We start from the raw sequence: 51078 nt of genomic DNA, 5'->3' as shown, positions 1-51078 counted from the left end.
AAATGCTTTCTTCAAATTAATGCGCGATTCTCTTTTAAACTTAAATATTTCACCGATATCCCAAATGAATGATATTTCAAACATTTTAAGTGTTAATTTTCAGCTAAATATTGTCGAACTGGTAAATCGAGACGCCGAACTATTGATTGCGCTTGACCGCTTAGTAATTTCAAAGATAAATAATAGCCAATACATTTTAATTGGAGTTACCTCTCTTTGGGTGGTGTTGGATTTTAACTATGCCCCATGAATGGTATAATGAAAATCATTTTATCAAGAAGCGTCACAATCAACATGCCTTTTTTTCAAGTTGAAGTTCTCAAGAACGTAAACAAATGCAATAATCTTATTTTCACGATATTTGTGTACATCTTTGTTTTGTTTTGCTGCAGGTTGCAAGGGAGATATGGGTTCAACACCACAACATTCTCAAACCTTAGTCCATGTCATGACCGGCACTCTAGTACATTGCTTAAAAAACAAACATCGGGAACCTATCTTGCAGATTGCATGCCAAGCGACTTCCGAGTTTCAGCACCTTCGGTGCTTTGATCATTTTTTAGATAGAATAACCCTGACACTATATATACGGTCCAAGGCCCGTAACTTCGGTAAAAATCAGCAAAGCAGAACAAAAAAGTAAACTTGATCTGCAACTAGTTATGGCAGACTCGCATACCAAAAATCTGTTCAATATTTGAAAACCAATGATGGATTGACGGATAGACGAACGGACAGATCAAAAAAATTATACCCTCCGCAACTTCAATGCATGGGATATAATAAGACAAGAAATAATATCATTCTGACATACTAGTTAGTCAAGAGATAGACAATGTACACCTTGACATACAGAAATCATTGCCCATAACAAATTATTCATTTTTTCTGTATCTGAGGTATAAGGTCCTTAATTCATTAAGGGTTCGCTACGTAAACCCCAAGGTCAAACCCAGTACTTTTGTGGTAAGGAACCTTGTGATTAAATTGTACTGTCAATGATATGCATCTTTTTTTTTTACTTAATTGTCTGTACACTAAGTGCCTTGGGACAACAATGACAGCCCCATATTGCTATATGACCACAAATTATGAAATGCTCCACAGAGTGCAGCTTGATATGACCACAGTGGTTGAACCCTAAATTGTTGCGGCAAGTATGGACATACCATTCAAACTTGATACAGCTTTGAATTTTGAATACTATTAAATATTTGACATTGGGTAAATATTTGACCAGAAACAAAGTGGTCACTTTTTGGCCTCTTATTCCTAAATGGTTTCAGTCAAAATCTCAAATCAATCCCAACCTTTTTTTGGCTATGGCACATTCTTAGTTGGTGCAAATCATAACCCAAAATATTAATTCAGTCTTTCTGCTATGGCACCTTGTAGTAAAATTAATAATAAAAAAATAAATGCTTGTTTTGACCCCTTTAGACCCTTAATTTGTAGGGGCCATAAACCCCAAAATCAATACCAACCTTCCTTTTTGTGGTTTAGAACATTGTAATAAAATTTATAATGACCAACCAACATATAATAATCAAGTTATCACATAAAAACCAAGTGTTTACAGACAACAAGAAAGACGACAACAAGAAAGACGACAACAGCACCATACCATTATATGACCACTAATTTTTGCTGTCATATAAAATCTATCCAATCAGCACTAAAACTGACTATTTTGTTATTCAAGTAATTTCCAAGCTAGATGATGTTCGATAGACAAAAATTCATGGCATAAATTGGCTTTGACTTCCTGATAGGGGGATAGTACTAACAACTAAAATGATGAGATACATCATGAACAAACATATATTTGAACATTCTTGATAACAGCAAGAAAATAAATCAACAAAAACAACATATTGTACATTAAATGCAGAACTGTTAACAATTTAAAATAGCACTTATATCACCATAAAACAAATCATAGCCACATATTGTTTGAGATTTTAAAATAAAGAACATATATAGACAAAATTTGGGACTTTTTCCTTATTGGTATGTACTGGTAATGCTTATATTTTGACCATAATGCAAATGCAGATAAATTATTCATAAAAAGGAAACTTTGGCAATTTAATCTTGCAAAAGGACAATTTTTTTTTAATTGAAACTTAATGTATATTCCTCTATCCAACACACTGTTTATAATAACAAACAAGAGTTCAAGCAGATATCAATGTTTGGACACAGGATGAAATTTGCCTATATCAAAGTAGCCATGTTTTACCCTCATTCCTAAACAGTTCAATTCTTAATTCAAGCCTTCGTTTTGTGGAATGGAACTGCAAATTTTTGTGGTTGCATAAAAAACCAAAGTAGCAAACTTAGTTAAGTGACTATTTTTTATGAAGTGGATAGTATTAGTTGTAAATAACTAACCTTATATAACATTAACCATACAGTATTTTCCTGATATAGCGCTAGAATATAGGACAAGATATCATAACATTTTGATATACTGGTTAAGTAGGAGATAGAATCATCATCATCATAGATAATTATTCATTTTTATTCATAAGTAAGTAAAAGATCCTTCTGAGGAAATCAGTTACTGCATTACATGAATAAATCCATTTTACTTATTTGAAAATCAGATCTATAACATGGGATGAAAGCTGAAACAAAATTTTTCATGGAATTAATTCAGCCCACTGTTGGAATAGTATGTGGTAACAGCCTTATCAAATTTCATACTGGGCACTGCTTTGTTAATTCTGATCTTTGATCTTGGTTTTTTTTTACAAACTCTGTAAATGTATCTGGTGTAATACTACATAAGAAAGCAGGAACAAAATTACTAAAATGACAGTACACACCTACTAGTGTTACCACTAACATTTAAAACATTTATTATCAAGCTACAGGTACTCACAACCATATACGACTGAAATGCTTCATAGCTTGGAACTACAAATCATTCCATCTGCAAGTAGGTTTATATCCCTGATTATATACTTAATTCCATAGTAAAAATAATACTATAAAAATCCCACATCACTTATATATCCCAAGTAAACAGATGGCTAACATTATGCAGATTCTTATTACTTAGGGCCTAGCATTTCTGTAGGTTGTACCCATTGGTTAAACTGTTCTGAGGTAAGTAGGGATAGTTTCAGAGCAGCTTCTTTGAGTGTTGAACCATCTTTGTGTGCTAGTTTGGCTATCCTACAGGCATTGTCATATCCTATATGAGGGTTCAGTGCAGTGACTAACATCAGTGATTCATTCAACAACTGGTCAATTCTAGCCCTGTTTGGTTGTATCCCAAGTACACAATTTTTAGCAAAGGAAACACAAGCATCTCCTAACAACCTGACTGACTGTAAAACATTCCGAACTATCATAGGTTTGTAGCAGTTCAGTTCAAAATGTCCACCAAATCCACCTATCGTAATAGCTGTGTTGTTCCCCATCACTTGTGCTGCTACCATAGTAACAGCTTCACACTGTGTTGGATTTACTTTACCTAAAATTTATACTCTTATGTATCATTTACAAGATTCAATTTCAAAGACAAAATGATTCAATATAAAAATAAACAATTCACTATAGGCATTAATAAAAGAACCTTTACAAAATGAAATTCAAAATTATGGATTTAATTTCAGAATTTTTTTGTCACAGTATTCCAATATATATCAAAATATCTATTGTATTTAGGACAAGTACACTTCTGAAGAATACATCGTATAGCCCATATTTGAAAAAAACAAGAAATTATGCAATTAACAGAAGTCTGGTTTCAAGGGAAGATATCCCATGTTTTCTATTCTTATGTCAATTTTGTTGAAATAAAATTATTAAATAACCTAATTAATTACTTGTATTTTTTTTTTATAAAATCAATCAAAATTAAGTTTTAGAAAAAAAAATTGCAAGATGGGGTCCAAAATTAAAGGTTTAAATAAAAGGCAAAATTCCAGATATATTTTTAAAAGTACCTGACTTACTCAAGGCTTTAAATTAAAATCCAATTAAATTAGTTTATACATGAAAATAATTAAAAAGTGTGTGTTCTACGGTCCCTTTTAGCTTCGAATTCCCTAAATCATAGGAAATACCATTATTCAAAAACAGAAGGCCTGCTTGATTTCGCTAATAAAAAAAATGAATGTGTTTTGCTAGAAGAATCTTCAAAAGGTGTGAAAATCTACTCACTGACTGGTAATAAATAATTAGATAAAGTTTATATTAAAGACATGATGCCTCAGTCAGGTCGACAAGTGGCACAATGCAATAAAAAAATTGAAAAAGGAATGAAGACAATAAAAAAATGGAAAAAGGAATGAAGACATGGCTAAAAAAACTGGTATAGGAAAATCTGGATTACATAGATTTGGAAAAGAAAAGCTGAAATATTAGATACATAGAAAATAATGTAGAAAGAAAACAAAAGCATGATAAAACAGATAATGATGAAATGTAAAGATTAGTGTTAGAATTACATGAATTCATATTTAGTCAACTTTTCATTTTGGACTCGAAAATTTTAGCATTTTACTGAACCTCTTTTGAAAGATCACCTTTCTTGAGAGATGACTGCTAAAGTGGTTGCATTGTATGCATAATGATACTTAAATTGTTATTTTAACATACATATATGATTTTTTGGGTCTTTTTTTCCACAAATAATTCTTTACAGGAAAAATCATACCATTCCCCTCCATGGTATTTAATTGGTAGCAAAGGATAACAATGAAAATGCCATTTCATTATAAATTGTAAGACTGCAAATTAATTGAAATATGTATAAATGCATGAATGTTTACAAGAATTGTCTGGCCCATTCCTCTTTTTCAGTAAAATGTGTACCTGGCATAATACTACTTCCTGGTTCATTCTCTGGTATGGATACTTCTCCTATTCCACATCGAGGGCCTGATGACAGCAGCCTGATATCACTGGCTATCTTCATCAGACTAACAGCCACTACATTCAATGCACCATGGACTTCTACCAGGGCATCGTGTGCTGCTAAGGATTCAAATTTGTTAATCGCAGAAGTGAACGGAATCTCTAAAAAAAAAACAAATTCAGCTATTATTAAACACTTTATGGCAACAAATCGAGATAACTACTGAGGTTGTTTTGGAACTCGTAACATCAATGCTCGACAGATCTCTTATTTTGGAAGTTGATCCTGCTTTCTGACAGGTTAAGAGAAGGAATGCACTCCCTTAAATGGAAAGAAATTACTAAATTTTACAGTGACAACATAGCAGAAATTAGTAAAATTCACATTAGTCAATATTAAGTAAAATCAGAATCCAAATCACAAAGTCCAGAATATTGCTATCAAGTCTTACACAATTGTACCTTGACATAAAAGTGTAGTCTTGAAAATTTATCCACTGTATTCCATTATGCACATTTTAAAGTTATATATGAAAACTGTTGATATCAACAAAAAATACTATTTTAATCTAAGATGAGACATAAAATAACTACATTAGCTCACTTCCTCCTATAATTCTTAGTAAAAAAAACTGGTCAGGCAAAAAAAAAAAAAAAATCTCCCAAAAAGAAAAGGGCCTTCTGCCATGTCCCAAGGCTTAATGTGTAAAAAATTCAAAAAAGATCAGATAGATTAACAAAATTATCATAGATTTTATTTCTTTATTTTATCTTTGTACTTGGATTTCTGGATTTCTAGCAAAATTATCCTTTTTTCAGCAAAAAAAGTAGTCATTCTAAATCTCTTTCTTAGAAAAGCTGAAAAGCGAGTGAATCACACTCTTTGAGCATTAAAAAGGTTAACAGGTATGGGTGATACCACTACATAACCACATTTTTTGTGATCACATTTAAAAAAAACAAACACTTTCTTTGACATACTTGTAAATTCTGCCACTTTTCTAGCAATCTTTTCATCAAAACCTAGCCTAGTGTTGAGACCTGTACCAACTGCTGTTCCTCCTGAAATATTGAGTCAATGTACAGTTGAAATGTTTGTAGAGTACAACTTACCTGTTTCTATCGCTGTGTTCACATTTCTCCAACATTTAATTATTAGACTAAATCAACATCAATTACGATTAGGGATTATGGGGTCCTCAAAAGGGTTTACCTGTATATTACCTTTTCCACTAAAATATTTTGGATGATATTTTTAAATGATTTAATTGACTTGAGACACAATAATATAACAATAATGTAATATTTTTTCATTTATTTTTTTTTCTGTTTTTGCAAAAAAAGTAGTATATTAAAGCAATAAATACTTCAAAAATATATATCTATTTTTTTAAGGCAATTATTTGAATTAATGTTTAAAATAGAATAATTTAAAATTTGTTTAGGCAATACAATTTTATTAAAATTATTTACAATAGTCATCTATATATACCTCATTTTTATTAATTACAAGTAATTAATCCATTTGTTTCAATTTTCATGATTCATGGACTTTTTAGCTTGTGTCATTATATTTTTTAAAAATTATTTATCTAATTGGGGTAATTTTCAAGAATGTAGACAATTGTAGCTAAAAAGTCAGCTTGCATTGTTCATAGCTCAGATGAAAGATTTCAGATCTCATTAATGCCTTGTAAGGTAATGTGTTATAAAAGTGAAAGTGATGGCAAATGCAATGCTTGCAGTAAACTTTGTACCAAATAAGTTTGTAAGACTTGAGTTTAATGGCTATCAGTACATGGTTGAGACAACTCCACACACAAGGGACTTTCCCAATGTGTCACTCACGAGCTGTTTCTCCCATTATACTCAGTGTAATTGGCTGCAAACACAGAAACTTGGACTTGCAACAGCCTACAAAGAGAACGATGACCTACGACTTTTGGTGAGATGAGCAGCCATACTTCCACTTATCCCAACAGACATGGTAGGGGGTGTTTGGTTCATCACATTAGAAGACACAGAAGACATCGACACAACAGCTTTCCCTGACTATATAACCAAATACTGGATAGAGAGACAAGACAGGAACCAATGGAAACATTTCTCAACCGAAGGACCACGCACAAACAACCACTTAGAAGGATAGCATAGCAAGCTGAAGAAACTCATTAGACACGCAAATCCAAACAAATTGATAGAACTGCTCCAAAAGACACAAGCAAACACAGAGGCCAACCAGATACAGGTAGCAGCAGGCACAACAACAAGACCAGGGCAGAAGAAATACTGAAACATCGACAACAGACTTGCAATCCTTAAAGACAGATTCCTCAACCAAAAGATGACAAGTCAAGATTATGCAGACCAGGCATCCTTTTGTATACATATGGAACTTCGGTAGTGATAAATTGTTTGAAATGACTTTGTGCTATGCTTACAATGTATTCTGAACATGCTTCATGTTTTTTTACTTTTGCTTGTTTTTTTTATCATATGTTACATGTGTATGCAATAAATGCAATACATTTGTAACAAAATAATTACAATATATACTTGTCTTCTTTCAATATAAACAAATAGAAAGTAAGAAACAAAACAAGAAATAAGAGCATTACTGCATAACAACAAACAAACAAAAAATCAAGAAAGTATTTTACTTAGTTAAAACAAGAGGCTCCCAGGAGCCTAAATCGCTCACCTTGTTAAAGTTTGTCTTTCGGGGGCAATAAATTTAACAAGGAGTTGTCCAATAATTTTGACTCAAGAAGACTTTGGACTTAGGATCACTTCAACAATTGAAAGTCTCTTTCGATCTATTTTTGTTTTCAAGATATTGGCTGAAAACTGTAAAAATAACAACATTTTTCATCTTTCAATGGCATCAACTCTTACAAGGAGTTATCTGACAACTTTGATTCCTTAAGACATTTGAAGGCCTTATAATAAGGATCTTTTCAGCAACTGAAAGAGTTTGGCTAAACCTAACAGTTTTGGAGATATATGCATAAACTGTCCGACCAGTTTGTTCTATTTTCAGCAAGCATGTTTTTCCAGCAACTGAAATAATTTTGCTAAACTTAACAGTTTTGGAGATATATGTGAAAAACTACTGTCTGACCCTTACGTTCTATTTTTAGTAACGGTGGTCATGTTTTTCTATGGATCAAAAATCCATACATCAGTTATATGTAGGATACCTTAAGGTTAATGCATACCAAGTTTGGTTCAAATTGATCAAGTAGTGTCAGAGGACAAGATTTTTGAAAGAAATAACATTAAAAAAGCAAAAAAATGTCGAAAAGGGAAATAACTCAAACATGGCTTAACAGATTAAAATGAAAATTTGACCACAGATAGATTTCATCATGCTGAACACTTTTACTGGACCAGAATTTGGTTAAATCTAATGGTTTTGGAAATATATGTGAAAAATACTGTCTTACCCCATGTTCTATTTTTAGTAATGGCGGCCATGTTTTTTAACAGATCAAAAATCCCCACAGCAGTTCTATCCAGAATACCCTAAGGAACATTCATACCAAGTTTGGTTCTGATTGGTCAAGTAGTGTCAGAGGAGAAGAGCTTTAAACAAGAGGCTCCCATCAGCCTGAATCCCTCACCTGATTGAATTTTGCCTTTCAAAGGCAATAAATTTAACAAGAAGTTATCCAACAATTTTGACTCACGAAGTCTCTGGTTCAACTTAAGGATCATTTTAACAACTGAAAGTTTCTTTCAATTTTTCATAGTTTTCAAGACATTGACTGAAAAATGTAAAAAAAAGTCATTTTTCTACTCTTTCAAGGGCAATAACTCTTACAAGGAGTCATCTGACAACTTTTATCCCTGAAGACTTTTGTAGTCCTAATAATAATAAGGATCATTTCAGCTATTAAAAGAATTTGGCTTAACCTAACAGTTTTTGAGATATATACGAAAAACTACTGTCTGACCCCTATATAATTTATATCATACCTATTTCATTACTGTGTGATTGTAAGTCTGTGCTGTGTGACTATTTGAGTACTTTTAACATCCCAAGCAGTGACGTTAGGTATTTCATGGATGATGTCAAGTTATGAGTCACTTTTACTGAGAAAAATCTTGTTTGCTATGTTGTTTTTTAAAATACCTTGCACAATGCACCTCTTAAAATAGAGCCAGATTACCAATATCACTATATTGATTTTATGGGAAAATGGAAATAATGACCAGGAAAGGCAATTTTCCTCAAATTATGCCATACTTTAGCTTATGGTCTCACTAACCACTTCAAACATTTCCATTACTTTACATATTAAAAAAGTAATTTTCAAAGTTTCACTGTGAATTCCCTGGACAAATGACATCTTAAAGTTGCATACCGTTGCGAAACTTGGAAAATAAGGCCTCCAAAATCACTATGCTAATAGTACAATGATTGTAGAAATTCTTCACAAAATTTACTTGAATAAATAATACTGAAAATCCACATGTTTACCTCTTCTGCTAACTGACAGCATGGAGGCAAATTACTTACACATGTAAACAATATTCATACACTTTTGTAGTTAATTACATATATGATTTTAAAGTACACATTCTCAGCTTTATTTTGACAACTTTTAATCATAAAACACACAAATAATGCACTTACAATGCATATGTCTAGGTTCAGTGTGTTTTTGGTAATACATAGGGGGGTGGCCATTTGACCCAAAAGTGGTTAGTGAGACCCAAGGAACATTCATACCAAGTTTGGTTCCAATTAGTCAAGTAGTGTCAGAGAAAAAGATTTTTGAAAGAAATAACATTAAAAATAGCAAAAATCATTGAAAAAGGGCAATAACTCCAACATGGCTTAAAAGATTAAAATCAAAATTCTTAATTGTTTAAGAACATCACTGGATAAAATTCTCCATTGCCATTCAATTTTATACTTATGAAACAACATCTCCTCAAGTTGAGGAATTAAATTCTTATAAAATATATTATGTAAATCTGTATACAGATCTAAGTCACATCTCTGAATTTTTCCATAGTTCTAAAACACCAATTTTCCTTATTACTGTTAGAATTTCTATGGCACCATATGAAAAGTTTATGATTAATTCTATCCACGGGCATAACATTAACTCTAGCCCAGTGTCTAAAAACACAGCTCCATTGTTTAACACTCAGAAGTCTCCATCCCATATCCTCATTAATGGCATCATTAGGAGCATATTTACCTATACTATTAAAATATCTAAAAGCTCTGTGCTGGACAGCATTTATACATATAAAATCTCCGGTGCCCCAGATCGCTGCACCATAGCTAAGTATTGAACAGACTAAGCTATCATAAAGTTTTGTAAAAGATTTATACTGAAAACCTCCGTGTGTTTTACTCTTTACAATTAATAAATAAGAGCTCTACTGGCTGACGTTGCAACAGCTTTTGCCATTTCATTATAATCAAGGTGTTCAGTCAATAATAAAGCAAGATAAGTATAGCCATCAACAACACATATCTGTTTGTCACCATATGAAAAAATTCTACTTGTTCTATTCATAGAAGGAGTTCTAAAATGTACAATTTCAGTCTTATCTAAGTTAACATAAAGTTGCTTTTTATTACAGCATGTATTAAGCACATCTGATAATAATTGAAGATCGTTTTCAGACTCAGCAATGAGTACTATATCGTCTGGATATAAAAGAATGTCAATACCTATATCTAATGCCCTTACATCAGTAACAAAGACTATTAATATAAATGTTAAACAGTACAGGAGATAACACACAACCCTGTTTTAAACCTGAATTGACAGTAAACCATACGGTCATATTACCAGTCAGTTTAACTGCACATTCAACATGAGAATATATAAATATATATTTTTAACAGTATTAAAAAAATATGTACTAATACCCAGTTGTTTTAAATCACTGAATAATAAATTTCTATTCACTGTATCATACGTCTCTTTAAAATCAACAAACACAGTAAATGTAGACAATTTTCTCAGTTTTCTGGTTTCAATAAGAGAGGTAATTGTACTGAAATGATCAATTGTACTTCTACTACTACGGAAACCATTTTGTTCATCATGTAAAATATTTCTTGATTCTAACCAAGGTACAAGTCTGTTTTTCAGAATACTGCAATATAATTTATATGAACAAGGTACTAGAATAATTCCTCTGTATGACTGAGGATCTCTCGTGTCGGATGTTGAACATTTTAGTATAGGTGTTATAATTCCTTTACTCCACATAGTGGGAGTTTTACAATATTTAAAACATACATTAAACAACCTTTGTAATACACCAACAAAAACATTTTTTATACAATTTTACAGGTATCATATCAATCCCTGGTGCTTTACCATTATTAGCTTTTGTTGACACTTTTAATACCTCATCAAAACTTATCTCAGAGTCTAAATATACATCAGAGATTGTCTAATACATGGTTATCAGAAAATTTATTTGCATCATGACAATTTAAAAGTGTTTCAAATAAATGTTTCCATTTCTCTAAAACAGTTTCACTATCAGTACAAATAGAACCATCACCTAATGTTACTTCCACTGGAATGTACTTCTGTTGATCATTACCAATGCAGACTTTACCAATTTTTCGCCAGAATTTAGGACAATCTGAATTTTGTACATTTAAAAGTTCTTCCTGACTACAATACCAGTGTTGTCTTTTAGCAGTTTGACAGTTTTTATCTAATGTTTTTCGTTTTTGCACAAAAATAAGTCATAATTGTTTTTGGTCTTTGTTATTACATTTATTCCAGCTCGGTTCTGCTATGCACACTTCGTTCCCAAGTTCCGTGAGCCTGTCAGTCCACCACGGTTTTTTTATCCAGTGTTAGAAACTGAATTTTTTGTTAACAAAGACCCATCATAAATTTACATAAGATAGCACTGTACATTTTAAAGCAACTTGAGCCAATTTCATCATAGACCTGCTTGATTTTACATAGACTCGGTCTGTAGGTCTACTTTCTTTCTCTGTTTATCCTCCTAAGCTTGTTGCTCCTGCTGTCCACAAAGTTTACTTAGCGCTTTAGTTTAGAGTTCAATTCATCATGTATTATCGTTATAAGATCATCATATTTATTATCCAGTTTTAATTGACTTACTTTAGACTGTTCTAAGTGACAAATGAGTTCTTTTAACTTTGTGACAACCTCAGCATCCCTCATCCAGTCATTCGGTATATTTCAAGTGTCAAATTTAAAGTCCGTACTAACCAGTACTTTCTTGTTGCACATATCAGAATGGTGTTTAGAGACGTTCACGTCAAATGTCCAACATAAAAGAGAGTGGTCTGGGACATGCCTAGGATCAAACTCACTGACATTATATATACTCTCAATCACCTGTTGAGCTCGAACAACTTTATTGTCAAAACGTTTTAATTGTTCATATGGTACAATGCAGTAGTCAGCAACAGACCTCCCTCTTGTTGATATATATACATAAAATCGTTATGTAAAGAACTTCTACCATTCAGAATACAACAGTTAATATTACTCAAAATTTGATAAATATTTCACCATAGCTGTTACGGGTAAAGTCAACCACATTACGATCAGTTAACCTGTCAATTCCTACAATATAATCTTCTGTATCAGCTACTTGGCTATTTAGATTACCACACAAGTAAAACAGACAACAATTTGGAATTGTGTAGATGTTTGATGAAAGCGAGTAAAAAAAGTCATGGATATTTACTGAATGAGTTGAATTTTCAGGCAGTAGGTAAACAACGCATAAGTAAAAACATACATCTCATTCTGGTTGACTTACATCGGCAAATCATATCCAAATAACACCATCAATCGAATCTTCTATCTTTGTAACATTATAATCCAATAAAACATCATTTCGAATTAAAACACCAACACCTCCCAATCCTATTCTAGCTGGCACATGTATTTGTTTACGGTTATTCCTGAAGAATGTTAAAACTTTTGACATCCATTCCAGCTTGACCAATCAGATGAACTTCCACCAGCCCTCATGTTTGTGATAACAATAGGTAATACATGACTGTAATAAAAGGTTTTTGTCACTATTTACATTTTTGTTCAATCCGCTGAGGTTCCAAAACCCACAAATTAACTAGCGCTGGCCACGTTGATTGTTGAAACCACCCCTACGCCTTTCTTTGTAGTTTCCAAAACCCCGTCCACCATTCATGTATTGCTGTTTATCATGAGGTGTATCATAGCGGTCACTTCATTGCTCGCTGATCCGCGGCAACTACTTGCTATTGGTATTCATATTACTAACATGGTTCTTAACACCTGATCAGAATTAATAATGAATTTGTTGTTTTTGCCAAGGGCTTTAACAAGGCACGATTGTTACTATTCTTTGTTGTAGAGGTAGATCATTTGCAATAAACACATTAGAATATTTATTTGAGCTTTTTAACATTCGTTTCTCACTGAGCACTTTTTTCTTCTGATCGAAGGTTTTAAATGCCACAATTACTATACCTGGTTTACTATCAGATTTATTCGACTCTCTAACAACTCTATTTCAACATTTCAAAGTTTAAGGCCATCTGTGAACAGACCGCTACCTTTGATCATAGTATATCATTATTATTTTGTTCTCAGTTATCATATAGTAAATTTCTCACAATCACATTTAACTTGTGTTGTTGAACTTTCTGTACAGAATCTGATGATTTAGATTGACCTATTGAAGCCACTTCGGCATATGATTTTTCAACAGACACAACTTTTTGTTTCAACTCATTTACTTCAGTGTTTATTTCATCTTTTAATTTGCACACTTCATTTTGAACCCTGTCATGCATTACTGTATTAAATTTTACTGAAAGCCATTTTTCTACATTTCCCTCAATTTCTGACATTCGTTTTTCTAATCTGTTAGCAACACTTTTGAAATTTTCATTCAGTTTACTAATCAGGCTCAATATTGAATTATACAGAGTGTTTTCTGGTGAGGGGGTTTATGTTTCAGAGGGGGGTTCCTTGCCTTTCATCTTTTTACATTCGACATTTTCATTTTGATCGTGTCCTATTTCTGAATGCGATCACTTACTTTTTGATATTGGTGCCATTGGCAATGTTTTGTGTAGTTCAGCTACCGTAGTAAGGGTTTAAATGTATTCACACAGCATGTTTCTTCAATGTTTACTATTGGACTAGGTGCCATTACTTTTTTAACATAATCCATAGCTCTGTCTTGACTGAGAGGATTTTCATTTAAACTGTCTATTATGTTAAAACTGTACTTGTTTAAGATCATGCTTTGGTTCGATATACACAAAATAAAGTTCTTTAAAATGTTCAAAGTATAATTTAGTATCAATAATATTCACTTTTTAAGGATGAATATAAACACAACCTTCTCCACTTATCATGTGACATGAATTTTTAGGTATTTTATTTTACTACATTCTAAATGACCCATAATAATCAAACTGGAGGGTTCAGAGAAGTATTTTGTTAAAAAATGATGGTTAAATACAGATGCCATGTGTTGGCTCTTATGATTAAGATGAACTAATTTGACAAAATATACCAACCTGCAGCCAGCTCATATAATCTAGGTAAAGATTGTGTAACTCGTTGTATTCCATACTCCATTTGTTGAACATATGCACTAAACTCCTGACCTAAGGTAAGAGGTGTAGCATCCTACAATAGCAGCAATGAAATTTCTAAAATAAGATTACACTACAATTGTTGCAATAGGTATACAACACTTGTACATGAAGTTTATATATGGCAGCACCCAAAATTCTTTACAATGTATGCCCTATTTATATTACGTCACACACAAAAGGTGTAGTGCATATATCTTCAATAGACTGGCCACCCCATAAAACCATACATCAGCCGGTTTTTCACATTTTAAGTTACATAATTCAAGTAAACACAACCTCTCCATTCCGGCCGACTGGTTATTGTTCACCTGTAATAAATGTATCAACAAAACTGTAAATAATTACGTAATTAATAATTCATTCCCTGACTGATTTCCACTTCATCAGTGGACAGATGATAATTGAAGGAGACAGTTGTTTAAACAACAAATTTAATCCAGACATTACATTTTGTCACTGATTGGGTGTTAATTGGTGTGCACATGCATCAAGCAATCAGGGCCATTTAATTATACGATCTTTAAACTGTCAATTAATGTGATCTGTACCAAAGCCAAAACAATAAATGAGTGAAATTATTAAACTTTGTTGATAGGTAGTTTACTAAAACAATATAAATGATTAATTACCATCAATAGCCCTTTGATCTTTTGTTTGTTGGGGTTTTGTACACATTCATTCAAATCCGTGAACATTATTTTGTCGGCAGTACCATTTGTAAAATAAAATCAGTAACAAATAATGCAAGCTTTGAAATGTAATAAAAGGCCAACAAAACCTTTTATTGCTCTTTCAGTTTTGAAAAAAATCTATACATTGGAGCCGAAACTTTGTGACAAAATTATCTCTATCATTCCATTAAGTGAAAAATGGCAAATTCCCACAAACCAGGAGTTTGATACCAGAAAACTTCCGAAATTACTTACAAGATATGCCCTGCCATGCAGGTCCGGGTGTTAAAACAATAGGCTTGCAGCAGTGCTAAGCTTGTTGTAAAAGGTGACTAAACAGTGCTCAAAAACCTAGGCAGGGGCTAGGCACTCTATCCACAGAGCAACTGGGATGTGTGCCCCAGGTGGTGGAATGGAGTACCCCCAGCATGTTACATGCTAGGGTTGTCAGGCTATAATATGGAAAACCTGACCGCAAACCATAGTGGTGCACTGTGTTGGGAAAGATGTCACGTTCCTTGCACGTTAAAGAACCCTGCTGTGGTATTCGATAGGAGTAGGAACCTTTGCGCTCCGCCACAGGAGGCTAAATTGCCTGACCTTACCCTTCCCTCCCTTTTTATAGTAGCAATCCAAATAATTGGTCAACCCTATTATCCATGTGTCCCATCTCTTTTTTTCATTTCATCATCATTTCATGTTCATCTTATCATCCATTTCATGATCATCGTCTGAATATAGCTGAAATATTGCTGCTTGGACGTTAAACCCCAACAAACAAACAAACAATACAAGATAAGCCCCATCTATATATATAAAGCAATGCTTTATACCAACCGTCTATCTCTTCAATTTCACATGATTAAAATGGGATGACACAATGATCTGGGATTTTTTAAACAAACAAGTCCTACATCACCAATGCTCATAACACGAGTGAATCCAGAAGGGACCGTCCCCCCCCATTTATGCTAGAAAATTTTGGTTGTTTGAAATGGGCCCCCTCTTTAGCCAGTCAGAGGGCCTCCTCTTTTGAATTTCTGGATTTGCGACTGAATAACCTTTAATCTCTTGAACTATAATATCTAAGAAGTAAACTTAAGTTTTGTTCCTGTCAGGTATAATTGTTACTCACTCTAATTTGTCTGCTATTTTGATGGCTTGTTTAATAAACAGTTTGAATATTTGAAAACCCTATCATTAAACAAAGTTTTATTTTAGGCAATTACAGATAATATTTAGTACGTCATAATCATATTATTGTGCAAGCCATAAATATTAACAATAATCTGTATAATTTTAATGAAAATTTAAATGAAAAATATTCATTTCCTTTTTTTTTAACTAATTATACTCGAGTATAATCACGATTAATAGTAAGGGAATTTGATATTCCCGTGCCTATGGGCGCCACCATGATTGGTTCAGCTGTGACGTCACAAAGTTGGTTTGTTAAGTGCAAAAAGATATGTAATTGATTAATATATCCAAAGAAAGTGCAAACTTGTCACTTTTCCTCCTATAATTTCAACCCAAAATATACACATGTAAGCAAATGTCAGAAAACATTGACGAACAACGGGATTTACAGCTAGAAGACTAGTATATATGAGGAAAATCTAATGGCTACTTCTGAGGAGTGTTTGTGTTACCAGTCAAAAATGTTTTTGAATATTTCTCATAAATCATTTGTGCAAACATAAGCTTGACAAGACAGCATGTATAGGTGATTAGAAAAAACTGGATAGTAGAAATATTCATAGAATACTCTTTGTTAATATGTTAATATTTTATATGCAGTACTTTATCAGTACTGAACCAAATTAGTGACGTCATAAGCTAATCAGAAGCTATCGGTAAAAATCAACAAAGTCTGCTTATGATCAACACCATCGATTCCTTAAGATAGAAGATTTCTGCAAGATGGTTATTCACATATATTTCAAAGATTTCAATTTTTTTATAGCCTTGTGCATTTTACAAGAGTGCATATTGCACTAAAGGTTACTTATTATTGTTTACCAGGGTATTATTTTTCATAAGAGCCTAACTTAATGCAAAGGTAGTCTTTCACTTTAAATAATGTTTCCAAGCTTGAAGGATGAAAATTCAAATGAAATGAAATTAAAACAGAAATCAACAACAAACTTGAACTCTGTAAGTCTTAAAATTTCAATATCTACAAATCTTAACAGCTTGGTTACCTTTAGAAAACATACAAAACTGTATACTAAAAACAATTCTTTGGAAAGTCAGGTATAATTAAGTCTAACTCAGACTGGAAATGAAATATATTTGAAAATCACTGAACACCAAACACATTTAAATGGTCCCATTAGAGTTACCAGTTTGACTATACTGACAACTTTACTTAATTTTGCACTTGATTTTGTCTTCTGTTATTATTCTGTGGAAATAATCATTTTTGTGGTGACTAGTTTGTGTTCTGTAAAACACAAACATTCATGCATATTGATTTTGTTTTGATTAGGTTATATGTGATTCTTCTAGTAATCAGTTCGTATGAACAATGAATAATGCTTTCCATACATACAACAATAAAATTCACTTTAAACTGATTTGAAATGTTTAAGGACTGAATTTGATACAAATCAAATACACCTTTCTGATGTAACCAAATTAACCAAGCACAATGTACTTTACCTGACAGTGTGTTCTTCCTATCTTTACTATATCTTTAAACTCTTCCACTTTAGAATTTAAGCTTGACCTCAGAAGCTGTATCCCTGGTAACAGTTTACCATGTATTTCTAAACTTACAGCTATATGCATTGCTGTTGGAAAAGTGTCATTTGAACTCTGAAACATTACACAATGATACTTTATATTCAAAACTGATATTGAAAAGTATAATATAAAAGCATTGGTAGTAACTTACACAGATGTGTATATGTAATATACATGAAATTAGTATTACTCCAGTAAATTGTCATGATCAGGCTTGGCAAGTCACTGGCTGACTAATAATTTAAGAAGGTACACCAGACTTCCACCACCTAGTTAGGATTATACAACAAAGGATAAATCAACTTAAGCACCAATGATTTTTATACTGAGGTGGGTTGGGAGGGGGGGTGGGGGCTGGGCCTTTATTCAAAATTTGAGAAAAAAATTTTTATACTTAGCAATGGTCAGGAAAATATTTCCCAAAATACTTAACGATGTAGATTTTCAAATAAATTTGTCAACTCCAACTGCTGCAAACAAAAAATAATTTTGCACATAAAATCCCAGCACCCCCTCCTTAGAGAAATAAAAAGGTTTGTGACTTAAAACACATGGTGATTAAAAAAGAAATCAACAAGATATCACTATTACTGATCAATGATATAAACATACAAACTCATATCAACTGACACAGCATTTTACTAATTTGTTGTTGGGATCACTTCATCAACATGACACCTGCGAGATTAAGTAAGCATGCCCCTACTCTCTAACAAAATAAATACTATTGAAGAGTTCATTTTTTTTTATACTTTGCAAAAAACTTTTTTTTTTTCGGATTCTCATGTGCTCATACATTGTATTGCCGCAAACTTTGTCTTTGAATATGTGGAAATACTTCTAATTTACTGAGTTTCTATACTTAATTTTTGCTTCTTTACTTTCAGAAATCATATTATAAATGATAAAGTACCTTTTAGCTATTTTTGGAATGTTAATTAGAATGTACCATTTGAACATTTTGTGTACAACTCACTGTTTTACTGTGTTAAGTCTGTGAATCGATACACATATTTTTTTAGTAAAGTGTGATGGAATATTTCTTTTTGAATCAGTGATTGGGATTAGAGGGGGCCATATGCTTTTTATCACATTCCTGCTGAAAATGTCCCATTAAAATCAGAATTTTTTACAAAGAACTTTAACAAATGGCCCTTTGAAATTCTGAAGATCATTAAAAATGACCCATTCTCAAAATTTTAATCCCATTCACTGTTGAATTGTTTATTTTTGCAGTTTTGGTTCATTGATAGGACTTTTTGGGGGAAATATGGAAGGTACACGGTGCTTTTTATCTTATATTTTCAGTTAATCATATTATTCCAATTCCATGTTTAAGATATAATTCAAACTATAAATTTGATGTTTGCCATGTCATCATGTCACTGAGATCATTCTATTTGTTTTTTTTTCCTCCGAACAATAAAATAAACCATGATATACTTAGGCCTAAATATTTCCAATATACTTCCTAGACAACTATAAACAAGAGGTAGACAAGGGACATAACTTATGTTACATATTAAATGTTAAGTGGTTAAGATTTTCAGTTCCGGAGAGATTTTACAAAAATAATTGCTTCAGACAGGCTGAGGTAAAACAGTATACTGCCCTCTGCATCACTTGTACTTAGTTTATGTTAACCCAAACTTCATTGTTTCAAAAGCTACACACACAACTGCTGATAAAGAGGTCATTATTATGATAAATTGACTGCTCACGGGACAGTGATATACCTAATTTTTTTAAACATTTTTACAATTTTTAAGTGCCTCAACTAACTTGATCCAAAATTATTGTTCATGATTTCTAAATGCCACTTTGATAGGAAACCATAGAAAATAACACAATTACCATTGAAAATTGGCTTTTTTTCCTAATTTAAGACTTACATAAAAACAAAATTGGCAAATGGTAAAAGTTTAATACCATACTTAAAAAATTTAATCATCCATTAAACAGTGCATATTGAATTTTTGTCATTTTCTTCACTCATTTTTTTCATAAAATAGGGGACCAAATATGGCCCTTACTGTACCATGTCCTTTCCAAGTAAGTTTGTCTTACTATGATATCTGGTAACTTAATTATATTGTATAATTTAAAGTCTCAAAGGCAGTATAACACACAAAGGAATACTAGATATCAACACAGTTTATAACTGCTTTGTACCTTACACCAGATTATCAGGGCAAACAACCTTTTATCTGTTGATAAACAGTAAATTGATCATTTAAACAAATTAAAAAAAAAACAAAAAGATTTGCATGTAAATGGAAGAATTATGCAAAAAGCAACTAATACAAAGATAGAAAAGCATCTTTGATAGGGTATGTAGTGTTTGAAATGACTTCATTATCGCTATTTTGTTTAAAGTCCTTTTGATCTTGCTATACAATAATTTTCAATCTCATGCCAGTCAAGTGAGAATGAAAATTATTGCTAATTTCTATGTCCTTGCATGACATACAATCAACAGCGTAGGAATATTTGATGACCCAAATAACCGTCTGTTTGTTTGCTGCGTATGAAATAATGGCCAATTTATGGCAATATTTTCTAGTCTACAATGGAAAGTGATTAAATACAGTACCTTACCCGATTAGAATGAATAAATTCCAAAATTATTCCACAAATTTTAAATGTGACCGTCATAGTTAACCGATTTTTTTTTCAAAAAATGTGCATCACAGCTGCACAACAAACGTGATGTCACGTAGCACATCGCTCAAAAATTGTTGCCATAAAAAAATATTGCAGTGCTTATAAAATTTACATACTTAGGTCAAGAAAATGGAAAATAAAAGGAAACTAATACCTTGCAATTCAGCAAAACAGCGATAAACAGATTAAATATTTTTTCAACTCGAGGGAGTTTCTCATGCTCATCTCGTCTCACAGCAAAGCCAAGCGACGAGATCAGCAAGAGAAACTCTCTCTCTATGAAAAAATATGAAATAATCTAATAATATCACAACACTTTTCAGCTAGTAAATTAAAAAAACCTGCCAAAAATCAGAGATCAAATCTGGGGAGATCTCCTACACACAGGCTTCAAAGATAAACCTGTATGACTACGCAACTACTACATTAAAATTTACTTTAAATGTCCAATAGTTGAATATTCAAAATTATACACAGAGAGGAAGTAGTAGAAAATAGTATTTGAATTTGATCCTTTTATTATTTTCTTAAAATATCCTTTGATTCCTACATTTAACTATAAGAAACCATAAAGTAAAATCCTACAAAGACTAGCCCTTGGTGCAAACATTTCAAAGTTAGGACCTCTTGCAGGTCCAGGTGTTAAAAAAATAGGCCCACAGCAGTGCTAAACTTGTCGTAAAAGGCAGCCAAATAGTGCTCAAAGCTCTGATCAGGAGCTAAGGTGATCTGCCCACAGAACTGGGTTGTGTGCCCCATTTATGAGTTGCAATTACGCAACTTTTAATTTCCAGTTGGGCAAAATAAGAATAAATTCGACATTGTTGATGCATACACATACAATGTTATGCTATGCATACTGTGTGTATGTGATACCAAAGTGATAGCAAAAGATTTTTTAAAAAGTTCAGACTTGTTATGCATTATATTGATCAATACAATTTTGTAGTTTAACATTGCTCCCAAATTTTGGGTTAGCATATATTTCAACACACCTGACTCATATTAACATGGTCATTTGGGTGAACTGGTGTCTTTGATCCCATCTGTCCTCCAGCTATTTCTATAGCTCTATTGCTGATCACTTCATTAACATTCATATTAGTCTGAGTACCAGAACCTGTCTGCCATACTACCAATGGAAAGTGGTCATCTAGTTTTCCCTCAATCACCTAGAACGTAGTAAAATGGTGTAAAAACATGGTGTCTCAAATAATCAAATGCATATAAAATTAAATCCATTTATCTAATGGATGACAAGTCCAGCATATTTTTTACTATAGTTGTTTTACAAATGTGTAAGACTGATTGACGAGGTCATATAGATACATTAAGATGGAATCCAACTCTGTGGGCCCCACTGTGGTAAACATCCCTTAAATCATTACTGCAGACACAATACAGTTATGCAAAAATATTTTGACCTGGAGGTCAAAGTTCAAGGTCAAAGGTTATCAACCATGGTACATGACACATTGCCTTGAGCTAATCTACCCTCATGCCAAATATAAAAAAAAAACAAAAAAAGTGCAGCCCAAGCATGAACCTGCCATACAAAAACCATGAATTTGACCTAGTGATCGAAGTCCAAGTCAAACAACACCAACCATGGTACTTGAGCTGATCTACCATCATGCCAGATATCAAATGCTTACACCAAAGGACAAAAAAGTTACAGCCTAGTCATTAATCTGCCATGCATTAATTAATGTCATTAATTTGACCTTGATATCAAAGGTCATCAACCATGGTACATGTATGTGGCACATTGTTTTGAGCTGATCTACCCTCATGCTAAATATCAAAAGCCAACAAAAGAAAACGAAGTTAAAGCCTGGACAGAATTTGTTAGACAGAAGGACAGACAGATTGATTACTATTTGGTGTACGCCAGACAGTGTCTTTGTTCAAAGTTGACATCTGATGTGGTACCTATTAATAATTTCAGTAGGCACATCATTTTATATGTTGGATTAAAAAAATATGTCTCTTATAGATAAATATAGAATAGCACTGATTAGAAGCATAATGCTTTTATCTAAGTTTCTGTTACTCAAAAATGTGAAGTTGCCTATTATAAAAGTATCAAGCCAGTTAACACAATCAGTCAAACACGTAAGCATTACAATCATGTAAAACCTTGTATCATTATATTTGCCTACTTCATCAGCTGCCTGTATGATGAGTCTTGCTACATCAGAATCCAAACCAAATTCCTGGTTAACTTCTGCTGCACATCTTTTTAATATAGCAAGAGCTCTAATGACTGGAATCTACAAAAAACATTTATTCATTGCATCAAGTAGTACTTTTTCAACAAAGTCTATCACTAATTTAAAATGTGTCTGTACATCAAGTAGTTCAAAAATGTTTCTCCCTTACCAATTTTCTTTCAAGAACATCTAATAGTACTTTTTCATACTTTCAGAATGCAAACCATTTTAGCAACTTTTTCAAAGGGACATAACCCACTGACACATGACAACGAAGAATAGTAATGAGTAAACACTTTTTTAAAAATAAAACTAAATGGTTCGAAATAAGTTATTTGAAAGTATCCAATTACTTACTACTGCAGAAATAAATCAAATATTGGAATTTAAAGTCTACTGATGTCCACTGCTCCAATTGGAAAATAAATCAGTCAATTGGGTAGAAGAGTTACTGCCCTGTTTGTCTTTCATGGGCAATAAATTTAACAAGGAGTTGTCCAACAATTTTGACTCGAGAAGACTTTGGTAGGACTATCAAAGGATCATTTCAATGATAGAAAGTGTCTTTCTTCTATAGGTTTAAAGACATTGGCTTAAAACTGTAAAAAAAAAAAACCTGTCATTTTTCATCTTTCAAGGGCAATAACTCTTACAGGAGTCACCTGACAACTTTGATCCCTGACGACTTTTGAAGGCCTTATAAACAGTGTCATTTCAGCTATAGAAATAATATTGCTAAACCTAACGGTTTTGGAGATACGTGTGAAAAACTACTGTCTGACCCCTACGTTCTATTTTTAGTAACAGCGGCCATGTTTTTCGCAAATCAAAAATCCCCAGATCAGTTCTATGCAGGATAGCCCAAGGAACATTCAAACCAAGTTTAATTCAAATTGGTTGATTAGTTTCAGAGTAGAAGAGTTTTGAAAAATTGTTAATGACGACGACGGATGCCAAGTGATGGCAATAGCTCACATGGTCTTCGGCCGGATGAGCTAAAAATCATGTCAATATCTGCAAGTGTTTAGAAAAAAAGTCTGGAAAACTGTTATTTCTGTGAATTTTTTCTAAGTTCAAGGCCTGTAATTTTGGTAAAAATCATCAGAGCAGAATGAAACCTAAACTTGACCTGTAACTTATCATGGTGAACTTATATACCAAAAATCATGTCAATATCTGCAAGCATTTAAAAAAAAGTCTGGAAAACTGAAGATGGACTGACGGACAGGTCAAAAACATTATAACTTTTGCAATTTTGTTGCGTGGGTTATCATAAAGACAAAACAATATCATAACATAAATATTGTACAATAGTTATCTTGATTGTGTGATTTTTGTGAATATGTTAATGTTCTATGAAATTATAAATATATAATTTAATTTCAAGAGTAACATGCTTCCTGATTGGATGAAAAATTTTGTCCATCATCTCATAGATCAAATTTTGTAATGTGACATGATCAACCTTTTTTAATGATTTACTCCTTGAATTTTGATACTAAAATTAAATCATAAGAAATGACTGTTATATGCAAAAAAAAGAACAAAAAATAAAAAATTCTGAATTAATAACAAGACAGACCAATCGATGTCTAGACCTGTATTGCACAGCTGCTGTGATTTATAGTTGCTGAGGAAAATGTGATGAAAAAATGTTAAGGAAGGATATACAAAACTATGGAATTTAACAATTAGAAAATTAAAATTTCCTGATAATATATTTTTTTGCATTTTTTAAATATATGTCAAAAACAGATAAATAGTGCAAACAACATGATAAATATTCATATAAATATACTCATACATACAGTTAAATACAGACTGTATGGAAAAGTACACAATATTTTAATCAGTCAGTAATTAATAACTGAATTATTAATATTAAATACACAAGTATCTACACCCCAGACATACTCAATTTGTTGCCATTGGTTTTGTAAAAAAAATCACTGTGCTTAGGGGAAATATATATTAATGACAATTTCTCAAATTTAATGTTATATTTCAACTATTCCAAGAATTAATGGAAAAATGGTTTTGTCCCACAACATCTACATATGTGTAAATAAAATATTTAGCAATCACTGAAACATATTTCACTTCTAAACTGATGTCTTTATCTATAATGCACAAAATAACATCTTTTGCTGATATTTTAGATTAATTTCATAACCACATAACATAACAATGTACATACTGGAAAAAAGCACTAATGCAATCCAGATATTCCTGCTGTATATAGTTATAAAAAATGGAAGAGAACTTCCTTTCATTACATAGCTCTACATTTGTAAAATGAGAATATGCAGATATTTAATAACAATGTTTCTTTTAACTCTGTCTGGTTTCCTTTCCCAAAGAAACTTAAATTAAATTAGGTGTTCTGAATCTCTTAGAACATTAAAAGGGGGGTTGGGCAAGACAGTATTAAAATGTTTGTACTAGGATAGGGAGAGATAATGTACAGTTTTTATAACAGCCTTTTTCTCAATTCAGTGCAAGCTCCCTTGGAGTCCAACTTTCTAAGACATCTTTTACCTTCTTCAGCTTATCAGTATAATTACAAACCATTTAAATCAAAATATATCCCTATCATTTTAAATTTCCCTGATGTATTCCATGAAAGTGTCTTCTCAGGAAGTAATTTTTTGTTACTTCCTTTCTTGAGCCAATCTTTATTGTATCAGTTTTGTCTAAATTAACCAGTTTTACTTCAGTTTCTTCCTTTCTACTGCATTTTTAAAAACTTATCCAATAAACCAATGAATAAAATCAAAGAAAGACTGATGTCTTCAAATTTGCTAATTAATAGTCAAATATTCTATGCCACTGATTTCGACTTGCTTTCAACATCCATACAAATTCAATACTCTACTAAACTTGACTCCCTATCAATCAGTGATTTAATCATTTTCACAATAAAACCTGGCAAAAATATATGTATGGGCATGGTTCAGAATTAAAAAAGTCCTACTCTCATACAAGTAAAACCCACACAGAGAACACATGTGTACAGTATTTATTAATTAGAGGTAAATTTTGATCTTATATGAAGCTAGAAATGATGGTTCTATGGCATCTATCTGCAACATAAGGTGTAGTAGTAATAAATAATTATGCAAATCATATACGAATGTACAGTACCAAAATTACAAGTGCAAGAAGTTGCTAACATTATTAGCGACTAAAAAAAACTCTGGTCTTACCGGCATTCTTTCAGTAGGACCACCTATGTCAAAGTTTAACACAGAACGAGCAGTGTTAGCACCGTAGTATTTGCTGGAGGGAACCTCTATACCACCAAAACTATCTGTTTCTGTTCGATATGCCTGAAATTATATTCATATCATTCAAGGAATCTGCAGAATAGAAATATTAAAAGAGAAGTGTTCCTAAAAAAATATAAATTTCAACTTTACAAAAGACTATCTTATACATTTGTACAGATATTATTCCACTGAGTTCAACATCATCTAACTACCAGTATTGTCTTTTTACATGTACAAAAATGATAGTTACTACATATGTACTGCATACTGGTGTACACAGAAATGACCACTGGTACTAATTTTTCCCCTCTATTATTTTTTTCAACAAAACTTAGTTTACTCACAAAATACTACAAAACACAATATTTCATTTTTAAACACACACAGAGCTAAAAACAATAAATTGGAACAGTCGATTGTTGTCATTTTATGCTCCCTATATGGGCCCTTCCATTGGAATAAGTATCCTTCTGAAGGTACATGTACAGTACATGTAAATGAACATGCATACACTCAAGCAATTGGTTAGTCAAAAATAGATATGGTTGTCTATAACATTAGGAACTAATCTCTAAGTACTAATGCATATACATGTATGGTATTATAGTGAATATTAACCAAACAGTTTATATTTTAACTTATGGGGCATAGGTATTCAAGTAATTGCTACTGTATAAATTAAGAAATCATGAATGTTGAAAAAACAATAATCCATATTATTAAATGTACATGTATATAGTAATAAATTTTTGCTCATTCAATTCAATAGAAATTAAAGTGCAATGTGTTGATATTTTGCTTTGTTTCTCACTCTTTTTCATACATGTATATTCAAAGACAAAATATGATAATGAAGATGCTCTGAATGTCAATTTTCATATTGTACACTTATTGACAAGTAAAGAAAATAAAATGGCTTAACAGGGCATTCCCTACCTTTTGAGCAGAGGAAAATTAGTCAAACACCTAGAATTATCTCTAGGTGTTTGACTTCTTGTGTATGACAAGGTTTTGAAAAGACAAATACTTTTACATACTACACCTGATGGCAAAAGAACAAACTGATGTCAATTAAATAGTTAACACAAGCAGTGTAGAAATTATAGATCAGCAGAAAAGGTAAATAACCGTAAACTGTAGAAATAGGGACTTCAAACATGTGTACAAGTGACTGATACCTTAACTTCGTCATGTTTGTCTGAGTAAGATAATTGCAGAGTATTACATTGCACTCCAATACTGCTGTAATATAATATCTGCTCTGGCAAATGTTCACCAGCATTCATGCAATAACCCCTTAACTGCCCTAGAGGTCATGTCATTCTTCCCATTAGGCCCCATGGAAAATATTCTACATTTGTTTTTTTTATGCATACATAGAAAGACTTATGTATATATGTAGTTCGACATTGCATGTAAACTGAAAAATAATTGGAGCAAAACTAGTGTTCTTAACCAGTCTATTAAACATGTACATGTACAAAAGTTATGTACAATAAAATTTTGAAAAGACAAATACTTTCACATACATAAACAACTTGTTGCAAGGAATAACCATTTTGAAGATGTAATTGTTGATTAAGAAGGTTTTGTTCATCAGCTCCATTCATAAGGGGGTGATCTTGCCCAGTTGTACTTGTATTATCAGAAATATTTTGTTGACTTTGAGAAGTTTCTAAATTTGAACATTGCTTTTTTATTATGTTAGCAAAACTTGGAAAGGATGGTAATTTCTCTGCACCATTGGTTCCTGAATAGCATGATCCTATTTTGTGTCTCTTCCTAAAGCTTTCAAGCCATCCATTTGATGCCTTGAATTCAGTTTTTCCTAGTTGTTGAGCAACTTCTCTTGCTTTTCTCTGAAGCATTGAACCAGTCACATTGACATCAAGTTCCTTCATTTTCAAGTAATATTGTAAAGTCAAAATATTTATTTCTTCATTTTCTGTCCTTATAAATCTTCTTTTTCTATTTGAAGGAGTTGAATATTCAAATGTTTCCAAAATTTCATCTTTCCTCTTCATGATATTATGCACTTGACTCTTGCATACATTGAATTCATCTGCTAATTGTCTCTGACTTTTGCCATTGCTTGTTTGAATCATGTCTACCTTCTGTTTCAGAGATAATTCTTTTCTCCTTTTATCAGATAAAGAGTTGCTGGGCACAAGAGAATCTAATGTCTGCTGAGAAGTATTATGTGGTGGATTGGCTAGTATTTGAAGGATGGATGAATTCAAACGTGTATCTTCTGTTGAACCTTTTAGGATTTGCTCTGTAGCTGGGGTTGTGAGTGAAATCTGGCCAGGGAGTTGGGCAGAGTTATAAGGTGGTGGTGATGAAGAATTTGACGATGATACGGTTGCTGATGCTACCGCCGCTGCCGCTGCACTGAGACTCCGCAAATAAATTTCATTTTGACGGTACAATTTTTCCATTAACCAATGTTCCATGTTAACATTATAAGGCATGAACTGCCCTTCAGGTTGAAAAGAAACAGCCCCTGAAGTTTCCGTCCCCTCATTTTCTTCTATTTCAGATTTTACCACTAGCTTCTGTTCATTTTCAGCATTGTCTGCCATTGTAAACATTTCATTATTTCCGGTTCCGACAACACCACACACCACGCGCTAATCGGTTCCTTATTTCTCTACGGAGCCTGTACAAATGTGCCTATCCAGAGACATTTAAATGATATTAATGTTTTTGCCCTATCTACACATGACTGAACTTATATAATTGTTATTTACTTCGTGTTATATTCGGAATAAATCTACCTTTCAATAGGGGTACACCCCGAAATGTGTAACCCGTACACGTATCAAATTCCCCGTACCCGAATCACTATCGCCGATTTTTCTATCATTGGTAAGAATTTTGTACTGAAACTTGGTCCTGAAGTTCTGAATGATCTTTCAAATCAATTGAAGTTAAAATTAGTTGAAAAAACGTGCAATATTTTCTAATTCAGTCGATTTTATGTTCTCAAAAGTCCCAAAATGTGGAACCGTATTTTTAATTGTCCAATGTGGTGGACGCATTTTTCAACAAACTGTTGGTATTCCAATAGGAATAAATTGTGCTCCTCTACTTGCTGACCTATTCCTTAACTCTTATTAGACTGACTTTATAGCTGATTTGATCCAAAAGAAAGAAAATCGTTTAGCTAGATCATTTAATGTCAGTTTCCGCTATTTAGATGACGTATTATCATTAAACAACCCTAGTTTCGGGGATTTGATACATCGCATCTACCCCAAAGAACTTGAGATAAAGGATACTACAGACACTGTGAAGTCAGCCTCAAATCTTGACCTACACTTAGAGATCGATGGTAAAGGAAAACTATTGATCAAACTTTACGACAAACGTGAAGACTTTTCATTCAGAATTGTCAACTTTCCTTTCATCTGTGGCAACATCCCTTCAGCACCTGCATATGGAGTTTTTATATCATAACTTATACATTATACCAGAGCTTGCCGTAACAACGCAGACTTTTTGTATCGCGCTAGACTTCTTACATATAGGCTTCTGGAACAGGGTTATGCTGCTATAAGATTGAAGTCATAACTACAAAAGTTTTATGGTCGTTATCATGAACTCGTGGATCGTTACAGTGAATCCATCCGCACCATAAAAACTGATTTGTTCAGCGTATCATATTTTCCTTTCCTCTTTTTTTTTGTCTTACCCGGATTACCCGAGATTTCATTCTTTTGATTTCCGCTAGAATCTTGGTTCCCTTGATTACTCTTCCATATGCATGGTGAGGGTTTTACCCTTTATAATTTATGAATTGTAAACAAGAAATTTCCTTGTTAAAAAAACAAACGACGTTGTCTGTCATATCAAAACACTATAACTTACTGAACTATACACTTGGAGAATAATTTAATTGTAAACAAAATAATAATGTTCTGTAAGTGCTGTAATAGTCTGTATTCGTAACTGTTGTATTTTCATGTGCCCCAGTGGTCCACTGATTTTGGGTCCTACTAATATACGCCCGGAGCTGGAACTTGCAACCGGAGAAAGTAATATACGCCAAGAAGATTGTAATATACGCTCACAGAAGGTAGAATACACTCGGAGACTATAACTAACGTATCGAAAACATTAAATTGCAAAATTAATCCATAAAAACATTATGAAACTGCACGCTAAATACAAATACAAATTAAATAAATGCTTAAAAAACATTAAACATTGATTTCTATCGTCAATTTGTAATAGTTCAATGCAACATTCAAGTCTATAAAATCGAGATTATCTTGATTCATTTATAATAACCTTCATTTCACAACTGAATTGTAAATATTCTTCAAATTAACTCCTTATCTTGAGCTACTTATGAAATACAAATACTTATATTGCCAGTTAGTTACATGTACTAATTACATAAGTCATTTCATGCATTTAATAAACGCAAGGAGTTAAATATAGACTACTATAAAGATCCTTGATAAATGATTATGTTATTAACCATAATTATTGAGAATGTTGTCTCAAAAAACAACATTTCAGATGATGAAAGCAGAATTGGTCACGTATAGGCGATATAAATCCTTGATCCAAGTAAGAGTATCATATAATGAAGTGTAAAATTAGTACTCCGGGGGTACATTATTTTCTCCAGGCACAAATTGCAGCTCCAGGCGTATATTAGTAAGACTACTGATTTGAGAATACAGTATTGTATCCTTCTGGGCCCGATCTATACACTTTGAAAAGGAGGGATGCCAGCTGAGGTTACTCAGAAAAAAGAATATAGCAATTGTAGATTTCATCCATATACATAGATATGCGAATCTGTCTCCTTAAAATTAAAGTCCCTCGCAACATTTCAAGCTAAATTTGGGACATATTTCAGATCACTAATGGTACATGCCGGATATCGTAGAGACTATGCCTTGTGTTATAGAGATGAACTTTATTTAATAATGTCTTTAATAATAAACATAAAAAGTAACACATGCTTTGATAAAGAACCCAAATCAGTGAACCACATATTTTGGTAACAGGATATGCACATTTAAATTTTCAAAGAAAAAAAATATAGACTCTTTTATGAGTATGGAAAATAAGTAATTAGCCAAGGTTATGGTGAAAATAAATAATCTGACTTGCACCAAGTTGAAATAAAATTTCTGACCTCAAAATACTCGCCAGGTCCCCCTAAGAATCTAATGGCCGTCCCCTTAATCACATATTAAATTATTTCAAGACTGTCGAAATGCGTGAAAGAGTATAATCAAGGAAACCAAGATTCTAGGTTAATAGCGAAAATTGAAAGTAGGTGAGATTCGGCAAAAGATCGAAAGATTAAAGAGAAGAAACGATAGATCACAGGAAAATGCCGTCCAATCAGCTTCACAATGTGCATCTCACGCGAAATGCATGAGAGTTGGCACTATTGTTATTTTTCGATGTTTCTGTTTGTGGCCTAAAAAGCTAAAAGGCAAGTGGTGGTAAGAGAAATGCACTTGGTTTACTCAGTTGATAATTCAAGTTCAATTGCATTGACAGCGGAGTGCTTATATAGGAGCATAGCTGTCCAGTAGATTATCGTTTATTGGCAATTTCATCAATTTGCCTGATATTTTCTTTTAAAAGCTAATACCGTAATGCTAGAAATACCGGCAATTTCAAAATGACAGCGTTACGTCAAATCGTCAAGTAGTACCGTCGCCGTAATCTGAATTCTAGAGACCACATCTTCTTCAGAACATGTAAAAATCGTGCTTGGAGAATCATCAAATCCAATCGTTCCGATGAATTCTCCAGGATTTGTTCACACAAAACAAAAAAAACTTTAAATCGATTAGCATGTCATGTACACACATTCACTTTCATTTTAGTCCGAGCAAGTGCTGCACGTGGTTCGTTCTGCACGAATTTATATTTTAAACTATCGTTGAAATGAAATGAAACAAACAAATTTATTTATTAATAAAGGAGAACATTTAACTCGCTCACATTTTCGTAAATCTTCTAAACAAGCTCGTGTCATTGACGAGCACATGAATAACAACAGCACATGTAGAAAATGTGATTGCAGCATAGAACAGTAACTAATGTAATGTACATTTAATCTCACATAGATGTTGAAGTACTTACCATGATTTTAAACACACTGTTAATTAAGCACCAACGAAAATAACCCTGAACCAGTATTTACTGCCCGATTTACAGTTAGTAAACCCCGATATCGGAGGACAAGGGGAGTAACCACTATTCTATCAACGGATTGGGATGTGGGGCGACTTTCGGGTGACCCATGATCCAGTGCAAGGCACCAAAAGTACTTTTTGAGTTAACTGTTTCAATTTTAGTACAAAGAACAGGAAATATATTTTAAATCACACCAACCCACCGTCTCCGCCACCTCAAAAATATTGTTAGGGGCTGGTCATTGGAGGATAGTAGAAATAAAATATAATTTGCTGTTTTTTTCAACACCTTTCCATAGAGATAGGGAAAAAATCAAGACCTCCTCAATTTAAACAAAAAATTATCCACCCCCTTTTGATCTTTTAAATTGAAAAAAATGTTTATAATCTTTTTTCATCCCCCTTAAAATCAGAAAGAAAAATCGTATAGCCTAATTTTTTGTGCCCCCTCTTATAATGGTGGTACCTAAAAATTTCGACCCCCATCTCTCCCGACCATCCACATCTTACCTTTATAAATGACCCGTTTGATGTACGCATTTTAAACTTTTACCTCTACGTTTTCGGGGTTTATACCTGGAACCTCCTTTCACATGCTTTTCCTATATATATATATACACACACATAATTTTGCGTTTCTTCTTTTACGTACATTAGGCACAATGAGTCTTTTTACGTCAGTTTTCAATGTAGCCACATAATTTTTTGTATGGGCTAAAATATAGGTTTACCATTTTCAATAATAAACTTGTTTTTAATTTACCACATGTTTTATTTTCCTGGATATATTACTAGTATTTAGATTTGGATTTATTTAGCCCTATATGGCAAGCCAAAGTGGACAAAAATGTGCATTTTCTAATATTAAAAATGATTTTTTAATATTACAAATTCATTTTCTAATATTACAAATTAGATTTCTTAAATCACAAAACACTTTTTTAATATCAAAAATCATTTTTTAATATTAAAAATTGATTTGCTAATATTAGAAAATGGATTTGTCGTATTCAATGACGATTTTTTAATATTAGAAAATCATTTTGCAACATTAAAAAATGTGACTGGTTTTGCAATATTACAAAGGGTTTTTTTAATATTACAAATTCATTTTTTAATATTTACAAATTCATTTTCTAATATTACAAATTCAATTTGTAATATTACAAAATGTGTGATATTCTACAATATTACTGACTCAGGAATTTGTAATATTAGAAAATGAATTTTTAATATTACAAAATGAATTTCTAATATTAAAAAATCTTTTCTAATATTAAAAAAAATGATTTTGTAATATTAAAAATTTATTTTCTAATATTACAAAATATTGATTCTTGTCCACTTGGCTTGCCATAGCCCTAGGTGGCTGCATTGCATTTGGGCACAAACACTTAATATACCCCGTTCACACTTGAAAATTTGCCTCGGGGCAGTACCGGATCAGTTAGCCCATAATTAATGTTTTTTCTGTGGACATTTAAGGTCGTCGATTCAACTCCAGTACTTTCCATATCACGAATATTACAGACAGCGAAATAACTTAAGTACATCATAAATCATTTGCTTTATTTTGTAATAATACCGACCATAGACCGTTCCAATCTTACACTGGATATCAAAATGTTATAAAAAGCCCATCAAATCAAGTTTTATTTCACCCACCCACCCCCCCCAGCAAGTGTTCTACCACACATTTTATATAAACAAGTGTGAACATAGCTTGGTATTGCCCGAGGGGCAAGTGTGGACGCAGAATGGTATTGCTCAAAGAGCAAATTTGAACACAAATACGTTTTGTCTGAAAGGGCTAACCAATGGAACAAAGATTCTATATTATAAACTACATCAAGATGCACTGTCAGTATCATTTGGTTTCAGAACCATCATAACGTGTATAAATGTTTCCGGTCACCCTACTGACTCTCCTTCAGACCCCTTACTCATGCGTTTTTATTTGATATTTTGAAGAAGAAAAATAACGTAAAAACGTCTTTCAGAAAAAAAAACGAAAATTGAAAATACACATGCCATGAGTGTGCTCTTGGTCGTGGATAATCCCTTTTTGGAATTCGGCACTTGAAATATTTTTGTTTTGTTTTTTACCACCTCCGCCAAAACAAAAAAAAAATACTCATGCGCCGAGTCCCACGAGGGATTGGGCTGTGGACTAAGTCTGTTACATGTTTAGTCTTTGCATTTTTGGTTTTCACTGTATCTAGTATAGGAACAGTCAGCTGATTGTCAGCGTCACTCATATCGTGCAAATGATTGGCTAATACTGTGCTACGAAAGATTTTTTTGGGATTTTAGTGGTTTATATCCACAAAGTCAGTCGAATTATCTCCTAGAAGCAACGATGTTCTAGCTTTATAATGCACGAAATGAAGGATGTAACGGATATACGGAAGGTGCTATCATTTTTAACTTTATTGTTTTAGTGTTATTTAATTACATATAGCTAAGAATAGAGCAGTTTGCTACCCCGAGAAAATCGTTGTCATATCGAGGGGTAACCGAGGGTGACAATGCATTTTCAGTGGGTAACAAATTCTCTATTACCCTCTAAACTATATGTTTATTTTATTATACAGAATGTTCCATTGTCATATTTTTTTTTTCAAATTAAAATCTAAGCAATTAGTAAGAGGGTAATAGACGAAAAAAAAATATATAAAAATCGCCTCTGATACATGTGATAGAGCAGAATATTATCCTCGTGTTGAATTAATCAATATTCAGCAAATTCACAAGAAGTATAATAATTATAAATTATTTACCTCGAATTTAACTACTATCAAAAACTTTATTATTGCTCACCGATTAAGATCGATGTGCATGCATGGTTCCATATCCGATATCTAATATTGTTTATTCTGCACTTAGCTATACCAGAACCAGTTTATTACGTAATAGAAAAAAGGAACATATATGGTGAATCGGAACATATGCAACGTCGCATAACCCCTAAAAAAATAGTCAATACTGACAGAGATCACCAAAAAGTCTTCAATAAGTGTAAGCTAGCACACCTTCAAGTAAGCTCTGAAAGGTCCCGACAACAAAAGTGATAAAATCCACAGAACGATGACGCTGCCACAAAATAAACTAAAAAGTCAAATAACGACACGAAGAAACATCAATGTCCAACATTGACATTAGGGCGAAATCGTAATGATTTGGTGTAATAGTCCACCAATCATAATTGCGGTTACTCGTCCACCAACTACATGTACTTGCTGACCTTTGGCTCCAAAACAATTATATATACCTTCACTGACCCTACACTGTCCTGGCAACGAATTCAAAGTGGATTTGATAGACGTATTTTCACTGGGTTAGTAGACGACTGATAAAAGTGATGGAATTTACTTGTCTTGTGCTATTCTGGTTTTCCGTTTTTTTTCATGGTTTCCTTAATGCAAAGTGGCGACAAATAGCCAAAGAGCTTCAGCTAAAAAGATAGCAGCCGGAAAATTACAGAAATGCTCTTTCAGTGGTTCTAACCTTTATTCTTTACTATAAAAATATCAGTCAGATATGTATAGCAAAGTAATGCATGGTGAATAATGGTCCTGAAACTATGTTTTGTTAATTTGAAGTAGGTTGCAATTACTCGCAAAAAAATTGATTAGATGCACATATGTATGTATAAGTGAATTGTTATAGGACTAGCGTGAACGCTCAACCTGCCATTATACTTTAAGTTATATCGTATCGCTTGCTTTCTCCTATAAGAAGAAACGCCTCGATGGTCTCGTATCGGGGTAGCATGCTCATTTTGAGTCAACCGTTCTCGTCCTGAACTGCCTGAAATATTTGCTGTCATATAAATGTACAAAATGTAAACCAATAAATTGTGTCTTCGTGGCGTAGTCTTAATAGTCCATGGGCTGGCAGGGTCGGATTCAGGCGGGGCGTGGCGAGCGTGCGCCCCCTAAAATTTGCAAAGCATGGATTGTCAGGGGTAGATTTAGCGGTTTTAGGTTGAAACTAATTTTACCACAAAAGATATCTACATTGCAACCACTCTAGAAGAATATTTAAAAAAAATTAACCTAAAAACGTTTTCGCTTCCCTCCGCTCGGCGAAATTTTAACTGCGTCCCCCCTAATCTAACATCCTGAATCCGCCCCTGGCTGGTACCTTCATACCTCCCATTACCGAATCAATTTGTCGCAAAAGAATATTCTCGGATTCTTTTTCAGTATAACCCTATATTTGTATCCCACTGGGTCAAAAAGCCAAGACTTTGGTGACTCAAATATTCGAGTGTGCAAGTTTTCCTGGGATAGCATGTGTGAAGAAGCTATATACATAGTAGGTATCATCATGTAGCCCAATATCTCAGCTTCAAAATGGTATCAAGTAAGTTGCGGTAACATTTACGGTTTTGAAGCAAAATGAAAAAATATACCCCTACCCCACTTTACTTGTATTCAATTTTTTTTCTATGTCAAAATGAGTATCTATGCTTCAGTAAAAATGGCTTATTTGGCATTTTTTGTTTAGAATTATCACAATCAATACTTTTGTGGTTCTTTAAATGACTTGCGGCGATTTTCGTAGTCAGAAATTATCAAAAATGCAAAAAAAAAAAATCGGGTTTTCGGTTTTCCCGTAAAAGGTTGCATAAGTTCGACTCTTCAAGTAAATGCTCAATCAAATCTCAAATTTGATATCATTAGATATATTTTAGAAATAATTCATGGGGGAGGGGTAGATTTGTACTCATTTTAACATGGGTACGGCATTTATATTCGATTATTTAACACCGAGCGATTGGGAGGTTTTAAATGAAAATAGAAATACCAAACCCATGTTAAAATGAGTAAAAATCTACCCCCGGATTTTTTTCTAATATGATTAATACGGTAATTTTTGTGACAAAAATTTCCCTAGGCGTAGCCAAAGTAACGGCTTTTCCGTTTAACCTCCCCCGTATGGAAGTTGGATTAATTAAGAAATAAACCATCTATTGAATAAGTATCAGTATCAGTATAGAATTAGATAACCTCTCGTCGTTAAATCATCCCGTAAACGTTTTTTCTTAATGAGTGTTTTGTCTCGAAGCGACAGCGAAAGAAAAGAGACAGTGCGCATGTGCTGAAGGTGGGGTTGTCAGACATATACTGTTTGACGATTTAAAGACGTCAGATTAGAAAAATTAATTTTCTACATGAATAAACCACGAAAAACTAACTTCCAAGAAAAAAATTAAAAAAATACTTAAAATATCACCCTTGCCCCTGGAAAGCTGGTCTGAGTATCAAACAAAATTCTAATTTACAGCATACCAACTCTGTAAAACTCATATTTTAGTCATTCATTATTTAGATAATGTTGTACCCAACACATCTGAACAATTTAGGCGCTTAGATTTTCTTTTTGGGGTTATAATTACTGTAAAATCGTAAAATATTTTAAGAATTTCAGAATTTCTTCTATATCACATGTCATTGTCACTTTTTAAATACTGTAGTTTAAACAAGCTTTTGTGTGATATTGTAAATTTTTATAGTGTCTTAGCTTTCAAGTGAGCCAAAAAATAAATATTTGTACTTTTCCAAGTCAAGTTCGGCGAAAAATTACCCCTACCCATGAAAACCAAAAAAATACTTCAACATGAACCAAAATGTTATTTTTTTAGCTTATAAGCGGTGTACAGTAGGCATGTTGGGTACTATTGTTTTAATCATCGATGTACCCAACATATCTGCTTGTTTCAGGCGCGTATACATTGGATATGACCGGAAATGGACCTTGGGTGACCGGAAGTGGACTTAGATGAGGGGACCCATAAAGGGAACATGGGGACCTTTTGATGTAGGAAGGGGGCCTTAAAGGTTGGGAGGGGAAAACGACCTCCATAGGTATCCTCATTAAGTGTCCTAATTAGTGTCATTATATACTATAAACAGGTAAGTTTAAAAAGGGGGTGTATTATGACTTGTCTTTCTTTGTTTATATATTTTTTTGGTTACATTCTCATTATCGTTCATTGTTTTTTTAATTATTTTAGTAAATTAATTGTAATTTCATTGTCTTTGTGTAATAATTGAAGAGCACTTTGAATAGATTTTAAATTTTGATTTGATTTTCTTTGTGTTCAATTGATTGTGTAATTTGAATAGCCGTCTCACGGATTAGACAGATGCTTGAAACTTTCCATTTTACTGGTGATTTCTATAGCCCTTGTATTGATTTTTAACCGTTTTTATTCTGATTTATGAATACATTACAGGTGTAAGGGCGTGTTGTGCAATGTTTACAACAGGGAAATCAATTTTTATCATTGTTTTGTTTTTGTTTTAATATTTTTTTTTGTATTCAGTTTGAAATTTTGACTAACCACTAATGATTATCTGACAATTGTAAGACTTACATTTGAAATGTTAATAGTTTTTGAATGGTGTATTGCCTTTCATTTCAGATTTGTATAGTCGACCATTTCAATACCTATTACAGACTCACTCAACCTTATAAATGCAGTTAGACAAAGCAGTAGGTTTCTAGTAAGCCCAGGTTATAAATATTTGAACTTTTCCAAGTCCATTTAGGTGAGAAATTGCCACCAGTATGATATAGAGTACCTACACTGACAATTTTAAGCATTTTATACCGAAATTTTAGACCTTCATGAAATCTATAAGTTTTCACACTCATACATTTTGCAAGAATACGACATTTTTGAAGACTTTTGACTGAAATATATGTCACAGCCACCCACATGATAGTTTGATTAAACAATGGCATTTAAGTCAATACTTTTAGACACTCGTGGAAATTAAGTGTGTGCATTCATACATTGTGCTGGAATATGACATTTTAAAAGACTTTTGACTCAAATTAATGTGTCCCAGCCACCGACATGATAGTTATATTGAAAACTTCAGCATTTTAGTCATTAATTCAAGACCCTCTAGGAAATTTAAAATGCTCGCACTCTAGGATTTTATAAGAATATGAATTTTTTGAAGAATTTTGATTCAAACGTTTCGCAGCCGCTCACATGGTAGTTATATTTAATACATTAGCATTTTAGTCAATAATTTTAGTCCCTTAATGGAAATTAAACTTGCGCATTCATACTTTCTGCAGGAATATGACATTTTTTAAGAATTTCGGGTGAAATTTCTGTGTTGCAGCCACCCACGTGATAGTTATATTAAACGGAATAGCATTTAAGTGAATTATTTTAGAGTTATACCCTCATAGGAATTAAAAGCGTGTGCATTCACATATTTTGCAGGAGTATGACATTTTTGAAGGCTTTTGACTCAAACTGATGTGTCGCAGCAACCTACATGATAGTTATATTGAACAAATTAACATTTTAGTCAAAAATTTTAGACCCTCAAGGAAATCAACATCCTCCCAAATCAGGGTTTTGAGTCCACCCTCTCTCCCTCAAACCCCTGACATCGCTCATTCATATTTAGCGGGTATCGTCCACCCAATTCCGATTTGTTGCTTCTCCGGGTGCGAAGCACCAATGAAAATCGATTTAACATAAAATGTCTGTAGAAAGGTAAACAATAATATGAGGTAATGGACGATCCGATATAGTAACTGAAAGTTGTATGATTTCATAAATGATGCAATATGAGCAAAAATGATAAGTGTAGATTCTGTTTAGAGTCTTTACTGAAAAAAAATAACGTTATGTGTAGCCAATTTGTAAGTTACATCGAAGAGTTTTTATTACGAGTGATTTGATTGGATTTTGGATACGGGTTAAATTTAAGTAACTCACTAGATGGCGCTGAACGATACCCTCTAAATATGAATGAATGATGTCTGGGGTTTGAGGGAGCGAGGGTGGACTCGAAACCCTGACTTGGGAGGATGGGAAATCAAAAGTGTGCACATTCATACAGTTCACAGAAATATATAAATTCTAAGAATTTTTATTGAAATTTATGTGTTAGCATTTTAGTCAACAATTTTAGACTCTCATGGAAATTGAAAGTGTGCTCACACATCCATTTTGCAGAAATATGTCAATTTTAAGAATTTTGGTAGAGATATATGTGTCGCAGCCACCCACATGATAGTTATATGTAAAAAAGTTCGTATTTACCAGTATGATTCTTATATTTACATTTTAATACAGTAATTTTAGACTGATTTCCAAGCGACCAATGGTAGTTTGATGTGTATTTTTGTGCATGTGTATGTATACCATTTTATACTCGGCGTCACATAAATAACATACTGTTAAAATTTGAATAAAAATATTTTCTACGACTTTATTGAGACCTACCGTCGTTTAAATTGTCTTAAATTACTTGCTCATTCGTTTAGCCAATTTTGCCTACACTTCCATTTGGCCTCAGCTACACGCCTGTCATTAATTGCTTACAGCGTGAATGTGGTTATATTCATATGCTTGCAGTGAACTCAGTACCAAATACGTTCGACAGAGTCAGACTTGAGTTTAATGGCTATCAGTACATGGATAAGACAACTAGAGGGGACAGACGATATTGGAAATGTATTGTTCCATTATGTACAGCGACAGCAAATACTCATTTGTTTCTCCACACTCACATGCACCGAGCACAGCAAACGTAAAGGCCGAGGCAGTACTCAATTCGATTGAAAAGAGATGTTCCAAGGAAAACACACCAATACCAACTACATAGTAGAAGAAAGGCCAAACTACGTTCAGTAGAGTACATTGACATCAACCCAGACCACGAAGACAATAGCCTTCATTCCACGAATCCCCTTTCATTCCACAGATCCAAATCGACTTTGTGCTATGCTTGAATGTCTGAAAGTGTTTTGTTAATTCAGCATTGTTTTTATCATATGTTACATGTGTATGCAATAACTGCAATATATTTGTTATAATGTAATCATAATATATATTTGTCTTCTTTCGATATATAAAAATATAGAGTCAGTTACAAAACAAAGAATAAAAACTTTAATGTGATCAAGCAAACAAAATCGAGAGAGCATTTAACTTAACTCACCGACACCGGTGATTTGATCTGCTAACACATGTATACCAACCCGATGCTTCATTTACATTTCCTTCTTCCAATTTGAACAGTTCCAAATTGGAAAAAGGCCACAGAACATTTCGATGAACATTTTTTGCATAAAAGGCAGAACTCCTGTGTAACAAAAGCATTATCGCACAAGTTAACCGGTACTTGTTTTCGTACCCATATGAATTGCATGAAACTTGCATAAAATTTTAAAGATATAATGAGTAATAAGACTACAGTCAGTAGATATGTTCGAAATTTGAGCAAACAATTAACTTTTTTTTTTAATTTGTGGGTATATGGGTGTTTGTTAATCATTTTAGTCCATTTTTCTGATTTTTTTGCTTGTAATATTGGGGTTCGTCAGGGAGAAAATTGATCTCCCCTTTTTTTCTCACTTTTCATAAATGATATAGAGAAGTATTTAGAAATCTGCTCTTTTACAATATAACCTGAACAAGAATGGTTTATTAGATACAAAGTGGATCAAATTTGTAAAATCAACTTTTAATGAAGTTGGTCTGACTTTCATTTTCTCAGATTATCTACATGTAAGCTCTTTATGGCTGAAGACTCATGCCAAACAGATATTAAAAGACCAATTCGTTCAAAAGTGGTATGCTGAACTTACTAATACATCGAGAGGGCAATTTTATCTTAAGTTTAAAAATGAGTTCGTGTTGGAACCATATTTACTTCGCCTAAACCCTACTCAAAGATTATATATTACAAAACTTCGATTATCAAACATTAAATTCCCCGTAGAGACAGGACGATGGAGGAATGTCCAAAGAGACAATCGAATATGCACTAAATGTAATTCCGGAGAGGTTGGCAGTGAATTTCATTATCTATTTATTTGCCAGTACCCTGATATACTTGAAAAACGGTTTAAGCACATTCCTCGATATTATATCAACAATCCCAGTGAAACCAAAATGATTGGTTTATTAAAATATTGTCATAACAAACTTCTTATTAATTTAGCATCTTTTGTTAAACAAATATGTCCATTATTTTAAACCTGTCAACTCACTATCCCCCATGTTTTTGAATTCATTAATTGTAATTCTATGTATATTGTATTGTCTTTATATATTTGATTAGTATTGTATAACATGCTTATGTTGCACTGTAATGTGCCTGAGTATCAAAATAAAATCTTGAATCTTGAAGCAAAGTTGTGCCCTCGGCAATGCTACCCCTGGATCCGGCCATGAAAGATAAGTAAACTTTAAGTATTATAAAAGATATATATGGTAAACATCTTTAAAACAAAAATAGTAATATTTACATGTACAATATTTAAGTACGAAGGTGACTGAAATTATAATTTTATGTCCATGTACAATCTTTACTTTATTGGCAAGAAGTCAAAAACAAAAAATGGTTAAATATAAAATCATGTAAAGAATTGTCAGTACATGCAGTCTGATATATACATACATATAGCGAAACTTAAAATCGTTGGAACTCCTGGGGAAAATAGTCCCCGAAATTTCACGTACAGTACCCCAATTTAACAGATTCCTCAATGCCATGTGTTTGCAACAAAACGTCAAAAAGTTTATATACATGATATACGCATAGATGTGTAAACGGAAAGTCCAATTTAACCCTGGAAGTTTTTCCTCCAGCCAAATGTGGAGAAATATGGACTATATTCAACTTCTTAATAAAATGCAATTTCAAGAATCTACCTACCTCCTGAACTGCTTTATGAGCATTTTTCCATTGAAAAAAATATTTATTCAGAACCGCTTTTGAAAACCCAAGACCCAAACCTTATATTATTTGTATATATGACTAACTCCTAAAATGTACGAGTTTGGAATTCCTTTCTTCCATACCCCAACTAAGTCAGAAAATAGCTTGCCAGACAACCTCTAGCACTTCTGGAGTAATAGATCATCTGTTTAGGCCGAAAAAATCATGTTCCGGTCACCCTACCGACCCCCTACCCAAAAGTTTTTATTTGTGATTTTAAAAATAAAATAATTAAAAACTCTGCCGACTGTCTTTCAGAAAAAAGAAGAAAATAAAGCTAAAGATGTTTTTTTTTTTTATCCTAGATGGAAAAACAAAGAGTAAGAAATATTGGTTGTTAATATTTAGAATCGATTGTAAACACACATGCCGAGAGTGAGCTCTTGGTCGTTGATAATCCCCCTTTTTGGATTCATCGCTTGAGATATTTTTTGTTTTGACCAACACCGTCAAAATGAAAAACATTTCCAGCGCCGAATCCCAAAAGGGATTAGGCCGTGCAGTAAATCTATTATCTTTGCAGATTTGGTTTTCATTGTATTCTGATTTGGTGTCACTATGACATAATTTCATTTCAAAATTTGAATAAAAATAAAAAATAAATCCCTAACTACACACCCTACAAAATTTTAGAACGGTGACCCGAAACGTGATATTATTTTTTCGGTCTTGGAGATTTCTCGATAATTGACTGGCATGCACCAATAAGTTGACTTACCTATCAGTCTTACGTGCACTGGAAAGTGTTGAATTTATCCCAAACAGTATTTTTCTGGGTCAAAGAGTAATCAAGGGAACCAAGGTTATAGCGGTAATCAAAAGAATGTAATACAGGGACAAAGACCAGACATGGAAAACAGACATACACAACAAAGAACATAAAGTAACTAAAATCATACATACAAAGTAACAATAGTAAATGAGCAACTCGGACTCCACTAAAAACTGGGAGCATGGACCAGGTGCATCTGTAGGGTAAGCGTCCTCTGCTTTTCTAGAAACACCCACCGAGTTGCTCATAAAAAGTCAAGTCCGGGGTAGACAAACGAGGAAAGGAAAACTATGACCCGTTGAATAAATCAGTTTTCATGGTGCTGATGGATACACCGTACGATCCACGAGTTCATGATGACGACCATAAAACTTCTGTTGTGATGACTTCAATCTTGTAGCAACATAACCCTGTTCCAGAAGCCTTTTTGTTAGATTTCTAGCGCGATACAAAAAGTCTGCGCAGTTTCGGCAAGCTCTGGCATAACGTATGAGTTGTGATATGTACACTCCATACGCAGGAGCCGAAGGGATATTGCAAATTCAGATTGCAGATTCAGCAAATGCTGTAGGCTCTACAGAGCAGATCCAAAATTGGACCACTACGTCTAGGTCACGGATCATTAAATCACACGATAATGCATTTAACGAATTTAATTAATGAAACGGTGGTCACATGACAACTAATTTCCCCGAATACACCATGACCCGTATGCACGGGTATAACTATGCCCGGGGACTGTGTTAACGCTTTGTTTTTCATGGTCCGTGATAGGCCCTAAATGATAGCCAAGGGCTTTAAGAAACTCCTCAGTCCGTCATGTATTACAGATACCACATATGAGTGACAACAGGGTCTAACAGTATTGAGTATATATGTTAGCACGAAAACGACAATTAAACCAAGGCAAGGAGTGAAATATATACTATATATAAATCCTTGACCGAGTATAGGAACAGTCAGCTGATAGTCAGCGTCACTCATACCGTGCAATTGGTTGGTTAACACTGTGTTACGAAAGATTGTGGAGGATTTTAGTGGTTTGTATCCAAAAAAAGACATGCAAATTATCTGCTAGAAGCAACGATATCCTTCGCTTTTTAACGCACGAAATGAGAGACGCATGCGAGACGGGAATAAACATTATCAGTTCATATCGGGGCCCTAATAATATTTATGACCTATAAGGAAAGCCAATTCATCCAATGATTTTAAATGTTGCATAAATCTACTTAAGAATGTATACTCATATTAAATGAAGTATAAGTAGATACCTTGTGTTGTTTCTTTTGTGACTCCAGCAAAATTACAAAGGGTACCCCCTTCTAGAAATGGGGTGGTTTTTGTGGCATGTTCTTACATACAACAGAAATGCATAGAAACACATTCAAATTCAATGGCATTGAACAAAAGGAAGAACATTCTATTAAATGTAATGAATTTTAACAATATAACAGAAATTTACACCAAAACACCTTCCTGAAATTACTTTTAGAAATGATAAAACAAAAGTACAGAACCAGATGCGACACTCCATTCCATGTTTTAGTATTTGCCATTATTGTGTGGTTTTTGTTCACTGAAGTTCTTTTTGCAGAGAATACTACCCATATAGGATGAAAATGTGTTAATGTGACCTTTATTAGCTCCAGGAAAAGAAATAAAAGCAGAAAAATCCAACTTTGTACCATTTGTATACCTGAAATATTGAGTTCAGATAAAAAAATTCTAGAAAATTAGCCTAAAAATACCAAAAAGTGGATTTTAAGGGATCTATTTTCACATATTTTGATAACCTGCATTACATTTAACATAAGAAGAGAGATAAGACAGTGATTTTGGTCAAATTTATTGTGAAATTTAATTTCTTGCATCTAAGGGTGGCCAATTTTCTAGTGAATTTTTGCCATCATAGCTCTATTAGATGAACTAGTGCCATTCTTCTGTGTAAAAAATGCAAGAATTGACCTCTACATGTGTAAGTTTATTGAAAAACACAACTATAAGTGTCCTTATAGCTCTCTAAAATGCATTTTTAAACAAAGAAACATTGGCTTGATATATTACAGGCCTTTTGGCTTGAATTGTATAGTAATATTATGCATAAAAATGAGTCCCAACAGAAAAAAAATAAAATCTTATACTTCTTTTCTTGCAAAAACTTACAATAAGCATGACTTTGAAAATTTTTATTCAAACTATAAGTTTTCCAACCAAAACTATTTACTTAAGGCATTTTTCATGTGTGGCAAAGACAAATTATCAAAAAACTGCTTATTCAAAGCATTTTCAGCCTAACATCTCCTTTTATGGTAAAAATACCAAAATTTCAACCTAATGTGTTTGACTTCCACTGTAAGTAATTAGAACTCACCTCTAAAAGCTATTTTTGAAATTTTGATTGCAATAGCCTATAGGAATAAATTCAGTAAAAAAACTCCCATGGCTTTCAATGCAAACCCCATATTTTAAGTGATGTCCCTTGTGAATAAACCTTTAGAAATCAATCAGTTTTATGTATCACTTTTAGGTTCTTGAGCCAAGTTATCTTTTGCAACTTTCAAAACATATGATCATGCAGCATATTTTGGCCATTTCCATGGCTTCTTTACATTCAATTTGAAAATGTGCTAATTTTGACCCTAGCCCCCACCACTGTCTAAAGTGCTGTGAAAAAATTTTTTGAACAGCAAAATAAAGGACTGGCATATTCTGAAGTGCAAAAATGAAATTTCTTTCTAAATATATTAAATTGAAAATTTTTTTTCAATCACATGGCCACTGGCCTTCTCTTCGTGACAGATTATTCTCCCCAAAAGGGGCGGTCCTTGTGACGTCATGAATATTTACTACATTTATACCTATATAGTCAATTGTAACAATGCTAACAGATCATTTCATCTTTTAATGTAATTTCCCGTTCTCATACAAGCAAAAAAAAAGATAATAAAAAATAAACAAAAAAACAACTCTCGCGAAGAAACCATGTGTGATATTTAAGAGGTACATTTTGATCTCGTATGAAGCTAAAGTTGACGGTTTTATGGCACCGATCAGCAGCATAAGATGGTGTAGTAATTATAGTAATTAGTATACAAGCAACGGTCCTTATTCTATTCTATTATAGTTATTTCTTTATTTGTCATAAGTCTTTTTGTTAATACTTATTTGTTATTAGTTATTAGTCAATACCTTTTTTTGAATACTTAAAATCTTGAATATATTTATTAATTTTCTCACTAATCATAGCCTAAGTCGAATCCATATCAAAAGAAGTGTGGTTGTTAACGAATATTATTAACTAAAACCCATCAATTATGATCACAAGAAATAACTTTTAACAAGTAACAAAACATACATATCAAATAAGCCCTAACGAAAATTTTTTTTCACAAATTCTAACTTTCAAAAAAAGTATATGTATATGTCGAAAAAGTATGTAGAGCAAGAGGCTCCAAGGAGTCTGAATTGCTCACATGCTAAAATTTTTCCTTTTCAAGGGCGATAACTCTAACAAGGAATTGTAGGACGGTTTGACTCAAAGAAAACTTTGGTAGGACTCATTATAAGGATCATTTCATCAACTGAAAGTTTCTTTTAATCTATTATAGTTTTCAAGATATTAGCTGAAAACATCAGTTTTCGCCTGTCAAGGACAATAACTCTTAACAAGGAGTCGTCCTACAACTTTGATCTCCACATACCTTTGTAGGCCATATCATAAAGGATCATTTCAGCAACTGATAGTTTCTTTCTATTTATCATAGATTTCAAGATAATTTATTGGCTGAAAACTGTAAGAACAAACACAATTTTTCACTTTTCAAGTGAAAAACTCTAACATGGAATCATCTGACAACATTGACTAAATGCAGAATACTGTAGGTCTTATAATGAGAATCATTCCGATAATTGATAGAATGACTGATTCGTAGTTTCAGTTCAATGTGCTTTCGTGACCTCTGATTTTCACTGGGCTTCGGGAGCCAGAAAATGAACATACAGAAAGCTTGTTACGACAATTTATTAAAACGGAGTTGAACATCAAGCACTGGATAAAGTTTGGGAATGTCCATCGTTTTGGAAGTGGTGCTCGTCCGGGAAGAAGAGGTCGCCCAAGGCCAATTGTCGCTAGATTTCTGTATCATAATGATCTAGCATATGTTCTGTCAAATGCACATCGCTTAAAGGGGAATCCTTTTGGCATCAAAGAACAGTTTCCAGAAGAAATCGAACAGGCGCGAATAAGCCTATATCCCATCATGAAGGCAAAACGCGATGTAGGGTATCAAGTTAAACTAGTGAGGGATATTTTGTATGTAGATGGTTTAGTCTACCAGGAAAATGAACAGGACGACGATGATGTTGGTAGAGCTGAAACGCCAAATGGATCATCAGGGCATGTAACACCTCATCGCCGCTCAGGTAATACCCTGAAACAACGACGCATGAACACACCCATGTAGAAGTCCCCTGGAGATCCAAATGCGGAGAGCAGATATAACGATATAAACGATACGAACAATTTTAACTGTATTTTACAAAATGAACATATAAATATACTTACATTAAATTGTTGTAGTGTACTGAATAAAATTCATTATTCTGAATTTACGGAATTGTTACAAAATTATGATTTTATCTGTCTTACTGAGATTAGAACAGATGATACTATTGACATTCCAAGATACACTTTCAAATTGAAAAATAGAAAGTATAATGCAAACATAAAATCTGGAGGTACATGTATAGCTTTTGGGTTTAAAACTGATTTAGAAGAATTTGTTAACACTATCGACTCTGCCAGTAAGCTAGTATACTGGGTCAGAATTTCTAAAACTTTATTCAAAACTGACGAAGACACACTCTTCGGTTACATTCCACCACAGAATTCAGTATACAGAGTAGATGATGCTATAAACGAACTTGAGCAAGAATTTGTAGAATTATCAAACAATCACAACTATATATTACTAAATGGTGATTTTAACTGTAGGACTGGTAATGATCTAGATTTTAATTAATTAAATGTAAATAACAATTGTCCTGTAGATTTTGCTATTACTGATTATGGTAGTACATTACCAGAGCTTGACATGTTAATTGATTGATTGATATTCTTTATTTCCTCCAGTATTGAAGATCATTACAAGCAAGTTTACAACACAAAGATCATTTCAAAACAAACATATATGCAGACTATAAACGGAACAATAGTAGCTAAAGTATCAAAGCATTACATAAGGCATGAGTACTAACCAAAATTATACTTATGATGCGCTAAGACATCTTTAATTCGACCATACATATTATAAATGCGCTCTGTCGAACAGTGCACCAGTCGTCGCCATGTGAACGAGTCAATTGTTTCTATGAAGTCTGTTACACCATCAAGTAATGCAGTTAAGATGTCCTCATCATCTTGGTCGAAGAAAAGAACAGATTCCTGGACAGGTAATACGTCCACGATATTGTAGAAGAGTTCATTTCTTTGTTCAAGTAGTTCGTAGCAGTTCAAAATTAGATACTTGACAATGTTGGGTGAATGTGTATCACATAAAGACATAAGCCTTGTTTTACGGCCACAGTTCCAAGGGAGACCAAGGTTATCATCTGTTGACGTATGCGGAAATCGTTCGCTGTCAGTCTTAAATGTGGTAATTTTACTTTCAGACAAGCAAGTGTTGTTGACAATTCTATTTGTATATATGCATTGTTAAATTTTGTTGTTACCCTAAATGTATTGGAATTTTCTCAGTTGTACTCAGATGTGCACACACCTGTTGCTCTTATATTGAATTGTAAAAATGGACGAAACGTAGCAAAAAGCACAAATGAAGACTGTAATGATTATAGAAAAAAGATTAAAAAGTGGAATGAAAATAAGAAAAAATGTTTTATAGAAACTGTAAATTTAGATTAAGTTGATAATTTACTGCAACTTTTGAATAACATAAATGAAGATGTGGTTATAAATCAAGACAATGTAGATAACATAGTAGATTCTTTAATACAATTGTAATTGAATCTGCAGAGAGTGTTTTTGGTGCATATACAGTTAAGAAGGATAAAAATACATGAAGTAAAAGAGAGAACAAACCTTGGTTTAACAAATATTGTTGGCAAAAACGTAAGGCTTTTAGAATAGCAAAAAGACGCTATAGGAACAACAAAAGTTATATTAATAAGGAACGAAAGACAAGTGCTGAACGTAGTTATAAACGAGAGTTAAATAGAGCTATAAATGTACATAGACGAGCATGAGAAACAAGATTGAAAATCTCAGAAAGAGTAACTCGAAAGAGTTTTGGAATTTATTGAGAAGCAATAGACAAATACGTAACAGTAACGATATTTCTATTGATGTTCTGCACGAATTCTTCAAAGATTTGAACACGGCAGATGATGATAATGATGATAATGATGTTGCTCCTGACGTTCAGCCAGAAGAGTTGAACGATAATATAAATTGCAATATTACAGAAGATGAAATTCAAAAGTGTTCTAAATCATTGAAAAATGATAAAGAATCCGGTATATATTTTATTATCAATGAATATATATAGAGTTCGTCACAGAATGTTATGCCTATCTATTTAAAACTTTTCAATATCATATTCAGCACAGGACACGTTCCTGAAATTTGGCTATGGGGGGAATATTTTACTGTTCTATAAGAACAAGGGAGAAAAGAGGGATCCAAGGAACTACAGGCCTATTACTATCCTAAGTTGCCTTGGACAACTTTTTACAGCTGTGTTAAATGTCATTGTAAATATGTACAGTAATATTAAGTCACGAATCTGTAATGGCACAGATTTTTCTGATTATTTTCCATGTAATGTTGGTGTTCGACAGGGTGAAAACCTATAACCCTTGCTTTTTTCATTGTATTTAAATGATCTTGATGCTTTTTTCAATAGCAAGAATATTTAAGGGTTTACTGTTTACTGTATTATATGCTGATGACAGTGTCCTTTTGGCAGAGTCAAAAGAAGATCTACAAAACCAGTTAGTTGCACTATATGATTATTGTGAACTGTGGAAACTTAAAGTGAATATAGATAAAACCAAAATTGTTATTTTTAGCAAAGGAAGATTACCGAATAATTTGAGTTTTACGTATAATGAATCTGAATTGAAAATAGTAAATGAATTTAATTATTTAGGAGTAACTTTGACAAAATCAGGTAGTTTCCTACGGGCAAAACAAGTAAATGCTAAGATAGCTACAAGTGCAAAGTATGATATCCTAAAGAAAGGAAGATTGGACAATTCATCTATTGAATGCCAACTGCA

General features: G+C 33.0%; 1 protein-coding gene across 1 annotated transcript; it reads right to left on the bottom strand.

Moving 5' to 3' along the window:
* Positions 1 to 1798: 1798 nt before the first annotated feature.
* Positions 1799 to 28793, bottom strand: LOC148623614 (putative fumarate hydratase, mitochondrial). The gene is made up of 9 exons (XM_088565552.1): positions 27595 to 28793; positions 26003 to 26125; positions 22746 to 22856; positions 21579 to 21755; positions 17836 to 17991; positions 14420 to 14531; positions 5854 to 5934; positions 4831 to 5034; positions 1799 to 3484 (listed from the first exon to the last, which is right to left on the bottom strand). Exons 1-9 carry the CDS (start codon positions 28654 to 28656, stop codon positions 3060 to 3062), a joined length of 2451 nt encoding a protein of 816 aa, XP_088421678.1. The 5' UTR covers positions 28657 to 28793; the 3' UTR covers positions 1799 to 3059.
* Positions 28794 to 51078: the final 22285 nt, after the last annotated feature.

Source organism: Perna viridis, chromosome 2 (assembly GCF_037379345.1).
Source record: "Perna viridis isolate PV_CMFRI_1.1 ecotype Kerala chromosome 2, ASM3737934v1, whole genome shotgun sequence".
NCBI lineage: Eukaryota > Metazoa > Mollusca > Bivalvia > Mytilida > Mytilidae > Perna > Perna viridis.
The sequence above is the reverse complement of the archived record's forward strand: the minus strand, read 5'-3'. Positions and strand labels throughout refer to the sequence as shown.

Bases quoted from the DNA above. Each gene is read 5' to 3' on its own strand.
- LOC148623614 (XM_088565552.1), bottom strand. From the start codon at position 28,656: ATGTTTACAATGGCAGACAATGCTGAAAATGAACAGAAGCTAGTGGTA. The intron at 26,126-27,594 runs GTATGTGAAAGT...ATATAATTTCAG, and splicing joins CCTTGCAACAAGTTGTTTAT to GCATATCGAACAGAAACAGA. The intron at 3,485-4,830 runs GTACACATTTTA...TATAAATTTTAG, and splicing joins AGGAAGTAGTATTATGCCAG to GTAAAGTAAATCCAACACAG.